The following is a 72,089-nucleotide window of genomic DNA, read 5'->3' as shown; positions in this document are numbered from 1 at the left end:
TTATTACTTTTGTGAATACTAGGTGTCCAAACATGACTTTCCAGCCTATACTCACACTCAAACACTAAAATCAAGTGAAAACTAGTGAATTTATGCCAAAAAATTAAAAATTTTGCCTATGGTCACCTAGGTTACCACAACTGACTCCTCCAGTACAAGTTTCTGTACAAATCCTGGATTTTGTTCGTGTAATCGTTTACCAAGCATTTGTAAACGATTACAAGTGTATTTTTTGGTGCAGAAGTTTCAAGACTTCATCTAAGTTGTTCATCTCATAAACATTGTTCATTTCCTCAATCATGGGGTGCCCAAACATGACTTTCCAGCCTATACTCACACTCAAACACTAAAATAAGTGAAAACCAGTTGATTTATGCCAAAAAATTAAAAATTTTGACTATGGTCACCTAGGTTACCACAACTGACTCCTGCAGTACAAGTTTCTGTACAAATCCTGAATTTTGTTCGTGTAATCGTTTACCAAGCATCTGTAAATGATTACAAGTGTATTTTTTGGTGCAGAAGTTTCAAGACTTCATCTAAGTTGTTCATCTCATAAACATTGTTCATTTCCTCAATCATGGGGTGCCCAAACATGATTTTCCAGCCTATACTCACACTCAAACACTAAAATCAAGTGAAAACCAATTGATTTATGCCAAAAAATTAAAAATTTTGACTATGGTCACCTAGGTTAGCACAGTTGACTCCTGCAGTACAAGTTTCTGTACAAATCCTGGATTTTGTTCGTGTAATCGTTTACCAATAGGTTGTAATCGATTACAACCGTGTTTTTTGGTGCAAAAGTTCCAGGACTTCACCTAACTTCATCATGTCAGAAGCATTTTCATTCCTCCATCAAATATATCAGTACTTGTAAGAACCTATATTTTTTAGAAGTGGTGGGGACACAGTGGTCACCCACGTCTTGCATTATTAGGATGCAATTATTGGAGGTGCATAATTCTGGAAGCTTAGCAAAGGTGAGGGTCTCATTTTGGGCATCAGGGGAGAGCAGCCAGAGGAAGGGAACCCTTCCTTCCATTTTCAACCGTTCAAAGAGCACTCAAGGGAAGCAATACTACCTTTATGTATGCAGAGAGGAGGATTGGGGTTGGGCCTCTTGTGAGAGTGAAGTTGTTGCAGCAAGATCTGGGAGAGGAAGTGGAGAACTGCTGAAGTTGCAAGGAGATCTTGATATGCACGTCTGGGAGGAGATAGATCCCAAATTTTACAAAGGAAGTCTTCAAGAGGTAAGGGGAGTTCGATTTATTTCCTTGATTGTTGAGATATCATGTAATTGCTGTAAATCTGGGTAAAATCTGGACCGAAGGGGATGAAAAGGGGGTTTCTGGGTTTTCTCTGGAATCTGGTGCGATTCTGCAGAATTCTGCAGAACGCGCGTACGTCCAATTTTGGTGAGTCAAAATTGGACGTTCGTCCAATTTGCTCGACCAATTAGTGGTCGGCCAAACTAATATGAGCGTTCGGTTTTGTATTCTCATGTAACGAGCGTTAGCGTTCGTCCTTGAGTTAGTTAAATATTAGACGTTCGTCAAAAATATTATCCAGTGAATTAGAGATATTAGACGTTCGTACTTAGTTTAGTATTCGCATTGTACAGATTGTGAGCGTTCGTTATCAATTGATATTCTAGGTTTCAACTTGAGCGTTCGTCCCTAAATTGGCATCCACAAGAAGTAATCTTGGGCGTTCGGTATTGAGTATTAGTGATTGCAGTCGTTCGTCCTTAATATGGATTCTTAGGTTTGAATCTTGAACGTTCGGTTTTGTTGTATTAGTGATTGGAACGTGCAGTCTTAATTGGATATTATTAAGTTTAAGTCTTGAACGTTTCTGGTGTATTAGAAATTGTAGCGTTCGAATAATAGTAGTACCCCAGGATTTGATTTAATACCGCACGGTCGGAATGGGCTTAATACCGTTCATCAGGTTTTGATATCATATTGTTCGGTTAAGTTGTAATCATTCGGCCAATACTCCAGACGTTCGGCCAGCACTATAAGGGAGCGGCAACATGATCTAGGCGTTAGGCCAAGACTCTAACGTTCGATCTTTTAATATTCAGAGAAATGAGTTTCGACCTTAACGTTCGTCCCTAGAGCGTTCTGTCCCAAAGTGATCGTTCGTAGGGAACGATCGATCTCAATGATGTTAATCCTCAGGAAGTACTCGTTAGAGGTATTGTTACGACGAGGCTTGATCTTGAGCGTTCGTCCTTTGGGGCTCGGTTTAATAACGTTTGGTGTCCATAGGCAGCGTTCGGCCTTTGATGATGATTGATCCCAGAACGTTCGTCCAGACAGTATCCGAGTTGAAGATAGCGTTCGGCGATAATGTATGAATCCGTAATCTTCTTTGGGAGTATTTTAAAACATTTATTGAGAATTGTTCGTTATTTTCTTGATCTAATATTGGTTTATTTATACATGTTATTGAGAATATGTATGAATTCGTGATTGAGCACGTTTATTCTGTTGGAGGTGGTACATACACTATGTTATTTACTTGTAACTTCGTCTGTCTTTTGAGCATTTTTGCTAGTCTCGCGTGAGACTAAGATTCGAGTGTCACCTTCTTCTGCGCGAGGAGGTGAATGTCTCGCCCAATGACTTCGGCTCGTGTTGAGTATAGTGCATCGTTACGCGTAGTATCGATGTTTTTACTCGTTAGTCCTTGAGGAGTCGGGGAGATAGGTCTGAAGTCGCGTTGGAAGACGACTCGGGTCGCCTGTTATTGAGAACAGGTTATGACGACGAATTACAAGTAAACGACATTAGTTTATGAAAGACTAGTCTGCAATGTCATGGGTGTCGATTTATCATGGAAATTGTTATAGTTTATATGTAATGGGTTTTTGATGTGATACTTCTGGTTATTCATCTTGCATGTTGTGGCTGTGGTTTCCACCCGTGATGATCGTACTGGTACGGGAGAGATGGTAGTGCAGATAAAGCTGGATTTGGAATAATTCTTCGAGAGAGACGGGAAGTAAAACTTGTTGGGTCTATAGGTAGTAGCGAGCGTTCTTATTAGTGACGTTCGGTCTTGGTGTTATTTATTTTCAGGTAGCGAGCGTTATTAGGTAATTGTTGATCTTGATGATAGTTGTTCTCAGGTAGCTAGTGTCCGGTCTTAATTTGGTACCCTGAGGTTTAGTTTGATTACGTTCGGTCAGTACTTAGGTGTTCAGCAAAGTACTCTAGGCGTTTAACCCAGACTCAAATGTTCGTTATTATAGTGTTATGTCTCGTAGCGATCGTTCTTAGAGAATGATCTTTATTGGTGATGTTGCTCTGAGGTTGCAATCATTTATGGGGAGTGACCGGCCTTGATATTCGTTGAGGTAGCGATCGATTAATAAGTAGTGATCAGTCGTGATGATGCATGATTTAGGCAGTCATCATTCATAGGTAGTGCTCGGTTTGGATGACGCTTGTCTCAGATAAGGATTGTTAACAGTTAGTGGTCGTACGTAGGGAACGTCCGGTCTCGATGATGTTACCCTCAGATAGTGTTAAATCCAGTAAAGTGATCAATTAAGCGTTCGTCCGAATGGTACTTAATCTGTGGTGCGCGAGATTTGATCTTTGAGCGATCGTTTGAATAGTGTTCGAAATAATAGTAATTGTTCTAGTAGAGTGCGTTGTCTCAGCGTGAAGTCTAAGTGCTTGATCTTACTTAGCGTTCGGTCTCTTGGTGTTCGACCTACTGGTATCCGGTCTAATAGCGTTTGGTGTCTAGTGTCGAGCCTAAGTGATCAATCTTAACGTTCGTGCAAACAATATTCGATAAATAGGAAGTTCGTTGAGTTAGCGTTCGTTTCTGTGACGTTTAAGCAAATAACGTTCGGCCTAATAGTGTTCGATCTGACGTTCGGTTTTTAGCGTTCGGCTTAGTGTTTGATCTCGGTGTTCATTATGAGAGTGTTCGGTCATTATGGTTTTTCTGAGTTTAGCGTTCGACTCAATAGTATATGATCACCTAGCGTTCGTTCAAATGGGATCCAGACAAATAGTATTCATTAGATAGCGTTCGGCGGATAGCGCTCGGCAGATAGCGTTCGGCAGATAGCGTCCGTCCAAATAGTATCCGGTCTTAGAATGTTTGGGGAATAGCATTGTCCAGCAGCGTTCGTCCAGTATCGTCCGTCCAGATAGCGTTCGGCCAAATGGTGCTCGGCAAAGAGGGTTCGGTTCCAAAGTTTTTCCCTCTTGTTTAAGTGTGCAATGTGTTTTGAAGATATATATTTTGAGGTGGTTTATGGGAAAAATATATGAATGAATTTTATGATGATGACATGAAATTATACATGTGATCATTGATAATGCTAAATTTTACCATTATTTAAGCATCATTTTAGTAGCAAAATCAACTCCTTTCTAACTTATAACTTGTTTATTCCTCTTCTTTTGTCTTGTTTTCTAAATAATTGTGTTTTTGGCTACTTTGATGTACTTTCATCAATAATCCCTTATTTTGTAGCTAAAAATGAGCTTGGAAGAGTCTCCAACAATGTATAGAGCAAACCAAAGCAAGCACATGCAAGAGGACGCTCGTCGCTAGAGAGAACGCTCGTCCTCGTCCAGAAAAAGAGAAAATAGGATGCTCGTCCAGGAGCTCATGGAGGACGTTCGTCCAGAGAGTTAAGAGGACGCTCGCCAGCGAGAATAGGACGCTCGTCCAGAGAAGACGTCCAGCAAGACACGCAGTGGACGCTCGTCCAGCCAGGCAGAAGTGGACGCTCGTCCAGCCAGGCAGAAGTGGACGCTCGTCCAGCCAGGCAGAGGACGCTCGTTGGGCAAGGCAGAAGAGGACGCTCGTCAGAGAGGACGCTCGTCCAGAGAGAGTTAAGAGGACGCTCGTCCAGAGGGATAAGAGCACTCGTCCAAGATTTAGGACGCTCGTCCAGGCCAGAGAAGAGGACGCTCGTCCACTTTCAATTCATCCAGATGGTCCGTGCCGGGCGCGACGGGGCGCCGGGCGCGACGGGGCGCCGGGCGCGACTGATAGAGGGCGCCGAGCGCGATTTTTCTGATGTGGCAGATTGGGCTTATTTAACCCTAAAACGCTAAGGGGTTACGGTCTTTGGTTCATTGGAGGTGCGATTTTACGGCTGGAGCTCATGGAGGGCATGAGGAGCTTGTGGGAACATCTCCTCCTCTTCCTTTGGGTCTCCTTCTTCTTCCATCTTCCATGTTTGTAAGGTTTAGGGTTCTCCATGGAAATGGAGAACGAAACCCATCTTGTTGGGATTAGTTGTAGCCTTTGAATCTTGTGTAATTGTTGAATGATTTGATTATATATATGCGTTTTCTATCAATTGCTAGTATTCTTGTTTCCAATCTTAAAGCTTGCATGTAATGGGGACGTTCATGACTTGATTTTGGGGTTTTATGAATTATGGGGACGTAAGATGAAACCCAGAACTGAAATAGGAGTCCTTGTGGGTCATTGATTCTAGGGATGGAAGATGATTCACATGTTGTCTTAGATCCTAGCTCTTTAATGCGGGTTTTGCTTGTTAGATTGCCAAGGGATTGGGGTTTGATAAGGAAAACCTAGGCTCTTTCACCTAAGGGATTAGGGCTAGAGTGTTTTAGTGGATTGACTTTAGTAAATTGATAGAGAGGAGACGAAATTGGTTATACACAAGAGTGCATTGGTGAAAACTAACCTTAGCAATGTCATTTCATACCATTTCTAGTCTTTTCCATTTTCAAGTGCCTTCAATACCAAAGTCCAACCTTGTAATTATGTATGAATTTATGTTTCTGCACTTGTTCTGTAAATTGATGTTATGTTCTTGAGTCTAGATGAGTTGTTAATCGCACAATTCTCTAGTATTACGAGTCTCTTGGGAAAACGATACCCGGTCTTACCGGTTTATTACTTGAACGATTCGGTACGCTTGCCGAAATCGAGCTCAACAAGTTTTTTGGACTAACAAGTTTTTGGCGTCGTTGCTGGGGATTTGGGGATTGAACCCGAGTCCTAGAAACGGCTAACAATTTTTGGGTCAACAAGTTTTTGGCGCCGCTGCCGGGGATTTGGGGATTGAACCCGAGTCCTAGCAACGGCTAACAAGTTTTGGGTCATCAAGTTTTTGGAGCCGCTGCCGGGGACTCGTGTCAATAGTAGACTTTTGTGAAGTTTCTAAGTTATGTAGACTTGATTTTGTATATAGAACTAACTCTTTTGTTGTAAATAGATTTTCAATTTTACTTGGGCTAATTTGTGGCTTTAGCCTAGTTGTGTCTAAGTGTATGCAGGGGATGTTCATACAAGGAGGACTGCAGCCTCAAAAGCATCATGAAGACCCTGAGATTGAAGGAAATTATAGGACACAAGGAGACAACTATGTTGAGCATCACAAGCTGCCCCAAATTCTTCCTCCCTTGAAGATGCTCCAAGTGCTAAGTGAAAGATGAAGAAAGGGAGAAGGAAAAGAGAAAGACTAGTCACCACCACCCTTTGATGAGAGACAAGGAACTCAAGCCTAGCAAGCCAAAGTTGATCAAGAGGATTGAGTATTTAAAGATGTCAAGGTAGTGGAAGGGCTAAAAAGAAGAATTCAAGCTATGAGAGTTGATTTGGTGGCTAGAAAGTGGTTCAAGAAGAGTTGGTGGAAGGAGCACACCAACATCAACATCTGCACTTCATTGAGTAATCTGTCAAGCTAATGACGTTAAACAAGCGCTTTTGGGAGGCAACCCAATTTTCTTACCCTTTTTACTTGTGTTTGTGTGATTTTTGTGTTATTTGCATTTTTGGTTTATGTTATGCATGTTTGTGTAGTTTTGCATTGTTGTGATTTTTGAGTTGTAATGTTGTTTTTATGGTTTGTATAAGTGTATTAGGTTAGTTTTAGCTTGTTTGGTGTGTGAGTGCATTGAATGAAGGTCTAGAACCAAAAATCACATGGTGAGTGGCCAATTTCGCAGAAATATGCATTATGCAGAAAACTGATATGGCGCCCAAGCCCCCCCTGGCTGAGGGGCGCCCAGCGCGAGCTGCACCAGGGCCATCCTGCACTCAAATTGACTGAGTGGCGCCCAAGCCCCCCCTGCTGAGGGGCGCCCAGCGCGAGCTACACCAGGGGCGCCCAACACAAAAATTCTGGTTCTGCACTTTTTGTTTTTTCTTGATTTATGATGAGTTTCCCATTCTTTTGCACTCTTTCACATACTCCTTTTGATGTGTTTTTATACCTTTTTGTGTTGTTGTACCTTTGGGAAGCTTAATTCTAAGACTTCCCTCTTTGTTCATGTACTTTTGTCTTTGTTTGTTTTGGATTTCATTGTCTTGTTTCTTTGCTTTCTTGTGCATTTTTCTTTTAGTATGTTTTATGGATTCTTCTCTTTAGTTGTTGACTATGGAATATTAATTTCACTTTGAGCTCACTTTGTGCAAGATAACATCTTTCTTAGAACTTTAAAGGTGTCAAAACCACCAGTGGTCATCCTTTGAGGCATGCATGAGTTGAGCAACCATATGACTTGAAGATTTTGCTGCTCGTGTAGCATGGCCTGGGGGCCAGGCCCCTACTGATGGGGGAGGTGGAGCAGTTGCGGAGTATAAGCTACTGTTGGAGGAAGATGTTGCAGATGAAAGTGAAGTTAGTGTTCTACACTACTGCTGCAAAGAGTCCATTCTAAATCGATTTTTCAGTTTTAAGTTCTTGTTTTATTTGCTTTCAGTATTTGTGTTTTTTATTTCTTTTTTGACTTTCCTTGTGGATAGTTCTTGTGCAATTGGTCTGGTGATTTGAGTGAATCATTTGTTATGCTTGAATTGAATACAAATCTCTTGTGCTTGCTCTTTATCCATGAGAATTGTTTTGAAAATCTGATTGAGATTATGTGGTTGAGCTAGTTGAACAGAGATTGTGGTTGCTTGTATCTGTTTAGATAGATGCTTGGTTTTAATTGTGATCGATATTCTTGGCATGATGTTTATCAAATTCTGGAACCCTGTGTAAACCTGTGAGATGTTGTGCCTCAGAGTTTATTGTTGAATGTTATTACTTTGGAATCACAGTTGATTTTGCCTAAGTTTCTCTATTTGAACTAGTCACTTGCATGTTACAAATGATCAAGGCCATCTTGTTTTTCAACCTCTTCTACATTTTGAACCTAAAAGCCAATGTATAACCTTTGAACCTTAAAGAAAACTTTCTCATTCCCGAAACCTCAAGCCTATTGAAAAATCCCTAACCTCCTTACCTTGAGTTGAGATGAACATATATGTTAGAGTGAGGAGAATGGTCTAAGTTTGGGGGAGTTCTTGTCAAAAGGGGAGCATTGAGAAAAACAATAAGTTGAGTAAAAAGAAAGAAAAAGAAGAAAGAAGAAGAAAGATAAAAACATGAATTCAATGAAAAGAGTTGGGAGATAAGTTGAGAGTGGTTTATTCAATTTTGGAGAAAAAGAGATACTATGTTATATCATGAATTAAATTGTTTGGTCTCTTATCTCAAGGTGCTTTGTTGTCCAGAAAAACCAAATTTTCTTCTTAGCCCAGCCACAATACAAGCTTTAAAAAGTCCTTGTGATGTAACTTGCTTGTTAATATGTTTGATATTGTTGAAACAAAAGGCAAAGTTGATTTGTGTAACATTGTAATAGTTGAGAGTATGACACACATCCTTATACACCATTGTGCTTGAGTGAAACACTTTCCTTGGTGAGGATTGGTTCCATGCACTCATTGAAAACATCTTGCCATGTTTGTTGATCTATCATTTGCATCTATCATGTGATTTTGAACTGTTAAGCACCATGATTGAAGTTTAGCTTGCTAAGACTATATTGTCTCTTGCATGTGATTTAAAAGTTGAGCAAGCATGATTGATTTTGTTTATTTGATAGAAACTATGCTTGAGTTGCTAGACCATTGTGATTGAATTGTTTACTAGGTGAAGTACTTTTGCTTGAGGACAAGCAAAGTTGTAAGTTTGGGGGTATTTGATAATGCTAAATTTTACCATTATTTAAGCATCATTTTAGTAGCAAAATCAACTCCTTTCTAACTTATAACTTGTTTATTCCTCTTCTTTTGTCTTGTTTTCTAAATAATTGTGTTTTTGGCTACTTTGATGTACTTTCATCAATAATCCCTTATTTTGTAGCTAAAAATGAGCTTGGAAGAGTCTCCAACAATGTATAGAGCAAACCAAAGCAAGCACATGCAAGAGGACGCTCGTCGCTAGAGAGAACGCTCGTCCTCGTCCAGAAAAAGAGAAAATAGGACGCTCGTCCAGGAGCTCATGGAGGACGTTCGTCCAGAGAGTTAAGAGGACGCTCGCCAGCGAGAATAGGACGCTCGTCCAGAGAAGACGTCCAGCGAGACACGCAGTGGACGCTCGTCTAGCCAGGCAGAAGTGGACGCTCGTCCAGCCAGGCAGAGGACGCTCGTTGGGCAAGGCAGAAGAGGACGCTCGTTAGAGAGGACGCTCGTCCAGAGAGAGTTAAGAGGACGCTCGTCCAGAGGGATAAGAGGACGCTCGTCCAGGCCAGAGAAGAGGACGCTCGTCCACTTTCAATTTATCCAGATGGTCCGCGCCGGGCGTGACGGGGCGCCGGGCGTGACTTTTTGCGAGAGGCTCGCGCCCGGGCGCGAAACAGAGAGGGCGCCGGGCGCGACTTTTCGCGAGTTTTCGACTTTTTGCGAGAGCCTCGCGCCCGGGCGCGACTGACAGAGGGCGCCGGGCGCGATTTTTCTGATGTGGCAGATTGGGCTTATTTAACCCTAAAACGCGAAGGGGTTACGGTCTTTGGTTCTTTGGAGGCGCAATTCACTCAGAGGAGAGCTTGGAGGGCTGCTAGGGTTCGTGGGAACACTCCCTTCTTCCTCTTGGGTTCTTCATCTTCTTCCATGGCCATTTTGTAAGCTTAAAGGCTCTCCATGGAAATGGAGAGCCAAACCCATCTTGTTGGGGTTTGTTGTAGCCATTGAATTCTTGTGTAATTGTTGAATGATTTGAATTTATATATGTCTTTTCTATCAATTGCTAGTATTCTTGTTTCCAATCTTAAAGCTTGCATGTAATGGGGACGTTCATGACTTGATTTTAGGGTTTTATGGATTATGGGGACGTAAGATGAAACCCAGAACTGAAATAGAAGTCCTTGTGGGTCATTGATTCTAGGGATGGAAGATGATTCACATGTTGTCTTAGATCCTAGCTCTTTAATGCGGGTTTTGCTTGTTAGATTGTCCAAGGGATTGGAGTTTGATAAGGAAAACCTAGGCTCTTTCACCTAAGGGATTAGGGCTAGAGTGTTTTAGTGGATTGACTATAGTAAATTGATAGAGAGGAGACGAAATTGGTTATACACAAGAGTGCATTGGTGAAAACTAACCTTAGCAATGTCATTTCATACCATTTCTAGTCTTTTCCATTTTCAAGTGCGTTCAATACCAAAGTCCAACCTTGTAATTATGTATGAATTTATGTTTCTGCACTTGTTCTGTAAATTGATGTTATGTTCTTGAGTCTAGATGAGTTGTTAATCGCACAATTCTTTAGTATTACGAGTCTCTTGGGAAAACGATACCCGGTCTTACCGGTTTATTACTTGAACGATTCGGTACGCTTGCCGAAATCGAGCCCAACAAGTTTTTGGATTAACAAGTTTTTGGCGCCGTTGCCGGGGATTTGGGGATTGAACCCGAGTCCTAACAACGGCTAACAAGTGTTGGGTCATCAATCATGATATGAGTATGGTATGAGTCTCGTGGAGAGATTTAGTAATGTTACGGTATCTGTGTATATATTGATGTTGAGGGTACTGTAGTCGGATGTCTTGATCTGTGGGCCGATTTTAGGCATATTGAGGGGACTAAGAATAGTATCACAAGTGGAGAACCTTCCGTTGAGTAGCTCATCAATGTATCATCCGTATGAGTGTCTAGTAGAAATTTTGGTATGATGGTATATGAGGATGTCTAACCTAAATATTATATAATGTTTATATCATAGCAATTATGCATATTTTATAAATGATATGTTACATGTTAGCTCACCCTTACTTATTTGTGCATGTATCGGAAAAATCATATTTTTGCGATGATCGTATAACGTATTTGTTATACGGGAGCAGATGAAGGATTGTCGCGTGATCTGGCGCAAGTGCAGGAAGAGATGGAAGAACGTATTAGAAGGATTCAATGTTATCTTTACTGTTAAGTCTGAGCTTTAAACTTATGTATAGATTTAAGTTTGAGGTTCGGGGTGTTACCGTAATTGTATTATTACAATATTTTAAATTTTGAATTTTTTTAAAAGGGCAAAATTTTTTTGGGATGTTACAGTACTAATCAAAGTGGCCACTTTATTCATTAACAATTCAAACAAAACCATATTTCACAATGACAGTAACAAAGGAAATTCAATTAACATTAATAATATGTACAATTTTGTATTACTTTCTCTTAACATTGAACAAAATATATTCCAAATTACAAACATTTGTTCATCTATGTACAATTTTGTATTACTTTCTCTTAAAGAAATCTATACAAATATCACTCATATTTTATTCTAAGAAATCGAGTTTAAGGAGTCCTAAGCACTCTGCTCTTGTAACGCCTTCGTGACCCTATCCTCACGTAAGTCTTCATTGGAGGTGGATTGGTGGACATGCCTCCCGGGGAATAAAAAATCCAATGTTCATGGACGGTTCTTCACATAAAACCCTCTGTCCACCATCTCCGCAATCAGTGACCGGTGCTCCTCTGTCAAATGCTCGTTCAAAGTAGAAATATACTTTGTTAAAAAGGAGTGACTAACCCTCAACTGCATCAACAACAAACAAAATAACCAAAACATAAAAGCCCTAAAACAAAAACAACAAAAAATTTAACAAGGAAAACCCAAAATCCAAACCGAAAACGCAATGTACAAAATGAAGGAAGAATGCATTTACCTTGCTCGTCGAAGGACCATGGTTACCGGAACTTGCCATTTTGCACAATACACTCAACAAAGAGGACGACATTGACCAAAACGAAGAGATGTAACAAAAATGTAGAAGGAGAACGACAAGGAAGAGTGACAACCACAAGGAAGAGGGAGACCGAAAACCAAAAGAGAGAGCTAGAACGAAGATGATGAACGAGAAGGAAGAAAGAGAACAATGATTTCTAATGAAATAGGGTAAGGGGTATATTTGGAATTCCAAATTTTCTGAAGCTCTCATCAATTTCGATGTCACAATTTCAGGAATAAAAAAAAAAAATTGGACCAATGCAATACTAACACCTGGCGTTGTTAAAATTTTGTTGTTGGAATATCACGATCCTAAAAAAAATCTATATAATGTATCTTCCCTTGAGGAATACTCCATCTATTTACACTCAATAAAAACATTTGAATTCTCTGCAGTGAAATATAATAAATATTTGTTTATTTTTATTTACTTATTCTCTCTATAATTTTTAATCTTAACATTTCTATATACGAGAAATTTTGATTTGAAAAATAATTAGAAAACTTTTTCTTTCTACTAACATATTTGATATTACTTTTAGTTGCATATTATATTATATTATATTATATTATATTATATTATATTATATTATATTATATTATATTATATTATATTATATTATATTATATTATATTATATTATATTATATTATATTATATTATATATATTATATTATATTATATTATATTATATTATATTATATTATATATATTATATTATACTATATTATATTATATTATATTATATATATTATATTATACTATATTATATTATATTATATTATATTATATTATATTATATTATATTATATATTAGTCTGAAAAAAGTACATTAGATAAATTAGTCTACCTATGATGTAAAACTAATTGTTAATGTTTTTGCATTCGAAATATGTTGTCATTCTAAGTTGAGACTTTAAGTAAAAATAAAAGTCTTAAATATTTGTTTGATTGGAAGCACTTAAAAATGAAAAAGAAAACCTTTTGAAAAATTATAATTTTGAATAGAAAAAACTTTGAGTGACATACTTTAAGCATAAATTCATGCATATATCTCCATTAATGATCTGGGAGATGAATTTACTAGAAAGATTAAAAAACATGAATTTATCAATAGTAAATTATGATAAAATGATTAAACTCAATTTAGTTACCAATGATTTACAATGTGATAAAATGGTAGAAATATGATGAAGCTAAATTTAAGTCTCAAATAAATCCTTCATTATGTTTGATATTCATGGAAATACGAACTAATTAACTTGGAAAACATATCTATTTTAATGGACTTATCACAGAAAAGTAAAACTTGGGTCACAAGACCCACTATTCCTAAAGAGAGGGTGGGTATTCAACATTTGATTAATAATTCATGGACATCAAAACGTATATACACTTAGAGAGAGAATGGAAATAATAGGTTTATAGATTATGTGATGCGATAAAAAGAGAAAGATGGAAAGAAAAAAATAAATTTGTAATAGATGTAGAGAAAATCAAGGTACGTATGAATCATTTTCCTTGACAATTTATGCATCTACAAATGGACCCTACGTCATCCATTCAAAGATAAGACAATGCTTTAGCTTTAAGTATTTTAAGAATTTTTTTCTAGAACACTTTTATATTTTAATAAATTTAAATATTAATTTTCACGTAAAATTATGGAAATTTAATTACAAATTAATATTAGCATAGCTTTAAAATTAGCTATTATAAAATCAAACGATTTTAACATTGGAATTCGATTGTTAATTGCCTAAATTTTCTTTCAGTAAAGAAAAGTCAATCCTTACAATGATTTATTCATACCTCAATAACTCATTTCACTCTACATTTTCCAATTCCTATCCCATACCCTTTTCTATTTTTTCATCACTGCTTCTCTATCAATATTTTGAATTAATAATTTAATTTCTTTTCTTTAGCCTTACGTAATAATTTTTTTATATTTTTCCTTAACATTAGTAAAAGATAGAATAAATAATATATCTTAAACAGTCTCACACTAGGATAAGTTATAAACCGAATGTTAGTAGCTCTATAATGGATTATAAATTTATGGTTTTAATCATCTAAGTAAAGATTTTAAGTTTTTATTTGACTTTTCTTATATCCTCACTAGTACAAAATAGCCTTTTTAAGTCCGTTATTTTGAGCTTTTTAAATCTGTTTTAGAAGAGATTTAGTTTCGACAGACTTAAATTTTAAATCTGCTATTAAGCAATAGACTTACATTTTAACAGTGTTGTGAATCGACTGACTTAAATTTTTCATCCAAAATTGCAAATCCAATATATATTCCATTACCACCTCAATCAACCACCAGAAAATTCATCTTTCTTATATAAATTTCCATACACAATAAAGATAAAATTGGAATATAATACAAGTAATCATTCTCTCAATTCAATTCATCTTAACAATAAAAAAAATACACTAAGAACCCATAAATCCAATCACATTCTTTACATACTCTAATACAAACTACAAACAGAGGAAGAGAAATTGGAGTAATTAGTAATCACTCCCAAGAAACCCTGAAAATTCTTAACCCTAAAAATCACTATAACACAAATTAAAATCTAAAACGGGAGCAGCGGCAACCACAGCACAGCGACGGGAGCGGCGGCAACCACGGCGACGAGAGCGACGACAACCACGATGACGGGAGCGGCGACAACCGCAACGGGAACGGCACCAGCGGCACCAACGGCAACGAGAGCGGCGATAGCGGCAACGAGAGCGGAGGAAGCGGCAACGAGAACGGCGATAGTGACAACGACTCGGAAGAGGAGAAAAGACCTTCAAGGCGAAGGCTATGACATATGTGCCTTTGGACAGAGAGGCAAATCTCTCAAGGTGGGAGAAGGTGGAGAAAGAAGTGTGATGTTTTTGTGAAGAAAAATTAGGTTAAAGATAGATATAAAGAAAAAAAGTAGGTTAAAGATGGATTTAAGTCTGTTCGAAATTTAACTCATATAAAATTAAAGTCTTATTTTATTTGAAAAAATTTAAAATGTTAGTTTAAGTCTGTTCGAAATTTAACTCATATAAAATTAAAGTCTTATTTTATTTGAAAAAATTTAAAATGTTAGTTTAAGTCTGGTAAAAAACTTAACATATACAAAAATTAAGTCTGTTTGTATTTTAACATATTTAAAATAAAAACTTAAGTCTGTAATAAGATTAACAGATTTAAAATATGAACTTTTATTTACAAAAGTGTCACCGCACATTTATTAAGTCTATTATTTTGAAAACAGACTTAAATTGAGAGACTTAAAAGGCTCTTTTTGTACTAGTGTCTTGTAGTAGACGGTTGGGTTAAATTATTGTCTTAGAGAGTGTGAGTACTTGAGGTTAAAGGGTTTAAAAGAGTTGTCTATGTTTTTTACGAATTTTATCATTAGACAATCCTTATAGTTTTTTCCTTGATTTGGGTGTTTCCACATCATATTTCCAATGTTGATTCTCTTTTTCTTATCTTATTTTGCTTTTAGTAGGATAGTTCTCAAGGGTAAAAATGTTCATAATGTGTTTTTTTTCATCAAAATTATATCAAGAGCTGATATGATTCGATAGGATATTCTTAATATGCTTTATGGTTGTAACTTAGTCTGATCTATAACATAAAAAGAGATAAATTCTTTGTTGTTAGAGAATCATATTTGGTTGTTCAAGTTGCAATGTTATTTGCAAGTATTGTCATAGAGAAATTTAGTAGATGATGGAAGGGTAGGATATTATAACAAGATATAGGCAATGAAGATAAAAAGGAAGTTGTATTTATTTTAATCATGGTGGAGACTATTGAGTTGATGAAAATAATACATCTTGGAAAAACATTGCCTAGAATAAGCTATATGATTCTATAATGGATTCTAATTGGTTAATGGTTTTAGTTTGTCCTAAGTCAAAGACACCTTAAGCTTGTATTTGACTTTTCTTATATTCTTGTAGTAGAGTGTTGTGAAGCTTGGGTTAAATTCTTGTTTTGGAAAGAGTAGGTGTAATTGGGTCAAAGAGTATATGAGAGTTGTCTTTGTGCTGTATGAATTTTCACATATACTTTCTAGTTATCATCAAACAATGGTCGTGGCTTTTCTCATATTTTGAAGTTTTCATATTATATTGGTGTGTTTATTGTTTTTATCTTATTTTTCTATTAAAAGGATAATTCTTGGAGGTAAAGACTTAATATTCTTTGTAGCGAATTTTTTCATCAATAACCCATTTTATTAAGATAAGAGCGTCTATAGAAACTAGACTATATAGTAATCCGTGTTTTGAAGTTTATCAAACTATACTTAATGAAAGATTGCTTATAAAAAGTAGCATCCAACGATTGAATAAGCTAAAAGATAATATTGAATGAAGTGAATGCTTGTCAATATGATTGTTTATTTGGAATATTAAAAAGGTAAAACATTTATAATGAATATAGTACTTGAAGTAAATTTGTCAAACAAGTAGCGTTTGACGTAATAGAGACATCCAAGTGAATGTGAAGCTAAACGATAAATGCTTAAGAGTAAAGCCACTAAGTATATGACAAAATAAATCATTTTTTATAACAATGAGACACACTAAACTTTATTGGAAAATATATCTCGCATCACAAATGCGTTTATCACATTGTCATAAAAAATGTGTCTTAAAAAAGCAGAGATAAACGATGGATATCTCATCAAATGAAATACTACTCAAACTAGCATTAAACACTATAGAACTACTAACAGAGTGTCTAAACATTATCTGAATAGAGAGACATGTGTCTGACCAAATGATAAAGCGTCTAAACGTTAGATCTTGCTAAAACATAAACTATGTGATATTGCATAGACAACTTTATGAAGTAAGAGTTTCGGGATTATATCATTTGTATCATATCTCAAATGTCTTGCTATTAAACGATACTTTAATTAAATGATGTTAACATGTGCAAGTGTGCTTTGAACACATAATGTACTTTATGATTATCAACGCATAAAACATTTAATGTTGTACAATAAAGTGCTTTTGTGCTTACATGCTTTGCTCTCTTTGTGTGTGCAGGAAATGCCAACACCAAGCTTTATTCAGAAGCTCTACACAAGGACTAGAAAGAGGTTGAGAGATAAGAAGACATTCGTGAATGTTTTCTCAAAGCTTATATCTCAAAAAGACCCTACAAGTTATTTGTGAGAAAAAGTGTTGATAAAGCATTCTGCAATGTAGATATGAGTTTGACCAAGCCACCTAAAAAGGCTATAAAGTCTATCTAGAGGTCAAGTCTATGTCTAATGGTCACCTGTCAAGGAAGCCTATATAAAGAAGACTCGAAGAAGAGAATAATGGAAGATGGGAAAGGAAGAAAGAGAAGAGGAGAGAAGACACGTGAAAAGAATAAAGGGGAACAAAAAGAGATGAGAAAAGAATAGAAGAGAATTATCATTGCATACTTACTCTATTGCTTTATCTCTAAGATCATAGCATTTAAAAGCTTTCAATCAAAAAGAAAGAGAAGAGAAAAGTAGAAAAGAGAAAAGAAAAGAGAGAACAGAATAAGAAAGTTATCTTTTAATATCTACTCTAATGGTTTATCTCTGAGCTTGTAGCGCCTAGTGCTTTCACTCAAAAAGAAAGAAGAGAGAAAGCAAGAGAGTTATCATTGAACACGTACTCTACTCCAAGCTTACATTATCTAAAGCTTTCATTCAAAAAGAGAGAGTATTTACAAGAATTTAAAAATACTTTGTATTATTTATATATCCTCTCTAAAGTTATTTCTGTCTTGTAAGAAACACTAGTGCAGTAAAGAGAAACGACAACGGTTATTTTCGCTTATCCGCACCGGTTCTGCAACCGAGGTATATACAAGCGAGGCAAAAAGTCAGAACCGAGGCAAAAAGATGTATGCTTTTGCCTCGGTTGCTGGTGAACCAAGGCAGTAGAGGGGGTCTTATGCCTTGGTTTAGAGTTGAACCGAGGCAGTAGAAGAAAGGGGATGCAACATTATAAGCCTTTTAGAGATAGTTTTGTTAAATAGAGTAAAATTAGTCAAGATTTGCGTATACTCAGAGGCTAGAGGAAGTACTTTGATTTTTACAAGAATTTTAGAATAAGAGAAAGAAGAACAAATGTGAACCTCATAAGATTCCTTATTTCTTTCTCTGCCTATTTTTGTGCCATCTCCCTAGGATTATGCTTGCCACATCCATTACTATACCGGTAGTCTCCTAGCATATAAGATCACAGAACGCAGTTCATAAAATGAAATAACTTTGAATCAAGAAACTGTTTCAAGGCAATGTAGAAGAAATATTACAAGCTATAGTTTTGTTGTATATATCTAATGAATAAATTAAGAAAACATCCATCCAGAAAGTATCAATAATCCCTAGCCCAGAGCTTTCTATGATTCAACAATATAGGTAAACAGAGAGAATACAAAGCTATGATTGCCTCTATAGTTCCTTCTTAACGTTTCAGCCTCCATTTTCACATCGGATCACCACCCAACAACCGTGCTACCTTTATCAGACCACCACAGGCCACTACGCGAAGTCTTCTCCAACGTGTGACAGCCATCATGACATTCTCTAGAATCACGCCGCTATCCATGGCAACCTGCGGGAAATAGAAACCAAGCCAGAGAACCAGGACGCTGTCGCGACTATCGCCACCCATAACCACGCTTTTCGCGCACCATCAACCACCACATTATGTCGCGAGAGCTCTCTCTCCTTCGCACAACCTACAATAAAAAGGGCAACCAGCAGATCGCGCCACCACCGCCTTCGAAGTAGCCACCGCCAAAGTCCACGCAAATCGTGATAGCCTCCTTTTATCGTGTGCAGAGAACTCGCGGCAAAGCATAACAGTTTCCCCCAATCTTCACCCTTCCGTCATCAAACCCTAATTCGCACCACCACCATCAACATCAGAAAAACCCCAATCGCAAGTCGCCACACTCACCTTCTTGACTAGAAACCTCCATTGACGCACCATCACGAAGCTCCGTTCATCACCACCTAGCGCCGCCGCCAACCTTCATGTTCGTCTCCATGGCGCAACCCCGTTCAACCTCCATGGCCACCGCGCTCGCAACCGTCGCACACGACGAGGTGGTGGTGGCTCCCGACGGTAGGGTTTTGGTGAACAAAGAGGAAGACGAAGGGATCTCGTTTTCGGTTTTGGGTTTGGTCGCCTTGAGTCTCTGCGTGGAGGGGGAGATTTTGGAGCCACCTCGTAGATTTGGTTGCTCAGGAGAAAAGAAAAGGAAAAGGGGAAGGGGGCGGAGCAGCGGGGCAATTTAGAGGGGCGCTATGCATTGGAGGCGGAGCAGCAAGGGCGGTGCAGCCAGGGGGCGAGAGCGAGAACAATGGTGAAAAAGTCTTCTACGCGAGAAAGGAAGAACATTTGTTTCTCAAGGAAGAAGGAAATGAAACACTATTGTAGGTTAAGTTTTTTTGAGGCAGTGGGGTTACGAGGTAAGCAATACTACCTCGGTTCAGCCGAAGCAATACACACATATATGCCTCGGTTCTACTCTCCAACGAGGCATATAGTCCTTAGAAAAAAAATGAAATGGTTATACGCCTGGTTCCCGCTTAAACCGATGCATAAACATGGTTTCGCACCGGTTCTGAATGAACCGAAGCCATAGGCTCTACGCAGACTTCAAATTTCAGAGACCTGTTAGGGAGCAGGTGAGCTTTTAGGCATTAGTTGTAGTATCAACCGAGGTAATATGCCTTATATGCTTCGGTTCCCCTTGAACCGAGACATATAAGTTTTCTTAAATTATAAAAATGTTATTGTGTTTTGATAGGCTTCGATTTCACCTAAATCGAAACCTATAACATGAGTTAAAAAACAGTTTTTTTACTAGTGAAAATACTTGTAAACTAAGAAGTGATAATAGTAAACTAGGAACGGTGATAATACATGTAAATCAAAAGTAGTGATAATACTTGTAAATCAAAAGTGGTGATAATACTTGAATACCATAAATACTTAAACTCGAATAGTCAAAATTAACTAAAAAAATTAGAAATGATTTAGAATACTCGGAAATTAAAAATGATTGAAAATACTTAATATATATCAAGAGTAATTTGTAATTATTTATAATCTTATATAAAATTAGCATAACATCGTAAAAGTTTTAGATATTGAAACGTAATTTAGGATATAACAATAATGTGTTATTGTTTATTTTGTTTAAAATGTTTTTCTAAACATTTTATTATAAATGCGCATATCTAACAACGATTGCATATTGTCTGACCTTGCAATGTTTATTAAGTGTTTATTTGAAAAAAAAAATTAAAACACTATTCAATACACTATTTCTCCTGTACTTCACATTTCACTTTACATTTTCCAATTCCTATCGCTTACCCTTCTCTGTTTTCTCATCACTCCTCCTCTCTTAATATTTTGATTTAATAATTTATTTTTTTCCTTAGCCTTATGCAACGATTTTTTTTTATATTTTTTAATCATTAACTTTTTGTAAAAGGTAAAGTAAAAAATCAAATACCTTTTCTAAAACTCAATAAAAGTTTTCTTGTGAATGACGCTTTTATATTCGATAGGTGATTATGATTTTTTTTGAAAAATATTAAGGTTTAATAGGTTCGGAGGTCCCTATATTTGTGAGTTCGTTTCAATTGGGTCCTCCAATTTTGAAAGTGATCAATTTGGTCCCTAATTTAACAAAATTGAGTCAATAATACCCTTTCCGTTAAATATAATGGACGGCGTTAACTTTTTAAACATGTGGCATGTTGAGACATCCTTTTATTTGCAGGTGGCACAGTTTTATTTGAAGGATGCTTCAACATACCACATGTTTAAAAAGTTAATGACGTCCATTGCATTTAACGGAAAGAGTATTATTGACTCAATTTTGTTAAATTAGGGACTAAATTGATCACTTTCAAAATTGGAAGACCCAATTGAAACGAACCCACAAATATAGAGACCTCCGAACCTATTAAACCAAAAATTAAATGATCAGCTACCATTCAATATGCTAACTCTTAGTTGAAAGTTTTTAATTTATAAGTTTATAAATGATAAACTAACTTATTGAATTCGAAAGGTTTGGTAAACTAATTAATAAATTAATTGGTAAATTTAAAATAAGATATATATATATATATATATATATTAAATAAGTTTTAGCATTAATTAAATTTATATATTTTTATTTTCAAAACTTTAAGTTTTTATTTATCTAAATTAATATTAATTGCATTGAATTTATTTATTTTTATAACATTCATTGTGTAATTTTCATATAGTATCATATAAATGAAATATTGGTTGTTTTCAATTTTTAATGAAATTCTTTTTTAGTTTAAACTGTATAAAAAGCTAAAACGTAACCTAATATAAATAATATAATAATTCGAGGTGAAAAGATGAAAACAAAATTGACGAGAGAAGAAACAATTAAAAAAGACAAGCAGCTCAGCATAAAAACAATAATAAAAGCTCATATGTATTTTTCTAACATCGTGGTTTCCATTATAATTTAAATAAAAACTCATATGTCAAAACTACTTTCGCCAAAACCAAGACAACTTTAGATTATATTAATGTCAATACCGAATCATATGAAATTTATATTATAATTCCATATATACTTACAAATTTCATTTGTCCATGTACCTTTAACCCGTCGCGATCTCCTCACTTTCATGCATAAGAAATAGATACTACATCCGCGTAAGCCTATACTATACATTTTAAATACTTATGTTAATTTTTTAAAGTTCTAAACAATAATTTTATATTATTCCAATAGTAAAAGTGAAACAGAAATATTTAAGTATTTTTATTTTTTTTCACCTATCAGTCTACATTTTTTATAAGGAGGGTTAGAAGATAGGTGAAAAGAAAAGTCACATCGTGTTAGAAATTCCACGAATTAAAATTAAATTCATATATTTACTAGAGATAAAAGATTAAATTAGAGTATGTAAATTGGAACTTTATCTTATAATTAGTCAATTTTGTAAAAGTTAAATTTAAGTCTAACTTAATTTTAGAGTTTTTCTTAATACAATTTGAGTTTATAATAATCTTTATATTTTTTTAACGTGATATATTAAAAATGATGAAAAATTAAATTTTAAGTTCAACTTAATCTAACAAACCAGTTTATAAGATTGAATTAAATTTAAAAATTTGCTTAGTTAAGTGAGAATTTATTTATGCAAAATATATTATTTTATTCCGTGATTGGATCACTATCCTACCTTGTCATGTATTTGATTTTTTCTAACTAAATTTGCTATTTGTTGAAATTCATATGTTTGGTCACAATGAGATGTCTTAAAAATTTTATATTGTCTAAAAATATAATCAATTTACATTATATATTATATAGTAAAGGCAAATTCATTTTAAAAACTGATTGTTTAAGATGGGTTTAAAATCTATCTTTTATTTAAAAAAAAATTAAGAAAAAAATAAAAAATACTGCTGTCTAACAACTAGTAAGATCAAATTATATTATTTAAGCACATGTAAATTTTATTTTCCAAGCGCTCTTGTAAAAATCATATCAAACTTAGTTTGTTTTAAGGTTATATTAGATTTAAAATTTACTTATATATCAATGAAGACATGGTACTAGGGTTTCCATCGATTTTGTCTCTTCACTCTTCCGGTGTAACCTCTGGTTTTCCTTTCAGACAACGTTATCTTCCACAAAATGGAAAATAAGAGAATATATTTGACCCCAACTTTGATTTTTCTATAACACGAACAAACAATCTTTCGCTTTTACGTTAAGAGAAGACCACATTCTTAAGAAGCTATTTTTCCAATGATATTCTATTCCAGTGCTCATCATATAAATTTTTTAATTCACTCTCACCATTATATTATATATACAATAAAATAAGCACAGTAGAAAAGGCTGGCATTTTACTTCTTCCATCATCGATCATGTAGTTTTTCTTTATTTAATAAACTAGTTACATATTATTGTATACTCAGTTATTATATGATTATTATATACTCAGTTAGATGGTGTGAATGATTTGTTTTACTTCTACACCCAAAGTCATGCAATCACGTGTACCACTAGAAAGTTTCACTGCACAATTATTTACATGTTTGTTTTCTAGTCGTTGTCTTTCTCTTCTTTAAGTTGACGAAATGGTTTTTTAGTACATGTATATATGAACTACTTTGGAGTGATAAAACTACAAACAGATCTTGTTCCATACATTGAAAGGTTCTTCAGAATTATTATATATCTTTCTGTGCTACACTACATATCCATCAGATTTTCCTTTTGGGCGTTACTTAAATGGTTCATCTTTCATTTTTTAATTCAGCTTCGTGATTTTCGATAACTGCTGCTGTTAAGTATGTGGTCACTCACTATAACAACTTAAACATTTAGAAGAATTCAAAATTTCCATTCTTTTGAGTGTTGACTTTTACACATGTTTCATGTTTTCAAATCCAACAGGGCTGAGTATTTTGATTTAAACCACCCTAAAACCTGCAACAGCATGGTAGAGGAGTTTTAAAATTTTGAGTTCACCTGAATTACAGATATTTAAGTCTGATGCATTTAGTCCTTGGATAATTAAATAGGTTTGATCTGCAAATCTACCAAAAATTTTAGATTTTAATATAAATATATGTAAAAATAAGATGTATAAGTTAGATGAAAGTAATGTTTTTAAAAATGATAAGTGGAATTTTAGTACCTTCATAATTGAATGGTTATTAAAGAGTGATATAGTACTAGTATAAGGGCCATAGTTCTCTAACATGAAATACATTTTTACACCTACTTTGCATTTATTATTTTTTTTGTTTAGCATTTTTTCATAAATACGAAAGTTTACTCTTTTTTTATATTTATTTTTTTATTTTCTTTATAAATACAATAGTTCTTTGCGGCATGAGTTTCATGGGTTCATCTTTCGGTAGCGTTGATATTATTCTACTTATTGTGACCATTTTTTGGTTCACTTTTTAAAGGAAAAACATTACGACAATGTTTTGTTTATAAAGATGTAACTTTCATGTCCTTCATATCAGAGTTTGAGCGGCAAAGAAAACTTACAGTGATGGAGGATTTTTGGAGCATGGCTTGTGGAGAAACTGATTGTCTTGGGAATGGAGGAAAACCACCCTTCTGTTACGATTTCAAGTTTTTGAAAGATCCTTCTACGTGCACCATTCAATTCTTGATCATCTGCTTTGATGTTTTGCTACTGATCATGCTAGCATTCATTTTGATACACAAGTCTTTGTTCAAACCACTTCGTGGTCAGTTTCAGGTGGAAAGATATTCAAACTTGCAGCTAGTTTCAGCCATAACCAATTGTTTTCTAGGGCTGTTGTATGTGTGCTTAGGCATTTGGGTTTTAGAGGAGGAATTAAGAAAGAGACACACTCTCTTCCCTCTTAAGGTTTGGTTGGCAGAGCTTTTTCAAGGATTCAGATGGCTTTTTGTAGGCCTAAGTGTAAGTCTTCAATTGAAACAACTTCCAAGAGCATGGTTGTGGTTGTTTTCTCTTATTACGTTTTTTGTTTCATTTATCTTCTGTGTTCTATCCATGTCTTACGCAATTAGTAGCAGAAAATTGACCTTCAAGGAAGCTTTCGATTTTCTGTCTTTTCCAGGATCAGTTTTGCTTCTCCTGTGTACTTATAAAGTACATAAACGTGACGGAGAAATTGATGAAGGCCTTTACGACCCTTTGAATGATCACTGTAGTGAGGTTGATCCAGATAATTATGTGACTCCATTTGCCAAAGCTGGATTCCTTAGTAAGATGTCATTTTGGTGGTTGAATCCATTGATGAGAAGGGGTCAAGAGAAAACACTTCAGGATGAGGATATACCCACGTTGCGGGAATCAGATCGAACAGAAAGTTGCTACTTGTCATTTTTAGAACGTTTGAACAGGGAAAAAGGAAAAGAACCATTATCACAATCCTCAGTGTTGTGGACCATAGTTTGGTGCCACAGGAGAGAGATTTTGATGACTGGATTTTTTGCTCTGCTAAAGGTACTCACCTTGTCCACTGGTCCTGTACTTCTGAATGCTTTTATATTAGTTTCTGAGGGTAATGGAAGTTTCAAATATGAGGGTTATGTATTGGTCATATTACTTTTCATCATAAAGATCATCGAGTCCCTGTCTCAAAGACAGTGGTATTTCCGCAGTAGGCTTGTTGGAATGAAAGTTAGATCACTGCTTACTGCAGCCATTTATAAAAAATTATTGAGGTTATCTAGTGCGGCTAGATTGACACACTCTGGTGGTGAGATAATGAATTATGTGACTGTGGATGCTTACAGAATTGGAGAATTTCCATATTGGTTTCACCAGTCATGGACAACAAGCCTCCAAATATGTATTGCTATAGTTATACTTTTTCATGCTATTGGAATAGCAACAATATCCTCATTGGTGGTGATAGTCCTCACTGTGCTTTGCAACGCTCCACTAGCAAAGTTGCAGCATAAGCTTCAGAGCCAACTCATGGTGGCACAAGATGAGCGATTGAAGGCGAGTTCTGAGGCTCTTACAAATATGAAAGTGCTGAAGTTGTATGCATGGGAAACTCATTTCAGAAAGGCTATAGAAAGACTTAGGAATTTGGAACTGAAACTTTTACGTTCAGTGCAACTGAGAAAGGCGTACAACATCTTTCTTTTCTGGTCCTCACCGATTTTGGTCTCTGCTGCTTCTTTTGGGACATGTTACTTCTTGAATATTCCTCTGCATGCAAATAATCTTTTCACATTTGTGGCCACCATACGCCTTGTACAGGAGCCAATTACAGCCATCCCAGATGTTATTGGGGTGGTCATTCAAGCAAAAGTCGCATTTTACCGGATTATTCAGTTCCTTAATGCACCTGAATTGCAAAGTGTAAATTTCAGGAATAAAAGTTTTGATGGCAGTAGAGGGTCAATTACAATCAAATCTGCTGACTTTTCATGGGAAGGTAATGAATCAAAGTCAACACTGAGGAACATAAACTTGGAGATCAGACAAGGGCAAAAGTTTGCTATTTGTGGAGAAGTTGGCTCAGGCAAATCAACCCTCTTGGCTACAATTCTCGGAGAGGTTCCAAGGATAAAAGGAACTGTAATATTTGATTCCTTTTATGCTTCTATATTATAGAATACACTATTAAATCTTTGGGTACTGTTATTGGCTATATATAATGTTCATGACATTTCTACTTCATAATCAGTAGTTATATTTAGCATATGCATTCAACTCACTATACTGAGTACTATTTTTTCTTATCCTTCTTTTCAGATGTAATATCAATAGGTGTTTAATTCTCTCTATTGAATTGCAGATTGGAGTTTATGGAAAGTTTGCATATGTTTCTCAAACAGCATGGCTACAGACTGGTACTATACGGGAAAATATTTTGTTTGGATCAGATTTGGATGCTCATAGATATCAAGAAACACTTCGTAGATCATCACTACTAAAGGATTTGGAGCTGTTTCCCCACGGAGACCTCACTCAAATAGGTGAGAGAGGAGTTAACTTGAGTGGAGGCCAGAAGCAGCGAATTCAACTTGCGCGTGCTCTTTATCAGAATGCTGATGTATATCTCTTGGATGATCCATTCAGTGCTGTTGATGCACATACTGCCACAAATTTGTTTAATGTAATGTCATCTTCCTTACTTCACACTCTACCATCATGTTTTATGTGAGTCTTTATTCAAATATGGTTTTTAAATTTTGCAGGAATACATCATGGATGGTCTGAAAGAGAAAACTGTTTTACTCGTTACTCATCAAGTTGACTTTCTACCAGCGTTTGATTCTGTTTTGGTAATTCAATAAAACCAGAACATGATTATGCTGAATGTCTTCTTTTCTCTGTTTCCTGCACATTACTAGTGATAGTAAATTAGAAATGAATTGAAAGTTACTGACGTTCCTTTTTTTTTATCTTTTCCCCAGTTGATGTCAAATGGGGAAATCCTAGAATCTGCTCCTTACCATCATTTGTTGTCCACAAGCCAAGAATTCCAAGATCTTGTTAATGCTCACAAAAAAACTGCTGGTTCTAACAATCCTATGAATGTGTCTTCTTCCAAGAGGCCTTCAATATCTGCTAAAGAGATTACACAAGCTTTCAAGGAGAACCAATCAAAAGACACATATGGAAATCAGCTAATAAAGGAAGAAGAGAGAGAGATAGGAGACACGGGGTTGAAGCCTTACTTGCAGTATTTGAATCAGACGAAAGGCTATGTATACTTCTTTGTGACTTCTCTTTGTCACCTCTTGTTTGTCATTTGCCAGATATTGCAAAACTCATGGATGGCTGCTAATGTTGACAATAACAAAGTTAGCACATTGCGGCTGATTGTTGTTTACTTCATGATTGGGGCTTTTTCTACTGTTTTTCTGCTGATCAGAACTGTACTTCTAGTTTCCTTGGGCATTCAATCATCAAAATATATATTTTTACAGTTAATGAACTCCCTTTTCCGTGCACCGATGTCCTTTTATGATTCTACACCATTGGGAAGAATACTTAGTAGGGTATGTATGTTGAATAATTTCTTTCGATGCTATGAATTATAATAGTATTTTGATAGTCATGTCCTATGCAGGTCTCATCAGATCTAAGCATTATGGATATTGACATCCCTTTTATTATTGCTTATACTGTGGGAGGTACTACAAACTTCTATACCAACCTCATAGTTTTAGCAATTATCACTTGGCAAATCTTGTTTATCGCTGTACCGATGGTTTACATTGCAATACGCTTGCAGGTAATGGCAAACTCTTCTTTGAAAAATACTGTGATACTAAAATGGTGTCTTCTATTTTGACTGGCACTATCAATTTGACTATATAATGCTCATTGTTCTTTAGCTTTTAGCAGTTATCTTTTGGTAACTTTTTCTTGATCTTTTAGTGTATACAATATTAGACATTCATGTTTGGAAACTGAACAAAGTATTTCCATTTTAAAACTAGAAATACTATTTTTACACCGCAAAAGAAGTGATGCGGATGAATGGCACAACAAAGTCCTTTGTAGCTAATCATGTAGCAGAAACTAATGCTGGAGTTGTGACAATAAGAGCATTTGAAGAAGACGATCGTTTCTTTGAGAAGAGTCTTGATCTAATTGACATCAATGCTAGTCCCTTCTTCCATAGTTTTGCCTCAAATGAGTGGCTGATTCAGAGATTGGAAATAGTTAGTGCAGTGCTTCTTTCCTCCACAGCACTATGCATGGTTACACTTCCACCAGGGACTTTCAGCTCTGGTGAGACTTCTGTCATGTTACATGTGAAATATAATGGATTTTAGCACTACAATTATCTTCATAGTGTTTTACTTTTATCATCAAACAGTATCAGTATCTCCCTATATGCAAGTTTATTAATTTCAAATATCCTTTGTTCTAGGATTCATTGGCATGGCTCTATCTTATGGCCTTACACTAAATGCTCAACTAGTATTTTCAATTCAGAGTCAATGCAATCTAGCAAATTACATAATTTCTGTGGAGAGGCTAAATCAGTATATGCATATACCAAGTGAGGCCCCAGAAGTAATAGAAGGAAATCGTCCTCCTTCAAATTGGCCAGTTGCTGGTAAAGTAGAGCTAAAATACTTGCAGGTAATTGATACTTCAAATGTTAATCATAATGTTCAAACATGAAATGATATGCATATATAATTTGCTTGTTTGTACCAAGACAGGTACGATACAGGCCTGATGGACCACTTATACTTCATGGAATCACATGCACATTCAAAGCAGGACACAAGATTGGAATCGTTGGAAGGACAGGCAGTGGAAAGTCCACTCTTATCAGTGCATTATTCCGTCTGGTGGAGCCAGCAGGTGGAAAAATTGTAGTTGATGGCATAGACATATCTTCAATTGGCCTTCATGATTTGAGGTCACGTTTTGGAGTTATACCTCAGGATCCTACCCTTTTTAATGGAACTGTTAGATATAATTTAGACCCTTTATCTCAATACTCTGATCAGGAGATATGGGAGGTAAAACCAACCACATTCTGTTTATTTTTGTGCTTAACTTTTCAAATGAAGCTTAATATTTGGTCAACATGAAGGTTCTTGGGAAATGTCAGTTACGAGAAGTTGTCCAAGAGAAATTTGAGGGTCTAAACTCCCCAGGTACATTGGCAATTTTATGGTAATCAAGGTTTGAAATCTCAGTTGGGTTTTGTGACAATACATAATATTGTTGGAAAATGCAGAAATGAGGTTCATGCAGCCACAGTTGTGGTTGTAAACTGTTGTTCTGTTCAAACATTGATGGTCATTATGTCACTAGTACTTTCCTGGGTAATAACAGCTAGAAAAATGTTGTTATACAGTTGTTGAAGATGGATCAAACTGGAGCATGGGACAGAGGCAATTATTTTGTTTGGGGCGTGCACTTTTAAGGAGAAGTAGGATATTGGTGTTGGATGAAGCTACTGCATCAATTGACAATGCAACTGATTTGATTCTACAGAAAACAATCAGGACTGAGTTTGCAGATTGCACAGTGATTACTGTAGCACACAGGATACCAACTGTGATGGATTGCACTATGGTTCTTTCAATCAGTGATGGTAATTTGGATATAGAAAACCAAAATCTTTATCAAACTATCCATAACTCCATTCTCATTTTCTTATGCTAATATCAAACTAATAAAGAATGCAAATAGTTGAGTTTATACCTTCCTAACTAGAATTCTACCTATAACACTTGGCTTGGCACTCACCATGGATTGCATAGGCATGCTGTTTAGCATACGGTTTGCTTGCATTCACTAGTTAAAGGGCAATGTGATAAACAATGGGTTAGTTGATTTGGACACCTTGTAGAATATGGAGAACTTGTTTTACACACTTGAATTTTTTTTTTATCATTTACTTGCTTTTTACAGGAAGGTTGGTGGAGTATGATGAACCCACGAAGTTGATGGCGAAAGAAGGATCGCTGTTCAAGCAACTTGTGAAGGAGTACTGGTCTCATTTCCAATCCGCAGAATCACATTGATCATGCAAAAATGTTTGATTTATGTCAATATTGTTATGTGTCTATCGTTTGCTTTGAAGAAGTTTTGAGGCTATAAAGTAAATGATAACGTGTTAGTATGGATATAAATAAACTACGAGACGAAGAGGTATTTGTTGTTAAATAAACTACCTGATGTATATAACTAAGCTGCAATTTAGCTAAGAGAGAAGAGAATACAACACAGATTTAAGATAAAATTCTCCATTTTGATGGTCTGCATTATCATAATTGGAGTGAGTTGATGAAAAGTTTTTCTATGTGCCAAGGATTTATGGAGCTGGATTGAAACTAGTTTTGAAGAGCTTGGTGAAAGGGTTGTTTTGACTAGTGCAATGATGCAACAACAATTGAATAACACCAAAACAAATGTAAGTACAAGGAAAAACACAAGAAAGAAGGAGAGTTGAATTTTGTTTTTGTTAGAAAATTGCTTCAGGACTCATCTTTTAATTCTGTTTTATTTTTTATTATTTCCCTAGTTTTAAGGAATTTGTTATTTTGATTCATGCATTTTATTTAATGACTTAATTCTAGGAACACATTGTTAGTGAGTAATTTCTTTTAAATTTTATATAAATTGTGACGATTCAATAAAATAAGTTTTTATTGTTCTCCTTCCATATATTCTCCTTCAATATATTTTCTCGTTCCGTTTTGTTCATTTTTGTTCTCTATTAAAGAAACTTTGCTTTCTTATAAACATCAACAATTGGTATCTAGAGCTTTTTTTCTTACGGGACCTTAGAATGGATTCTGAAATAAGCTTTTCCCAAGCAACTCTTCCAATTTTCAATGGGAAAACTATGATCTTTGGGCTGTTAAAATGGAGGCTTACCTAGAAGCTTTAGATCTTTGGGAAGTCATAGAAGAAGATTATGAAATCTTTCCGCTGCTTGACAATCCCACTGTGGCCCAGATCAAAAATCATAAGGAGAAGAAAACCCGAAAAGTAAAAGCAAATTTATGTCTTTATGCTGGCATTTCTGCAACCATCTTTACTAGGATCATGACTCTCAAATCAGCAAAAGCAATTTGGGATTATCTGAAGAGAGAATATACTGGAGATGAAAAAATGTGAAGCATGCAAGTGCTTAACTTGATGAGAGAATTTAAACTTCAAAGGATAAAAGAGTCTGACACAATCAAGGAGTATTCAGACAAATTGTTGGGTATTGCTGACAAGATAAAATTATTGGGAAGTAATTTTACAGATTCCAGAATTGTTGAGAAAATTTTGGTGACCGTACCAGAAAGGTATGAAGAATCTATTACTTCTTTGGAAAATACAAAGGATATTTCTAAAATCACTCTTGTTGAAGTGATACATGCCTTCCAAGCCCAAGAGCAACGAAGATTGATGAGGGAAGATTATGCTACAGAAGGTGCTCTTCTAGCCAAAAGCCAACAAGCAAAAAATTACAAGAAGAATCATCCAGCCAACACTCAAAGCAGTGCAAATAATTACAACAAAGAAAAGGCTGAAAAAAAAAATTACCCTCCTTGTCAACATTGTGGCAAAATGGGTCACCCTCCATTCAGATGTTGGAGGAGACCAGATGCCAAATGCATAAAGTGCAATCAAATGGGACATGAAGCAGTCATATGCATGAGCAAAAATCAATCACAAGAGGAAGAAGCTAAAGTTGTTGAACAGGAGGAGGAGGAAGATCAATTATTTGTGGCCACCTGTTTTGCAAGTAGTGAAGAAAATGAAAGTTGGCTAATTGACAGTGGTTGCACAAACCATATAACCTTTGACAAGGAGCTTTTCAAAGATTTAAAGCCAACCAACATCACCAAAGTCAAAATAGGCAATGATGATTATATTTCAGTCAAAGGAAAGGGAACTGTTGCAATAACAAGTTGCTCAGGTACAAAGTTAATTTCTGATATCCTTTTTGTACCAGAAATTCAACAGAACTTGTTGAGTGTTGGCCAATTGATTGAAAGAGGCTTCAAAGTCTCTTTTGAAGATAACTTTTGTTTGATTAGAGATGCAGCTAGTCAAGAAATTTTCAAAATCAAAATGAAAGGAAAAAGTTTTGCTCTAAATCCATTGGAGGAAGAGAAAGCTGCCTTTCCTGTCAAGGAGAACATAACAGAAGTTTGGCACAAGAGGCTTGGGCATTATCATCACCAAGGGCTGCTGAAAATGCAGTATAAGAAAATGGTAGCTGATTTTCCAGAACTTGATGATCAAATACCAACATGCAAGACATGTCAATTTGGAAAGCAAAAAAGAAATCCATTCCCAAAGTCAACATGGAGAGCCACTCACAAATTGTAGCTCATCCACACGGATGTTTCAGGCCCTCACAGAACACCTTCCTTAAAAGGTAGTCTTTATTTTATTACCTTTATTGATGACTTCACCAGAATGTGCTGGATTTTTTTCTTAAAGTTTAAATCAGAAGTAGCTCAAGTTTTTTTGGAAGTTTAAGACAAGAGTTGAGAATGAAAGCAGCTGCAAAATTCAGATTGTAAGATCTGATAATGGGAAGGAGTATACTTCAGTAGAATTTGACAGGTTTTGTGAAGATTCAGGCATAGAGCATCAGCTTACATCTCCATACATACCTCAACAAAATGGAGTTAGTGAACGGAGAAATAGATACATCATGGAGATGTCAAGATGCATGTTGCATGAGAAGAATTTGCCAAAAACGTTTTGGGCAGAGGCAACAAATACAACTATGTTTCTTCAAAATAGGCTTCCAACAAAGGCAGAGAGAGAAATGACACCATTTGAGGCATGGTATGGTTATAAACCATCTCTAAAATTTCTTAAAGTATTTGGTTGTTTGTGTTTCACTCACGTTCCACAGATTAAGCGTGACAAGCTTGATAGGAGAACTTCACCAGGCATTTTTATAGGCTACAGTTCTGTCATTAAAGCTTATAAAATTTTCCAGCCACAAACTGGAAATATTATTGTCAACAGGGATGTTCACTTCATGGAGGATGAAGAGTTGAACCTGGATGATGCAGAAAAGAAGGGTCAAAACATGGCAGAACTAAAACTCAAGTTTTCCAGTTCAACCATTAAAGAAGAAGATGATGACTGGAAGAATCAAACAATGGATGATGCTCTTGTGAGAGGAACAAGGTTGCTCTCAGATGTTTATGAAAGGTGCAATATTTCCTTATGTGAACCTGCTGACTATGCAAAAGCAAAAAATGATCAAAGGTGGATAAATGCAATGGAGGAGCAGTTGTCAATGATAGAAAAAAACAAAACTTGGATCCTAATGGATAGGCCTCAAGACAGGAAGGTAATTGGAGTCAAGTAGGTGTTTAAAACCAAACTTAATGATGATGGCTCAATCAACAAACACAAAGCTAGGCTGGTGGTTAAAGGGTATGCCCAAATATTTGGTGTTGATTATTCTAACCCTTTTGCTCATGTTGCTAGATTGGACACAATCAGGTTACTCCTTGCAATAGCTGCACAAAAGAGCTAGAAAGTGTTCCAGTTGGATGTAAAATCAGCCTTCCTAAATTGTATCTTACAGGAAGAAATTTATGTTGAGTAGCCCCAAGGATTTGTGAAGGAAAGTGAGGGAGATAAAGTCTATCTTCTCAAGAAAGCTCTTTATGGTCTAAAACAAGCTCCAAGAGCTTGGTATAGCAAAATTCATGAATATTTGCTGAATTTTGAATTTGAGAAAAGTCTATCAGAAACAACCTTGTATGTTAAGCACAATGACACTGATATTCTTATTGTTTCATTGTATGTTGATGACCTACTAGTTAAAGGAAACAATACAGAGCATATTCAAAACTTCAAACAGGAGATGATGAAGGTGTTTGAAATGACAGATCTTGGAGTTATGTCCTACTTCCTCTGCACGGAGATCAAGCAAGGGCAAGGTGAAATTTTCATATGTCAGAAAAAGTATGCAAAGGATATACTAAAGAAATTTCAAATGGAAGAATGCAAGCCAATAAGCACTCCAATGAATCAAAAGGAAAAGCTGCATAAAGAAGATGGCGCTAACAAAGTTGATGAAGGATATTTCAGAAGCTTGATTGGTTGCTTGTGTACCTCATGGCAACAAGGCCTGATATTTTAAATGTTGTAAGTATTATATCTCGATTCATGCATTGTGCAAGTGAATTGCATCTCAAGACTGCCAAAAGAGTGATTCGGTATGTGAAGGGTAAAGTGATTTTGGTGTTAAGTTCACATGGAGCAAAGAATTTAAGCTGACAGGTTTCTCTGATACTGACTGGGGAGGTTCTATGGACGATATGAAAAGTACTTCAGGCTACTGTTTTACTCTTGGATCAAGTGTTTTCTCTTGGAGCTCAAAGAAGCAAGAAATTATGGCTAAATCCACTGAATAAGCTGAGTTTATTGCAGCAACAACTGTAGTCAATCAAGCTTTATGGTGTAAGAAAGATTTTAATGGATTTAAGTCTGGAGCAAAAAGAAAGTACCAAGATCTTCGTTGACAACCAAGCTGCTATCGCTATTTTCCATAATCCTGAATTTCATGGGAAAACTAAGCATTTCAACATCAAGTTGTTTTCTTTAAGAGAAGTGCAGAAAAATGAATTTGTGACTTTGATTTATTGCAAGTCTGAAAATCAACTTGCAGATTTATTTACAAAACCACTTTCAGGTAGCAGGTTCGAGCTTCTAAGGAAAAAAATTGGTGTTTGCAGCTCCTAAAGCAAGGAGGAGTGTTAGAAAATTGCTTCAGGACTTCACCTTTTAATTCTATTTTATTTTTTATTATTTCCCTAGTTTTAAGGAATCAGTTTAGGTTTGTTATTTTGATTCATGCATTTTATTTAATGGCTTAATTCTAGGAGTAGTTATTTTTAAATTTTATAAATTGTAACGATTCAATAAAATAAGTTTTTATTGTTCTCCTTCCATATATTCTCCTTCAATATATTTTCCCGTTCCTTTTTGTTCATTTTTGTTCTCTGTTAAAGAAAGTTTGCTTTCTTATAAACACCAATAGTTTTTAAAACCTTAACATTTTTCACAAATATTGTTTGATTCATAAAGCTCAATAGGTGGCTTTATATATTAAGTAATCAATTGAAAGTAATTTCATCTTCAAAACATGTAACCTTTAACTCTTAACTCAGTTATTCATTAAAAATTTTCAGTTTTACGTGTTCAAACAATAACTTTTCTTGGGTTAGATAGAGACAAAGAGAGTATATATATATAGTATCTTTTATGTTAGCTCGTGGTCAGCAAATGCTCTCAATTTATTGAAAATTCAAGTGTGAGTCTAAGTTCCACATTCAATAGAAATAAGAAAATAAAGAACTATATAAAGATGAAAACCCCATTAACCAATTGTATTAAAGTTTGGGTTAAAAAATGGTGTCAATCCTTTATATGGTTGGACTCATATTTCATTGGTGTTTGTGTTTTAGTATAATGAATATTTTTTGCGTAATATTGTTTCAATATGTAGTTACTTATGAATAATCATTACTTTTTCAATATATTATTCTTTTAACAAATCACTCCTAAGTCAACTTAAATATGCTTCCAGCTTCCAACCATTCTTAATTGACCAGGTTTAAATGTTATTTCCATTAGTTACTTCTACTTTTACCAAATATTCTCTTACAGGTATTTTTTAACTTAAAATGAATATTTTTATAAAGGATGGAGAAGTGAAGTTGGTACATTAAGAATCATATTGAAAATCTGATAACTAAAGTTATAGGAGACACTAGTGCAGTCAGGGGAAACGACAACGGTTATTTTCGTTGATAGGCACCGGTTTCTGAACTGAGGCATATTCAGGCGAGGTAAAAAGTTATAGGCTTTATGCCTCGGTTCAGAACCGAGGCCTAAAATGGTAAGATTATGCTTCGGTTCGAAATTAACCGAAGCTGTAACATTTTTTATTTTTTTAAATATTTTTTTTTGGACTTTATGGCTCAGTTGATGAACCGAGGTCGTTTCTCCCCATCTCCTGAACCTCACTTTCCTCTCCCCCTCTCCTGAACCTCACTTTCCTCCCCTACCTCTCCCTTGCCGACAACCAGTTCTCCGGCCCAATCCCTCTGCACTCTCCGCCCTCCGTCATCTCAACCTCTCCAACAACGCCTTCAACGTCACCTTCCCCTCCAACCTCGCCAATCTCCAAGTCCTTAACCTCTACAACAACAATATGACCGGTCCCCTCCCCCTCGCCGTTGCCGCCATGCCCCTCCTCTGTCATCTCCACCTCGGCGAAAACTTTTTCTCCGTCCAGATCCCTCCCGAGTATGGCCACAATCTGATTCTTGTTGGTGTTGAAAGTAGTTTCGGGAGTGAAGAGTCTGAGGTATTCCCCAGATGAATTGTTGGGAATGCTCGGCTCAACATCGAATGGTGAGATGAAAAAGGAGACGCCATCAGCGTGGATTTGTGACCCAGCAGAATCAACAACGAAGGTGAACAGAGTTCCGAAGTCTGCAAGTTTCCCTGTGGTTCCGAAGTCTGCAAGGTGAACAGAGACAGATGAGTGGAATGTAAACAACACGACCATGGGGTGGGATGGGATGAGTGAAGCACATGCTTGGTGGAGGTCCAACTAATAAAAAAGGAAGTAACCTTTGTTATTTTTTAGGTTAGGAAAAACGAAGGAAAAGTTGGAGGTGGTGGACCATGGGATGTGATGGGATGAGAAAGTGTCAGTGATGGGATGTGATGGACCATGCCATTAATGTATTCCACCGGCCCTTCTTCTTTGCTTTACTCCTCTCATATTCTCTCATCCATTTTTTTTGTTTTCTTTCTCCATCTTAGGTCTCGGTTATGAACTGGGATCGAGGCATAAACCTCTTTTAACATCGGTTCCGTATAGAACCGAAGTACTAGATCACGTGTCAGGCCAAAATTCGGTTTTGTAGAGACGCAGGTAATTTTTTCAGAGAGTATTAGGCACCGGTTATTATTTGAACCGAGGTAAAATGCTTTATATGCTTCGGATATTCTTAAATCGGTGCATATAAATTTGTGCAAACTTCAAAATTGCCACCGCTTTCGGATAGGCTTCGGTTTTTCTTTGATCGAAGCCTATTAGGCGAGTTCAAAAGCATATTTTTTACTAGTGAGATGGAGCCCTCTTTAGCAAAATGTTAGTAGCTGGAAAGAAAGTGGGGGAATGAAAAGGAATGGTGCAAGAATGCAACTCTTCCCTTGCAAATAATGTCTAAGATTTAATCCTAAGTTAAATATTTGTCGAATATCATTATTAGAGACCTACATAATAAGACATGACCATTACAATTGCTGATATATCACATAAAAATAAGACTGAAAATCTTAAATAAGACCGTAGGTCATAAGAATAAAAACATATTTTTTTATCTTGATAATATGTATTCTTACCAACAACTAGATAAAATATTAATGAGACTGTAGTCTCATAAAAAAAAGTCTTAAAAGGGATATTAAGACATTGAAACCAGCCAAAATTAAATTAAATTGAAATAGTATGGAATAACTTAATATAGAGATACTTTTATTCATTCATAAGTATATTTAAATAATTGATTCATAGTAATTGACAAAGTAAGTAATATTAAAAAGCTGAAAATTGTCTAAACTTAAGTAATTATTAAAATTATCATTTCATAAGTTGTTCAACGGAGAAATACACATTCAGATGAACTATTCCTAAAATGATAAAACTATTAACATAAAAATTTTCTTTTTTCACTTAAATAGAAATTAAAATTTATTTATATTATTTACTTTAAAATCTAAATAATTTTAAGCAATTATCAAAACTTAAGTTTCATTATATCTTACTAATGACATTCACCCATGATAAACAAATATTTGGTTAAAAAGAGTTTATGCATTATATTATATAGATCAATTGAGAAGTAAAGTAATCACTAGTACAGTTAGAGGAAACGACAACGGTTATTTTCATCCATAGGCAGTGGTTCCTGAACCGAGGCATATACAGGCGAGGCAAAAAAGTCTACCCCTTTTTGCCTCGATTGTGAATCGAGGCAAAAAGGGGTAACATTTTTCCTCGGTTCAAAGGTAACCGAAGTAGTATGATTTTTGTTTGTTTTATTTTTTTTTCGAAGGACTTTATGCCTCAGTTCCTTTTGAACCGAGGAAGTGTGTCATCCTCTACTACCTGGGTTGGAACCAGAACCGAGGCCGTAGAGTGGTTTTTACTTTTTTTTTTGCTTTTTTCGCCATACTTTATGTCTCGGTTGTGGCGTGAACCGATGTTGTAGAGGGCTTTTTTCCTCGGTTATGGTCACAACCAAGGCGTATTCCCTTACTTTTTTTAAGAACACATTTGTTTCTACAACATTCCCAACTACACAAACAACCTTCGTATAATTTTATAGCCAGAACAGTCTAGAATAATCCAGAAGTATATGTTTTTAATAAAAATTATATTAAAGCATAAATGCATTCAATGTAATCATAAATCAACTTCTTTGAAGCATAAATCGATTCAATGTAAACATAAATCAACTTTGAAGCATAAATCAATCCAATGTACAAAGTTAAACTAATAATAATGTACAAAAAGCATAAAACAACTTAGAAGCATAAACTTATAACTTACTATATCCTAATATCTACTACATATTATTATATAGTTGAATTACATATTTAGCCAGTGTTTTCCTCACGAGTTTAAGTGACTTCTCTGGAATTGGAGTAGTCATATTGAATCTCTGCATAAAATACAATTATTTCAATTAGTGTATATAAAATCTAAACTATAGAGAAAATAAAATTCAAACCTAAATATTACTATTTCCCATCCACTGGTGTAACGTGCACAAATAGTGGTCATCATCCAATACATGACGTAGTAACCACACTCATATGATTCCTTTTGTCTATTACACTACAATATATCATCATAATTATAAAATGTTAAGTAACATCATTGGAATGGTACAAAATGTAACAAAGTATGGACTAAAATTCCAAACCTTAAGGGGAACCCATGCAAGTTTTTTAGTTGTAGCAGTAGATCTCCTAGACAACATCATATGTGTTGTAAGGGAACTATTAAAAAAATGGCTTTAACATAAACTTACATCGTCCACAGCTGAATGAGTGTAATATTAATTTCTTCTCTCCCCAACGCATGCTCCCTAACATCTTGGGCATGCAAGTATAATGGGATCTCAGCATCTCTTCCAAATGTAGTAGAATCCCATGGTACAATCATCGACGCATCTCAAATGATGTTAACAAGCTCGTCTAACGCACTAAGAGGGTCATCCTCAAATAAATGAGTCTTCTTCGGTGTAGGACTTCCCTCTTGATCTGTCTACTGTGACATGAAAAAATGGTTATGTTCTAACGTCAATAAGAAGTAAATATTAAAAGGTTTAAACCCTTTTTTGGTCCTCATATTTGTTGGTAAATCTCAAGTGGGTCCTTGCATTTTAAACTGTCAAAATTGGGTCCATATACTTGTAAAATTGAGTCAATTTTGTCCCTTCCGTTAAGTTTTGATAAACAACGTTAAGAGATGTTGAGCTGTAATTTTTTTAAAATGAGTGGCATTATGTATTAAATTGAATGGATTATGTGTTAATTCCACATCATAAATTTTCATTCACAAAAAAAAAAAAATCTCCCACCCATTAACTTCGTCTTCTCCATAGAAACCCTAGCCGTCATTAGCCATGCCCGCCACCATCCTCACCAAAACCACCACCGTGCTACATAACCATCAACACCGTTAAGCCACAACCTTCCACTATCAACCTCGTCGGATCCACCATCTTCTTCTGACCCAACCAGAAAAAAAGATTACCTTTTTTCTTGCACCTCCTTCCATTGTGTATTCGATAATTCCATATTAAGTTCAAGAATATAAATACTTTCACCAGGATGAAGAATTCTTAAAATCCAGAGTAATCCACATCCAAACAATAAGATGTGATCTATTTGTTGGCTAAATTCTGCACAGCGGAAACCTCTCTTCTACCTTCGTTAAACGAAATCACAATGGGTGTGTTCAACCTTGCTTCATCTTCACCCAACGACTTGAACAATAGCAGAAGCAAAATAAACTCCATTAGCGACTTTCAACGAGTCACGCACAAACCGAACTCAATGAACTGAAAATTGGAGTTGGACTCACTGACCTGCAACGAACGAGAACCTGCACATTGACGCCTTTGTCCTTATTGAACTTGTTGCGACCAGTAGAACTAGAATCTGCAGGTCGCAGATCTCGCGTTAGCTTGTTGCCTGAGCGCGCCGTCTGCGGTGGCGATAACGACACCAACGCCTGTGTGACTCTTCCCAGAACCGGTTGGTCCATACATCATGATGGTGCACTTGTCCCCAAGCTTAACTCCATTGATCCTTGACTCCACAAACTTTTTATAGAACACATTCAGGTCCTCTTCCTCAAACATAGAAACCCCATCAAGGGTGAAATCCTGGTACCCAAAATCAGCTCGAACCCGGATAAAACTCGAGTTGGAACTATTTTGAAGAACAGATAAAGGCTTATCCTTTCGATCTGGGTAGTCACGAATTCTGGCAAATACTTCAATTGGGTGTTCAGGAGGGGGTTCCTTGTTTGCAGCATAATTTAGGTTGGGAGAAGGGTGCAGTTGTAATGCTGATTTGGGGCCATGGAAATTGAGACGGTGCTTGGACTGTGGAGTCTTCATCTGGGTGGGGTAGTTTTTGTTTGGAAGAAGGGGTTGGAGCCATAATGGAAAATTTGACTTGTGAGAAATAAAGATTGAACTGAGAAAAAAGAATTTAGAAGAAGAAGAAATTGGCGCCGGAGATAGAGAAGAAGTCGGAGACCCAAGACCATAAAGAATTTACTTTCCACGTGGAATTGTTGATTTTAGAACACATAACCCATTAATTTAATACATAATACCACGCCATTTTTAAAAAAATACAGCTCAGCATCTCTTAAAGCCGTTTGTCAAAACTTAACGGAGAGGACAAAGTTGGCTCAATTTTACAAGTATATGGACCCAATTTTGACAGTTTAAAAAGCGAGAACCCACTTGAGATTAACCAACGAATATGAGGATCAAAATAGGGTTTAAACCATATTAAAATTGAGAAGTATATAGTAGGAGTATTTATCGAGGGGTCAGATACATCACCAACCAAATGTCTAGGTCAGGCGACGAAGGACTTAAATGCCTCTTCCACAGTGAAAAACTCCTTTCTAGGCATAGGAACAGGCATTTGGTAAAACAACTTCATCCACTCTGACCTTGACCTCATTTTCTGCTAGTTGTACACCATGCATTACAGTGGTCGTCTCATAGATTGTGCCACGAGCTACTAGCATGGTCCCGGTAGGAGAGAATATATAGCTGACATGGACGAGTGTCGTCCATGTCGTCCCCTAGGACACCAGCAATTGCGCAACTTCCTTTGCCGCTTCTACTTGTCAAATTAAATGTTAGATTATACAAAAAGTAAATTAATAAAAAAAATGATTATTAAGTTTACTTGTAGGGGGCACAACATGTTCCTCTACAGGAGATGACGGAAGACGATTGCCATAATCGAGACGTATATAGCGCGTTAAAAAACTTTTATTTTACTAGTGAATCTACCCAAGTTAGTGATATGAATGAGTCAAGTAAGAAAAATTGAATGTTTATACAAGCTTCTTTTATATGGATTTTTAAACAAAATTTAAAGTAAATGAAAGAAAGAAAATGAAACAAACATTTAAAAAGTTAAAATTAATTCATAAAAAATAAAACGTTTCTAAGCTTTTAGTTTTAATTTAGAATTTACTATATTTTTTATCTCTATTTTTCTCTTTTAAACTTTTAAGAAATTTTTAGGTTTAATAGCCAATTTTGTCCCTAGTTTCGTTGACAAATCTCAATTTAGTCCCTCTTTATAAAATTGTTTGAAATGAGTCCTCACTTTTAAAATTTAGAGTCAAATTAGTCCCTTCCATTAAATATAACCAAACGGAGTTAATGGAGTGATGATCTGGCTGATTACGTGTCAAAATATATTGATATGTTCGTTAATTAGAGGAAATATAGGGTTTTATTAAGAACACCCCAAGATGTCTGCAGGGACCTAAACACTTCCAACCTATATTTCAGTCCCTTCTGCTAAACACGATTACGACACTAAGAAGGACAAGAACAAAAAGGGCCACATTCAAAAATCAAAGGCTTCCCTTTCACAAGATGTCCCTGCAGAGTGTAAGGAAAGTCACCCCCATTTTTCATAGCACAAAAGCATCCATCACCACAACCATTCACACAGTCACAACCAGTAACATTCCCACTCTGATGAAACACAAACTATGGAAAACTTGTCCTGGCAAGATACTCATAGTTAAGGGGATCTCGATCATCATCTATGTTGTTAAAAAGGCGAACAGGAACATTCTCCTTTTAGTTGGACATATCAACAGAAAGAAAACGAACAGTATTCGATTCCATTTCACCCCTCCTAATATTCCTAGCTTCCTTCAAAATAACACTTCTCATCTCAGCCTGCCCCTCAATCTTGGAAAGCCTAAACTTGTAAACCCCAAAACCAGATTTCCCCTTTCGAAACCAGCACTCAATAATCTTATACACTCCATCATACACATACACCTTACCAGAAGCAGAAGCACTCCCCTCATACCTCATCCCACGAATAACCCTCACCCCACTAGAGCTCATACTTGCAGGAAGATAATCAATGCCAGCCTGCATCTGATCGTGCAACCCAAGCACACACAACTCCATTATGAAAAGGAACAAATCCCCCACCAAAATCCCAGGGATCGCCCCAAAGATTCGCTTCTCCCGGTTTAGCCACAGTCCATGCCACCGTGAAGCATCTTCACAGGAGCACCACCTCACGCAAGCCGCGACGCAGAAGCGCCCCAATGCCTCCATTCAGCCAAGGACAACACAAAATCCAAACCAACATCACCCTCACCAAGTTCAGAACTTTCTCTACCCTTTGAAGGATTTTCAACAATGCTATCAAAATTCGACTCGGGTGACTTCAATTCAGTGAACTCACCACCCCTTTCAGCTTCCACGTACATCATAAGCGCCTTTTTCTGCATCAATTTAAGCATGTTCAAAAACCCATTGTTCCTCGAGGGGGTCAGGCTCTACGGTAACCCAACAGCGTGACGAAATCCGGCGTGACCCGAATGATTTCACTAACGGGTCGACCCGAGAGGCCCTGAATGAGCAACGCGGCGAGGCCTTTGGTGAGGACAGAGTCGCAGTCAGCTTCGTAGATGACGTTGCGGTTGGGGTGGAGGTAGGCTCAGACCCAGACCTGGGAGACGCAACCTTGGACCTTGTTGCGTTGGTTTTGAAGTGGGGCTCAAGGGGTTTGAGGTTTTTGCCATAGAAGAGGAGTTGTTCGTATTTGGCCTTGGGTTCACAAACGGATTGAAAAAGGTGAACGATTTCTTAGAGCTTCGGAGGAAGGTCTTCGATGGGTTGAAGGGAATTGGATGACGATGACGATGATGATAGCGGCGACGACAACGGTGATGATGAGGGAAGTCTCTAGAAAAGAGAGTTTTTCTTATAGAAGAAGGGAAAGTTGGGGTTTTGGAGAAGAGGGAGAGAAGGATTGTCTTCTCTGAATCGAGATTCACACAAAGGCAAGCAAAAATTATGTAATTAAGGAACACGTTTGGACTCACATATAACACGTAACTATTAACAACTGCCACATCATCACCCCATTAACTTCGTTTGGTTATATTTAACGGAATGGACTAATTTGACTCAAAATTTTAAAAATGAGGATCCATTTTAAACACTTTTAAAATAAGGGATTAAATTGAGATTTGTTAACGAAACTCGGGACAAAATTGACTATTAAACCAAATTTGTATCAAAATACACCGTCTACGTTTTGAATGGCACTTTAATAAACATAACCACAAAGTTACAAATAAAAAAAGGCGTGATAAATTTAGATTCTATAAGAGTAGAAGATACCTTGGCCAAAACTGCTATGTTGCAACCCCTGACGACTCCCGATAACATGGATAAGAATAAGAATATCAATTTACAGTTTATTAAAATGGGTTTATTTTGTGGCCACTATAAGATCTTTAATTATTGTAAATTGTACGATACGATTGAATAATAAACATCCATAATTATTTTATTAGTGTATTTAAATGAAACTCTATTAGTATTACATAATATATTAAATAAATATGCCATTTTTATAAAATTGATTAACTAAAACTTTTAACGAAAATATAATAATTAAGATTAATTCGAATATATTATAATCACTCCTATATTATATCATTGTAAAGGAAAAACCTTATATTTTTATAATTGTATAGTTTTCACTTGGCATAATGTATTTTTACAATACGTGCTAAGAAAGATGCACAATAGAAATAGAAATGCGTGTTATGGAAATAATTATTGAAGCAGTTGTCTTTATTCTTTTTTAAAAATAAATAAATTTGTTTTTCATTATTAATTTAACAATGAAATATATATATATATATATATATATATATATATATATATATATATATATATATATATATATATATATATATATATATATATATATATTACATTGGTGAATAAAGATATTTTATTTTATGTTAAATAATTATTTCTTAATTTTAAATTACTTATATTGTAATATAAGTGTAAAATAATATTATTTTAATATTATCTTAGGTAAGTGTTAAATAAATAATCTTCTAATATTATTTAATATCTATTTCATATTAAGATATATTATTTTATTTTGGAATCTGATAATAAAAATTATAGAATATTTCATAATATCGGGAATAAACCATTCCTCTTAACAGTTTTTCTAAACTGGTAGAAACGAAGTATATACAATATTATTTAGACATTAAAAAAATTAATATTATTTTCTACGAATTTGGAATCTTTTATTAAATTTTTGTATAATATACCAATATTAGTGTATATCTACTACTCAGTAAGAATAATACCAAAAAGAATCTGACTTACTTCACTATCTTTTTATTCTCCTTTTTTTATAAATAAAAAAATATTTTTTTATAATCATTTTAGTCTACATAATATTATTAAATGGTTATTTTTAATGTTAAAGAATATTTTCACTATAAAATTGGCACATTATTGATACTAAACAAATGTCTTTTTAGTTAATTCTTTTTTTCATTATTTTTTAGTCTTTTATTGTCAAGTATTTATCAGTGAACAGAATTTGATCTTTATGTATTTTTGCCCCTATATTAATGATGATAGACACGTGGACACCTGTATTAGTTACTTGTTTATACTTCCAATAAATGCCATTCAATTCAGTTTGTACTTCCTACTGCACTGTAAAAGCTGCAGTTTTTTTTTCCAGGAAAGAGAAATGAGGTTCATTTATGGAAATTCTAATAGGGGATATCTGATACTTGAATACAGAGCACGTCTGAGATTTACCATGGCCTTTTCTCCAACCACTCCAAAGAAGTAATGTTGGATGGTGTGGCTGAATAATGAAAGCATCCCTACTGCAGTGAAGATGGCTGAACAAAGTCCAACTTTCGTTTTTGCATCTTCCTTAAAGTGTGCTACTCCTATGGTGATGATGAAAATCCCAAAAAATGGCTTTGAGATACCAGAGAAAGCTGCTGCAATTGAGCCAATAGAAACCTTCACTAGCTCCCTCTTTCTAAGACGAAACCAAATTCTGAAAAATATATTTCTTTTTCCGCTGCCCATTTTGTTGTGTTCCTTTAGCACAGAGTGCTCGGTAATATTCTTTTGGACCTCTCCCTGCACTTCTACTGGTGGTCTAGTTTCAGTAGGAAAATCTTTCTTGGCGGGCACTTTGAGTCTTTGAAGAGGAAAAAAGAAAGAAAAATTGAAGCTTTTGAGTGTGGGAAGAGATGGGAGAGAGAGAAAGTGGTGAGACAGAAGAAGAAGTTGATTTGAGATGTGACGTGAACAATTTTAAAACACATCAGCCATTAAATTTTATTGAACAATGCCACATCATCAAAGCAAAAAATACAGCTCAACCTAATTTAACGTCGTTTAGAACAACTTAACGGTTAGGGTAAAATTGGCTCATTTTTACAAAAAATATGACCCAATTGAGACCGAAAAAATAACAATAACCCATTTGAGATTTCCATATAAATACGAGAACCAACCGAGGGTTTAAACCTAACTATAAACTACTTCAACAAAACTTTGTACTGTTCCTTCACTTCATTCCTTAACTATAAACTGTTTCATTTTTCGTGACAACACTACAGTTTGGGGATAATTTTTAAATCCTTAGAATAAAAAATGTATACAATATTATAATAACAAAAAATCTAAAGTTTTTTGGATATTTTAAATTTAGGTCTTTTAAATATTACTTATTAAAAGGCATTCAGTTTTTTTATAGTTAAATTTTTATATTTTTTTAATCAAGTCTTCACGGCTTAATTTTTATACTTATTATTTTGACTTATACTTTATTTATTTTTTGTTAAAAAAGTAAGGTTAAAAATTAATATAAAGTAATATTATGATAAAAATAAAAGAATAAATGACAATGTGTTGGATATTGTCATGCTCCTTAATAATGAGACATGATAATGTAATGTCACTTAATTAGTAAAAAATATTAAATGACAGAAATTCAGTTAAAAATATAAAAATTTTGAATATAAAAAAGAAATTAATATGAACTCTATTCAAAATTATGACGCTGATGAGAGATCTAAAACTTAATTATATTGTGGATGAAGCAATTTATGAGATATTTAAAACTTAAATATCATTTTTTCTAAATTAGTTAAAATTAGTTTTATATATAAGTTGAAACCATTTTTTATGAAGATGAATCAGAAATAAACTATTTAAATATTCATTTTAATTTAGAAAAAAAAGTATATTTAACTTTGTATTGTTTTGCAAGTTTGTGGTGTTATTTTTTCTTTTTCTTTCCTTAGTGGTTTTCTTATTCAACAACTTTGTATGGTTTTCTTTCAATGTTAGCTCATAGACAACTCTAATCTAACATTCAAATACTTTTGCACTGTTTCTTTTCATTCCTACAAGTCCTTACCAACATCTCAATCATAGCAAATTTAAAAACACATGTAGCATCTTATCACACTTTATTGACTCACTGCTAACATCAAAGGAAAATCGATAACAATGTTGACAAAAGAAAATAGATTTTGCAGTGTCAATATGATTCTGCTGAATGAAAATGAGACCAATACTCCTTAACAAGCTGCTTGAATAGCGATCCTTCTTTGTTCATCAAGTTCATTGGTTCATCATACTCCACCAATTTTCCTGTCAATAATACAAGTATCCCATTCATTGAAGAAAACAAGTAAAAGTTTTAGTTAGGAACATATGAACTCTTCTATTTCCACTCTGATTTCAACCTAAGAATATGAACAGAGCTATGAGTTGGTCTGTAAAAGGTTTGTAAGAGGAAATAAAGAGGTTTTGAACATGAAATTTACCATCACTAATTGAAAGAACCATACTGCAATCCATCACGGTTGGTATTCTGTGTGCTACTGTGATCACTGTACAATCTGCAAACTCAGTCCTAATGGTTTTCTGCAGAACCAAATCAGTTGCATTGTCAATTGATGCAGTAGCTTCATCCAACACCAATATCCTACTTCTCCTTAACAACGCACGCCCCAGACAAAATAATTGTCTTTGTCCCATGCTCCAGTTTGATCCATCTTCCACAACTGTGTTACAAAGTCTTACAAGTTATTCATTAACTAGGACAACATAACCTGTGACATAGAAAGTGTACCTGAGGAGTTTAGTCCCTCTTCTTTCTCTTGTAAAACTTCTCGCAGCTGACACTTCCCAAGAACCTTCATATGGAGCAACAAATATGATACACTTGCAATGCAAAGCAAAGATAAATATAATGTAGTTGGTTTTACCTCCCATATTTCTTTATCAGAGTATTGAGATAAAGGGTCTAAATTATATCTAACAGTTCCATTAAAAAGGGTAGGATCCTGAGGTATAACTCCAAAACGTGACCTTAAATCATGAAGGCCAATTGAAGATATGTCTATTCCATCCACAACAATTTTTCCACCTGCTGGCTCCACCAGACGAAATAATGCACTGATGAGAGTGGACTTTCCACTTCCTGTTCTTCCAACTATTCCAATCTTGTGTCCTGCTTTGAATGTGCATGTGATTCCATGAAGTATAAGTGGTCCATATGGCCTGTATCGTATCTGTCTTTGTATAAACAAGAAAATTATATATGTTGTTCGTTTCAATTACCATTTTCCTGAACATTATGATTCACATTTAAGTAAGTACCAATTACCTGCAAGTCATTTAGTTCTACATTACCAGCAACTGGCCAATTTGAAGGAGGACGTTTTCCTGCTATTACTTCTGGGGCCTCACTTGGAATATGCATATATTGATTTAGCCTCTCTACGGATACTATGTAATTTTCTAGACTGCATTGATTTTGAATTAAAAATACAAAGGAAGCGTTTAAGGTAAGGCCATAAGAGAGAACCATGCCAACCAATCCTGGAAAATTAAAATTGAAATGAAGTTACGGTTTAAGATAAAGGCAAATAATATGTGGATGATTGTAATTCTCAAAGCCAAAGCCATCCCATTTGACATGTAACTATGAATGAAAGCTCACCAGAGCTGAATGTTCCTGGTGGAAGCAGAACCATGCATAGTGCTGTAGTGGTAAGAAGTAATGCACTGATTACTTCTAATCTTTGGATCAGCCACTCATTTGAGGCAAAACTATGAAACAAGGGACTAGCATTGATATCAATTAGATCAAGATTCTTCTTGAAAAATCGATCTTCTTCCTCAAAAGCTCTTATTGTCACAGCTCCAGCAGTTGTTTCAGCTATATGATTAGCTACAAATGATTTTGTTGTGCCATTCACGCGCATCAATTCTTTTGCAGTGGAAAAATAATATTTCTGGTTTTGTAAAGAAATACCTTAGATACTTTGGATAATGAGCATTATTTAGTTAAATTTTTCAAATCAAAATAAAAGACACAATTTCAGTATGACAATATTTTCAAAGATGAATTTGTTCATTACCTGCAAGCGAATTGCAGCATAAACCATCGGTAAGGAGACAACCAAGACTTGCCAAGAGGCAATTGCTAGAACTGTGAGATTAGAACATAAGTATATAACACCTACCATAGTGAAACTTAGGATAAAAGGTATATCAAGATCCATAATGCTCAGATCTGATGAGACCTAGACAAGGAAACGATAATCAAAATACTATTATGTTATTACTAACATTAAAATCATGCGAGAACAGAAATTGTATAATCCTTACCCTGCTGAGTATCCTTCCCAATGGTGTGCAATCATAAAAGGACATTGGTGCACGAAAAAGGGAGTTTATTAACTGTACAAATAAATATGTTGATGATTGAATACCAAAGGCAACAACAAGCAGAGTTCTGATCAACAAGAAAATTATAGAAGCAACCCCAATCAAGAAGTATACTACAATCAACTGCAGTGTGCTGACTTGGGAATTGTCAACATTTGCAGCCATCCATGAGTTTTGTAGTATCTGGAAAATCATAAACATGAGGTGACAAAAAGAAGCCAGAAAGAAGTATGCATAACCTTTCTTCTGATTCAAATATTGCAAGTACGGTTTCAAGCCTGTATTTCCTATCTCTCTCTCTTCTTCCTTTATCAACTGATTTTCATTTGTTGCTTTTAACTGCTTCTCCATGAAAGCTTGTGTAATCTCTCTGGCAGAAGTTGAATCTCTCTGGGCAGATGAAACATCCAAAGGGTTCTCAGAACCTGCAGTTTCATTGTGAGCATTAACAAGATTTTGGAATTCTCGGCTTGAAGTCAATAAATGATGATAAGGAGCAACTTCTAGGATTTTCCCATTTGACATCAACTGTGATAGGAAAGAAGAAAATTCAGTCTAAAAGTGGAAGCAAGAGAAAAACTAACTTCAAATTCATTATTAATTTACAATCACTAGTTATATGCAGGAAACATACTGAAGAAAGATGAAGAATGTCTTAAGGTTAACGAATTACCATAACAGAATCAAACGCTGGTAGAAAGTCAACTTGATGAGTTACGAGTAAAACAGTTTTCTCTTTAAGACCATCCATGATGTATTCCTGCCAAATTTCAAAGCCATTTTTGAAGTAAGGAATGACTCATACCACATAAATGTACAATCTGAAGTAAGGAAGATGACATTACATTAAACAAATTTGTGGCAGTATGTGCATCAACAGCACTGAATGGATCATCCAAAAGATATACATCAGCATTCTGATAAAGAGCACGTGCAAGTTGAATTCGCTGCTTCTGACCTCCACTCAAGTTAACTCCTCTCTCACCTATTTGTGTGAGGTCTCCGTGGGGAAACAGCTCCAAATCCTTTAGTAGTGATGATCTATGAAGTGTTTCTTGATATCTATGAGCATCCAAATCAGATCCAAACAAAATATTTTCCCGTACTGTTCCTGTTTGTATCCATGCTGTTTGAGAAACATATGCAAACTTTCCATAAACTTCTATCTGTAAGTCAAAATGAGAGATTAAAACTCCTCTTAGCAACACAGCGACAATGGAGGACAGTAAAAGTTCACTGCAAGAAGTGGAATTCATGTGCTAAACATTTCACTATAAAGTTGAAATGCCAAGAAAGTGTTATAACCAATTAGGTTACCCCAATAATTAGTATTGTAATCTATGAGCATAAATGGAAGAAAAGCTTACAGTTCCCTTTGTCACAGGAACTTCACCGAGAATTGTTGTTAAGAGGGTTGATTTTCCTGAGCCAACTTCTCCACAAATTGCCAACTTCTGCCCATGTCTAATCTCCAAGTTTATGTTCCTCAGCGTTGACTTTGATACATTACCTTCCCATGAAAAGTCAGCAGATTTGATTGAAATTCGGCCTTTGTTACAATCATCAAAACACCTATTCCTGAATTTTACACTCTGTAATTCAGGTGCTTCAAGGAAATTAACAATCCTGGAAAATGCAACTTTTGCTTGAATGACCACCCCAACAACATCTGGGATGGCAGTAATTGGTTCTTGCACTAGGCGTAAAGTTGCCACAAAAGTGAAAACATTGTTAGCATCTAAAGGAACGTTCAAAAAGTAACATGCCCCAAAAGAAACAGCAGACACCAAAACAGGTGCGATCCAAAATAAAATTATGTTGTATGCCTTTCTCAGCTGTACAGCACTTAAAAATTTCAGTTCAACGTTTCTTAATATTTCAATAGCATTTTTAAAATGGGTTTCCCAGGCATATAGCTTCAGCACTTTCATATTCACAAGAGCCTCAGAACTGACCTTCAATCTCTCATCTTGTGCCACCACGAGTTTACTCTGAAACTTATGCTGCATCTTTGCCAGTGGAGTATTACAGAGCACAGTGAGAACTATCACCACCAATGAGGCAATTGTTGCTAGGCCAATAGCACGAAAAAGTATTACAAGTGCAATACATAGTTGGAGGCTTGTTGTCCATGTCTGGTGAAACCAAAATGGGAATTCTCCAATTCTGTACGTATCCACAGTCACATAATTCATTATCTCACCATTAGAGTGTGTCAATCTAGCTGCACTAGACAACTTCAATATTTTTCTATAAATGGAAGCTGTAAGTAGTGATCTCATTTTCATCCCAACAAGCCTAGTGCGAAAATACCATTGCCTTTGTGATAGGGACTCTGCGATTTTTGTAATGAAAAGTGACATGACCAATACATAACCCTCATATTTGAAACTGCCATTACCCTCAGCAATCGATATAAAAGCATTCAAAAGTACAGGACCGGTACATACACTGAGTACCTTGAGCAATGCAAACAATCCTGACATCAAAATATCTTTCCAGTGGCAAAAAACTATTGCCCACAAAATTGATGATTGTGGCAATGATTCTTTTCCCTTTTGCCTGTTCAATTGTTCTATAAAGGATAAATAACAAAATTCTGCTCGATCCGATTCTGGCAACTTTGGGATATCCTCATCCTGAAGTGTTTTCTCTTGACCAATTTTCATTAATGGATTCAACCACCAAAACGACATCCTACTAAGGAATCCAGCTTTAGCATATGGGGTTACGTAGTTATAAGGATCAACTCCATCAAAGTGGCTGTTTAAAGAGTCATAAAAGTCTTCATCAATACTAGTAGCAGTGTCTTCACATTTTGATGCTTTGTAAGTGCACAAGAGTAGTAAAACTGCTCCTGGAAAAGATAGAACATCTAAAGCTTCCTTGAAGGTCAGTTCTCTGCTACAAATTGCATAAGACACGGACAAAACACAGAAAATACTCGAAAGAAATAGTGTAATAAGTGAAAACAACCACAACCATGATCTTGGAAGTAGTTTCAGCTTAAGACTTACACTTAATCCTACTAACAACCATCTGAATCCTTCAAAGAGTTCTAGCAACCACCCATTAAGTGGAAGAAGAGTGTGACTCTTCCTTAAGTTTTCCTCTAAAACCCAAATGCCTAAGCACAAATACACCAACCCCAGAGATGCATTGGTTATGGAAGAAATTAGCTGCAAGTTTGAATATCTTTCCACCTGCAACATACCGTGAAATGGTCCGAACAAATTCTTCCGGATCAGAATGAATGCCAGCATGACCAGCACTGACACGTCAAGGAGAAAGATCAAGAACTGGTTGAAGCATGAAGAAGGATCTTTCAAAATCTTCAAATGGAAGCAAAAGGGTAGTTTTCCTCCAGTCCCAGGACAATCTGCTTCTGCACAAAACATGCTCCAAAATTCCTTCATCATTGTTTGTTCTCTTTGCTGCTCAAACTCTGTCGTGAAGGAATAAAATATGTGCTTAATTAAGAAAGCATTGTCCAAAAAATGAAATAGAAAAATTGAATCCAGAAAGAGGGTTCTCAATAATAGAAATGAACAGACAAAGCCATAGCCTTTTAGGTAAGTTCAGCTACATGGATAACAGGAATTGGCCAAACTTGGTTAACATGAAACCAACTCCAAAATGTTGAATAATTAATTTACTTTTTTTATGTTCACCTCTACATCTGAAATGAAAAATCTTAAAAAATATAAGCCGAACCAAGTAGCTAATTCTAACCTTACATAGCAGTTAGTTTTTGAAAACCAAGTTTCATATGCACCCGCCAAAACGAGAAGCAGCAAGCGAGAAGCAGCAGCTAAGTTTGAATGGCAGCTAAAATGACACTGTACTTGTCACGGCAGATAAAAGAAAGACAAATCGTCCAGACTTTAAATCATTCTCGTCAACTTACAGTATATTTCTACTCTTCAAATATTTTTTAAATTATTTTTCTTAAAAAACATAAAAGAATATATATTTTTTTCTAATAACACCGAGAAATATTATAATTATATAAATTTGGTTAATATATTTTCCGTTAACAAATAACAAGTCTTTTGAAAATGAGTGGCATAATAAGTTAAACAATAACAATTTAGTTATGAGATATTCTAATTCATGATTTTAATTTTTATATAATGTTAATATGTAAATTTTAAATTTAATTTAACTTTAAAAAATTAACACGTAAAATAAAATTTGTATCTATTTTAAAATAACCTTGACTTCCAAAACCATCTTTAATTCCAAAAACAAACATGAAAAATGATAAATAACAAGAGACGTAAATGAATGAGTAGGAATAATGGAGTGCTGACTCACTAGTTTTTTGTGTCTACCTAAGACACAGTTATCCCTTACAGTAACAATAATACAAGGTTAGTTGGTTGTTTTGCTGAAAACAAATCAACATGGCTATCAATTAACTTATATATTGTTGTCCATGGAAAACAACATTGTTGGATGAGTAGAAAACGAAGAGTTATTTATAACGTGGTCCCACATTAATTTATAATGTAAAATTGTACTAGAAGAAAGAAGAGTATTGGGTAGTGTAGTGTAATGTGTAGTGTGTGAATATTATAATACACTTGCAAATAATTGTCGTTTAAATAAACTACTTTTGTTGCTATTTATTTGTCTTTTGATGTTATTATGAAGAAATAACAAGATATAATAATTTATCTCCATTTCAATAAAAATAGTTGTATAGTTTCTTATTTTTCTTTTCTTTTCTTTTAACTTAACACACTAAATTAATGTGTAAATATTTTAAAATTAGAAAATACATAAAGGTATATGATTAACTTGTCATCCAACCTAAATGACATTTTTTACATTACAAATCGGTTTGCACATATTTATGTATTTGTCCATGCACATTTTTTTGTCAACTTTTTGGCTAACATATATTGTGACAAAAATATTTCTTAATTTTGTACTAATTGCATGTAAGTATCCAATTGAGATGATCAAGGTGAAGATATAATTAGTGGTGAATTTGAGATGAAAAATATGGTCCGACAAGGACCATTCTGATGAAGATAATGAGATTAAGAATTTGTAAGATTATATTTATCTTAAAAATAAATAAATTGAGAATGTTTTAGAGACATTTAGAATGATAAATGAAAAATAGCTAGTTCACATTTTAAGTTATCTACACAAACAAAAGAAGAGAAATCCATGTTTCAAAATGCCTTACACTAATGCAATAATGTTACACATGAAGTGAGTATTGTGAGTCATTATAGGACTAACCAAAGAAAGGTTCATTGCCAAGCTATGAAGTGCATGCATAGATACTAAGGTTCAACAAACATAGATTTAGAGTATGAAAGAGGAACAAATTGTAGATATGTTAGTGAATTTTGTGATTCACGTTATGTTGGTGATCTTGATCATAAAAGGTCCTTGACAAGTTATATGCTCACCTTTAAGGTAGTGCTGTTACTTAGCTTAACCAATGCTAAGCAAAATTTTTAATAAAAAAAAGTTGAAAAAACACAAAAAATATTTTTATTAAATAAATAAATATTAATATTAATGTTGTTTTATTAAATATTAAATAAAATAAATATTAAAAATATAAAAAATTAGCGTCTATTTAAAAAACATTAATTTTGTTTATTTTTAATATTGGTATTTATTTAAATTAGAATCTTCTTATTATAAAAAAAAACTAAATAAAATTATTTATTCTTTTATATTAAAGTTCACTCAAGGGTTTATGTAAAACAGCGAATCTAATGAAGGAGATAAAGAGAGACATAAAAGCAAGAGTGTGATTGAAAGATGATAAATAACAACAAAACACAATGATAAACGTGAACAGTGTTAGCATTTAGGAGTTGGTTAAGCAAAGAAGCTTTTGCGTTGTGAATCTCCTTAAGCTGAGTTTTCGCATCGAAGTGTTTATGAACATAATCGTAAGATTTGGTATATATATACTTAAAGTAGACTTTAATTAATTAATAAACAAAACTATATCTTCCATTATAAAACCTTCAGTTGAGTCTTATTCTAGAAAATAATATAATAATAATAATAATGTGTGACTCGTGGTTCTTCAAGGACGCGTTGCCTTTTATTATAATAACAAAACCTACTATTGCGTTTTTATTTTAACAAAAGATAGCCTACTATTGTGTTAATTTTTGTCCATCATTCTTACCAAATCCTTTCTTTTTTAATCTCTAATAATTGTACCATCTTTCTTGTTGTTAGTGATGGAAAGGTAACAGAAATAATAAGTGAAAAAAATATCAAATAATAGGTAAAACAATATGATGTACTACACAGAAAAGAATAAAAACTACTCGACACTATTACTTTAAAAGGAAAAACCTCTATGGCAAGGACAAATCCAAAATTTTCCACTAATAATAATATTGGATAATGTACTTTATCAAATATACCAATATACTGATAGAAGTTAACGATCATTTATGGACAGTTAGCAGATATATTATGAGGTATTAATGCGTCAGATTCCTTTACGCTAATATACGACATTAATAATTAATTATTGGGTTTGATTATTTAAAAATATATTGCATTAATGGTTAATCAATGCGGTGTTGCTCCCTCCACCACCACCCTATACTTTCTCCACCTCCCCATATTATTTTAAATATAATTATATCCTTAAGTTAAAAAGATTTTTACTTTTATCCTATTTTAAATAATTTGAAATCCTAATTTTACTTTTCCAGCACCCACCCACAGAACTATCTTCCCCTTTCCCTATTTTCGTTTCACCTCCCCACCTCCCGCACTTGCATTCCTTTTTCTTTTCAGTTTTTTTTTTTTTTTGAAAGCTTCCATTGCCGTCGTGGTGTGAAGGAGCGTCGCCGCCGTGGTATGGAGGAACATCGAGGAGCATCCAGAGCATCAACCAGCGTGAGAAAGTATACATCGGAGGTGACATCCTTCAACGAATGTCCCCTAATAAAACAAACTCTAAAATAAAAAACATAACCATCTTCAACGGATGTCAACATCGGTTTAAGGTAAAACGGACGGATGTCGACATCCGTTTTTCCTTAAACGAATGTTGACATCCGTTTTTCCTTAAACGGATGTTGACATCCGTTGAAGGATGTTGACATCCATTGAAGGATGTCACCTCCGTTTACGTTTTTTATTTTAGGGTTTTATTTCAAGGTTTATTCGAATACGAGGAAGCACGACACACACTGCACCACGAGAGCGACACTGCACCACGAGAGGGAACCTGTTTGATAATTCTTTCCACCACCACCAACCTTTGCAACTTGTAGTATCTCACAACGACGAAAGAAAGAGAGGAAGACATATAATGTTAAAATGAAAGAAAAGTATTTTACTCATGTACGAGACTAGAATAGGTTATTAGTGAAATAGGTTGTGAATGGGTAAAATTAAAAAATAATAACCCTAAAAATAAAATTTTACTAAGGGACAAAATAGTAAAGGAGAGGTGGAGGGAGAAAGGTGTGGTGGTGGAGGGAGCAACACCCTAATCAATGTGATTGGCTACACAAGGCCCGATAAATATACTATTGATGTTGAGGTAAAATAACATTGATCTATCCTAATAAAATAGAGACCTCTTTATGAAACATATCTAACTTGAGTGTCTTCTGCAGGGAAACAACCCATCAAAGTGGATTGCATTCTAGGAAAGGATTGCACGATTGAAAGAGAGCATAGCAAGAAAGGACGACAGACCCTCGAACCAATTCAATTGAAACATTTGGCACACACCGTGGGGCCGAGCGGCATCCCCATGAAACCACAAGGAACCAAACGTGCGCTCGATCTCGACATCACTACTTCAGATCAATACCAGGAAGGTTCAGTCACTTCACGTTCGGTTAGTTGGACCACCTACAATCAACCTTGTCAAGTTCTAATGGCTTCTCATTATAAAAATAAAATATTGAATATTTTATCATATTTTTGTGAGTAAAAATATCCTGCACAAGAGGGTTTAGTCCCTTGGCTTGGTTATTGGACCACCAACGTTCAACCTTATTAGATTCTAATGGCTTCTCATTATAAAAATAAAATATTGAATATTTTATTTCATGAATAGTTTTGTGAGTAAAAATATCTTGCACAGGAAGGTTTAGTCCCTTATCGCTTGGTCAGTTGGACCACTAACATTCAACCTTATCAGGTTCTAATGGCTTCTCATTATAAAAATAAAATATTGAATATTTTATTTAACGCATATTTTTGTGAGTAAAAATATCTTGCACATGAAGGTTCAATCCCTTACCGCTTGGTCAGTTGGACCATCAATGTTCAACCTTGTCAAGTTCTAATGGTTTCTCATTATAAAAATAAAATATTGAAAATTTTATTTAACACATATTTTTGTGAGTAAAAATATCCTACAAAGGAAGGTTCAGTCCCTTACCGTTTGGTCAGTTGGACCATCAACATTCAACCTTATCAGGTTCTAAAGGCTTCTCATTGTAAAAATAAAAAATATTGAATATTTTACTTAACGTATATTTTTGTGAGTAAAAATATCTTGCACAGAAAAAAGTTTCAAAGAGAACTCCTAGCATCTACTGCTCAACCTAGGAAAAAGTTTCAAAGAGAACACCTAACATATACTACTCAACCTAAGAAACATTGTTAGGTTCTAATAGTTCTTCATTATAAAAATAAATTATAAAATATTGAAGTATTTGCTTTATTTTTTTAACGCATATTTTTGTGAGTGAAAATATCTTGCACAGGAAAAAAGTTCCAAAGAGAACTATAAGCGTCTACTACTCAACCTAGGAAAAAATTTCAAAGAGAACTCCTAGCGTTTCCCTCTCAACCTAAGGAAAAGATTCCAAAGAGAACTCTTAGAGTCCACTGCTTGGTGCAGAGATGAATGAAAACTTAAAGCGCATCGAAAATAGACTCCCTAAATACAACGTGAGCGACATCTTTCAATAAATAGTTTGCTTGGCCTTGGGGGACTTATGTACTATATGAAATTTATCGATCGGAGTTAAGAGTCATTTATGGGCAGTTAGCAAGTATATTAACAAGTGTTAACGAGTCATATTGCCTTACGCTTTACAAATATATGGTATTAAGAATTGATTATTGGGTTTGATTGCCTAAAAATATACTGCGTTAATGGTTAATCAATGTGTTTGACTACCATAAGCCCTAAATATATGATTGATGTTCAGGTAAAATAACCTTAATCTATCCTAATAAAATAAAGACCTCTTTGTGAAACATATCTGACTTAAGCGTCAGACTGTTTTTTGCAGGTCAACAACTTATTGGAGTGTATTGCGTTCTCGGAGAGAATTAGATGATCAACTTATTGGAGTGTATTGCGTTCTCGGAGAGAATTAGATGATCAAAAGATAGCAGAACAAGGAAGGACAACTGATTCAACCGAAACATATAGGTACATCATGAATTGTCTTGTCATTTTTGAGAAAAAATTATAAGATAATTGATGTAAAATCTTAAGTTAATTTTTCTGCACAAATTTAGACAAGAAATTTGGATTATTATTATCTTCTTTGACGGCTTTTTTAATTATTTTCACTAGAGAAACATAATTACACTTTTAAAACCTTATTCAAAAAATGTATTCTTTAAATTGTGTAATTTAAACTGTGTAATAAACTGGTAGCTCATAAACAAAGACATTTTTTTTATTTAATTAAATCAACGTGAGTAGGAGTTTTGTGTAGGTTAAGAGAGACTTTGACCTTACATTTTTTTTACATATTTATAAATTAATATATAAATAAAAATAATTTAGTTTAATTTTGATATATTTTATTTATTTGATATTCTTAAAAATTTATATTATTAATTAACCTTGGCTCATGTAAAATATAAGATTCACCACTAAATGTGAGTCTAAAAAACTAGTGATCGTAAGAATTTATAAAACAAAAATCATAAAAGTTGTTTTATCGGCATTTTTTTATGATATTTAATATAAGATCACTAGAAAGGAATTTCACATTTTTTTTTTGGAGTTATATTTCGATTATCTAATCAAAATATATTAAGTAAGATAAAAAAGGGAGGCTTTAGATTTCAATTCTTAATTGAAATATATTCCTTATCGATAGAATTCGATTCTAGAAGCAATCAGAGCTTATTTGTGACATAAAAATAAAATAAAATAATTCAAATGTAGAAATGAGAGTGTATTTTGAACAATGGAATGCAGAATTAGGATGTTACAGGGTGGGTAACATAATGGGAAATGTCTTAACAATGGAAGAAGAAGAAGGCCTGAGTAATACCAAGGCGTTAGGAATGGAGCAAGGAGCGACCATGAAGAACTTTAGATAAAAAACAAAATGCAAGAAAGAGAAAAATGAATATCCAAACAACAACAAGAGACGGTTTGTGGCGACCAAAATTGGGAGTGGAGAGAAAAGGAGATAAGATATTTCGGAAGGAAGGAGACGAGAACAATTATGTTTTCTGACAACTAACAATGACATAAAGAAGATACAAAGGTTAAAAAATACAATGTTATAACAGGAAAGTAACTTTTTAAAAATTTAACTCTCAACAGAAAAATAAATCTATAATTATGTAAATATTTTTAAAAAATGACATGTCATTATAGACTTTTAAACTATTAAATACACCGGTATATAATTTAGTTATTTAAAACTAAAATTTATAGTTATACAAATAATTTAAAAAAATGTCATAATATTTTGAAAAACTTAACTTACTTTTCAAAACCAAAATAAAATTAAATATTTTTTTACACTAAGAATAAAACGTGACATCCGTTGTATTTGAAAATGGTAATCAGAATGTAATACTACATGCATTTTTATAATCATTTATGTCAACTTTATGTTGCTTTTAATGTAATAATGTATACATATTTCTTAAAAATGCATATAAGCATATAATATTATGAAAAAAAAATTATTCGCTAAAAACATTATTCTAAAGCGAAAAACATTAGAGGAGAAGCTACGCCTATATAATATCACAACTTTAATCAATTATAGTTTTGCTTTACTTTAAAAAATCTTAACTTTGTTTTCATTAATTGATATGTTTAAGGATAATACTATGCAAGAAAGTATTATCAAAATCACTTTCAAATAATCTAAAAACCAAAGATGCGACAGTGTTGCTTCACCATATGATACCATACAAGTTCAAAATCCACATAAAAAAAAACTTAGCACAGAATCCAACAACATTTCACATCCTAGTGCATTTATTATATATATATATAACAAATGACTAACACGAGAAAAGGACAAATATACTGTTATGTTGCGACATTTATTACTACTTATTGTAATCTTTGTCTTTACTAGAATTACAAAATAATATATATTCTTAGTTACAAGTTTTCGCAACATTATTTAATATATATCTTCACTAGTGTCATTCTGATTCGTACGATTTCATCAGTCTCCGTTCATAACGTGTTATAGTCTCTATTTCAGTTGTCATGTCATCACTTCATTCGTGATTCTCGTGGTTCAGCCAAATATGCAATGGCAGTGTTGACCGTTCGCCGCCACCACAGAAGTTCCCAGTTGAGGGCCAAAGAGACGTCGTTGATAACCCGGTATTAGTCGGCCGGCGAGGTGGCTTATCAATCCGATATTTCCGGCTTTGAACACAATAGTAATATTTTCTCTGTTTTTTCTTTTTTAGTGAAGTGTTATTGAATTCAAATGCATATTGTAGTCTTATAGTTATACAACGAAAAACAAAAAATCTGCATCCACTAATTTTGGTGCACAAAACAGGTGGTTATTTAAAAACATTATATAAATTTTAACTCCATATTCCAAAAGAATAGGTCAATAACTCGCCAATTTTTTGGTAGAAAATGTATTATACTTATTTGATTAAATTCAAAACACAACGATTCTTTCCTTAAACTAGCATTTAGTTTAATTCTAAAGTTTCATATATATTCAACATATGTAAATTTTAAGAATTACTCTAATTTGAAGGGTTTAATAATTATATCAACTTCAGTTTGTGAGCTATATAATAACTTAATAATTTCATCTTTCTTTACAAAATCAAATTTAATGTCAATATATTTACTCCTTCACTCAAATAATGAATTCTTAGATAATTATATAGTTGAATTGTTGTTGGATTAGTGTTTTGTTATGTTATTTACAATCTTAGCTATTTCAATATCTTTGAATCTAAAAGCACAAAAGACAACAACTCTATACTTAGCTTTGACGATATACAATGTTACTATCTATGGAGTGGTTCAGAAGACACAATCCTCCTTGTATGGATGCTTCCCTGCATACACTAGAGAACAACCAAACTCGAGTCTCAAGTTAGCCCAAAAATATAGAGATAGTAATTACAATAAAACAGAAAATTATACACAAAAAAATAAAGTCTAAATTGGTTAGAAATCACACAAAAGTCTAGTTTTAAACACGGGTCCCCGACAACGACGCCAAAAACTTGTTGTGACTTTGGCAAGTACACCAAATCGATTCAAGTAATAAACCGGTAAGACCGGATATCATTTCCCAAGAGACTCGTGTCACCAAACAATCATGTAATTTCCAACTAGCTTATAAAGAATGATTCCATAATTTTGGTTTTTATGCAATTAAAGTAAAGATGAAACATAAATAGTAAAAGTGATATTTGATGACTCAAACACTTGGAAACGGATAAGATTAGAAGTTATATGGAATGGTATTGTTGGGGGTATGATTTCACCTACTTCACTCTTATGCATGTAAATTTACACCTTCTTCATTTACTTACTAATGTCAATCTTCTAATTTACTCAAACTCAATCCCTTGGTAGAGAGAGCCTAGACTTCCTTATTAGGCTCCAATTCCTTGGAAAACCTAACAAGTTAATCCGTTTTAAGACTTGAGACCTAAGACAACCAAAAGTTCAAGTTCTATCCCTAGATACAATCCCTTTAGGTAATTTGTTCCAGTTCTAGGTTCACACAATATTTCCCAACATAAAGCAAACCCTAAAATCATGTCATGGATAACAATGTCACAATAAGCTTTAAGAGAAGGAACAAAATACTAGGAATCATGAAAGAAGCATCAAATACATTCAAATCAGTAGCTATACATAAGAGTTTGGTGGTTGCATCAATCCTGCAACAACTATGAAACTAGCTCTCCATGAATGGAAAGCTTGAGCTTACAATAATGATGGAAATGGAAGAACCAAGAAGACCCAAGGAAGAAGATGGACTGTTCCCACAACTCCTAGCTCGCCTCCAAGAGCTTCAAATGAGAGAAAACGCGTCTGAGTTTCAAAAGATGTCAAGCTCTCCGTGCCTCTGAGTTAAATAGGACAGATCTACCATGTCAACAAAGTTGGCGCTCCAGCCCCCCAGAAGGAGGGGGGCTCAGGCGCACGACAGTCATGATGCACTGGCGCTCAAGCCTCCATAGACCAGGGGGTCCGAGCTAGCTTCAGGAGAATTCTGATTCTTCATTTTTGTTGCTTTTCTTGCTTTCCTTGGTTTCCGGAGCCTTCATTTGATACATAAACTTCTTCCAAATACTTTAAGCACATAAAAGCAGAGATTAGTGATCAAAATATCCATAGGGATTTGATAAACTTTTACCAAAAGTCATGATGTTATTTGGATTTGTAATTAAAAAGTTTGATTGTAAAATATGATGATCAAAAACTCCAAAGTAAAATAGATAACTCAATATAATAAAGCATGTTGGGATCAGATTTCACAACTTTGTTCTTAAGTGTGGTTATTTTGCCATTGAATTAATAAGTTTTATTCATTGTTCCTAGAAGTACTCTAATGTAATCCTAGACCCTTGTTTGCAGCCTAAGACCTAAAGATATTCAAATTCAGTATGATTTATTCACTCTTGATGAATGAACTCTTTGCATTAATTTGAAGAATACTTTATCACTAGTTAAATCATATAAGTGCATGTTTGTCACCTAACAACATTAGATGACTCAATTAAATCTATAAGACGAATTAGCTTTCGTCTAACTCAAGTTATTCATGCAATGGATGATTCATAGTTCATCACATGTTAAATGCAAATTGAATCACTAGCATACGAACAAAAACTTATACAAAACAATAAAATAGTACTAGTACAGAAGTTCAGAGTGCTACGTCCAATCCCAACAATAGGAAGTTCAACAACTCATGATGATTCAAAAAATTAATATTAGGGGCTAGTGTCCATTCCCTAGTTTCCTCTAATCTAAGAATTATTACAAGTGAAGTGACATAGAGGGACTCTAGAGAGAAGTTAGAAATCTATATATGGAGTTATGGATCTTCAAACAGGGGGTTCTACCCTTTAATTTATAGAATTTTGGATCTTGGTTGCAACTCTAAACAAGGTGGCCATTCTTGAGAGCTTTCCTTCCATGGTGAGTTTCCTTATATCTTAGACTTTTTTCTTATTGTTCAACCACACAACTTTCTCCAATGGTGGGTTTCCTCCATGGTTGAGCTCGAAAATTTGATGTTTCAAATTGCTTCATGGTGAAGTTTTCCTCACATAACTTAGGCACCATATTCTCCGCTTGAGTTGTGGAAGAAAAATATGTAGTGATGTATGTATTCAAGCAAGGAAATATCCTAACACTCTAATAACCATTCACATTTATATAAAGTATAATTGGATTATATGGTGAGAGTAGCAAGAGGTCCTAGTCTAGGAGCTTTTCCTTAGTCTAAGATGCGAAAGGGACCCACCTTGTGTATGATAAGTTGAAATTCATTAACAATGACTTTGCATAGTATTAAAGACCACCATAAGTCCATGTCTATAGTGAATATGATATCAATGAATGTATATGGATAATTTAGTTTATAAGAGCCATTAATTATATGTTTTATTTCACATTGACTATCTGAATTATATGACTTTGGTATGAAATTTGTTTGCTTACTATATGAATGTTTCTTTTGTAAATTAGTTTATCCTTTCTTGTGTTTGTTTTTCTTCTTTTGCAATGATTATATTTATGAGTGTGAGCAGATGAAGAAATAGGTCTTGAGTTATCTTAAGAAGAAGGTGATGCAATTGTATAGATATAAGATCTTAGGAGCTATGTTTCACTTCTATCCTTTGAAAAACTTTGTAGCACTTATTATCAATTTTTAGTTCCTTAAATTATAGATTAAAAACATCTTATATACTAGTATGGTTATTTTGAATAACTCTAAAAATGTAGTTTTATTTTTTGCTTTAATTATTTATGGATTCTCAATTAGATAATGTCTTATTTAATAGTTTTATACTATTAAATATGATAATCATTTCAATGAATTATGTGGGAGATGGAAAAGAAATTAAAGCTTAGAATTTGGAGATGACTTTTTCTTAGGATTGAAAATTTGTTATAAATTATTTTAGCAGTGGAACATTCAAGAAATTTCACTTACATAACTTTTAATTTAAACAATTTTAAATATATTTTAGATCATGTTTCGTATTAGAAATATGTTATTTTAATTTCACCTATTATTTTGATATTCATATAAAAAAAACAAGAATACAAATAAATACATAGGGATATTACATTATATATTTTCAAAACAGTGGATATAATCAAATGTGAATGGAAGAAGATGATAAATGAAAACTACGAAAACAAAATGTGATTATATAGAGGTTTATATAGTGGTTAATGATGTCATTTGACTTAACTAATATATCCAACAATTTTAATGAACCATATTATTTGTTCCTTTATTTAAGAATTTGTTGTAGTCTATTGTGATAGTATTCCGATGAACATACACTAGTAAAAAATTGATCTATTACCACGCACATTATGCATCAGTTAACCAGAACCTGAAGCATAATATTGTGCGATAACATTTTTGAAATTATATCGAAGGTATATGTTACCAATGAGAAGCATTGGTATATTTGAAGATAAATGATTTTGATGATGCTGCAAGAAGATAGACTCTTATAATTGTTTTAAAAGCAATTTGTAGATTATAAATGTATTAGGAAAGGATTTGAACATGTAATACTTAGAAAAATTCATACTTCTAGAACTATTACGCATTTAATCGATTATTAGAAGCTATAATCGATTATTCTGAGCTTTTCTGAAAAACCTTATTGCTCTGGAATAATCGATTATTACTCCAAATAATCGATTATCACTGGTTCTGATGAGAACTGTCAAAGTCTCTGGAATAATCGATTATTCCTCAGGAGAATCGATTATCACTCTTGAAAAACCTTGTAACGGACTCAAATAATCGATTTTTACTAACAGTAATCGATTATCTGTGGCAGTTAAAATTCATCTATGCGAACTCAGACTAGTTGGCTATATAAGGTTGTTCCAAAACTCTTAGAAGAAAACTCTGAGCTTTTGACAATACAGTGTGATCTGACGAACTTCCAAAAGCTAGTTCATTGCACTGCCTAGTCTCGTGAAAAGGAGAAACTCGCGCTTTGTGGGTCAAAGGTCAGAGCGGTTCTCTTCGAGTTGGTAACGCTGATGTTCTTTCAGTTCGTTGGTCGAAGGAAGACTGGTTCAACACTGTTTCGGTTCGTAAGTCGAAGGAAAGTGTAGATTGCTTGCTTCCGGTTCGTTGGTCGAAGGAAGCACCCTTTCGGTTCGTTCGTCGAAGGAAGGTTTTATCTTTCTGTTTTTATTCACTCTTATTGCAAATTTGTTAAACTGATTTTAGTGAAAACGTTAATCACTTTTTAAAGTGATTAACAACTGGACGTAGATTCTTTTGAATCGAACCAGGATAAAAATCCATTGTGTCAATTTTTTTGTTCCCTACACTCTTTACTGTTTTATGCACATAAATTGTTTGATAAATTTTCTCTAAGAAAATTGATTTTCTAAACCGAACCATCGAAACTTAATTTGTGACTGTAACACGCTTTCCGAATATTTTATTCCGCTGTGCGACTCTATATTGGTGCCAATTGTTCCGACAATTGGTATCAGAGCTTGCTTTGAAATATTTTCAAACTTTTGCGAAAATGGTCGTTCATCAAAATCAAGTATATGCTGAGGGTGCATCCATCAACAAACCTCCTCTTTTTACTGGTGATAACTATGCCTTCTGGAAAGTCAGAATGGAAATTTTTATGGGGTCTGTTGACAGAGGCATCTGGGAAGCTTTTCTAAATGGTCCCTATATTCCTAAAAGAACTTTTGATGGTGTAGAAGAAGAAAAACCATACTTTAATTGGACTCGTGAGGAAAATAGAAGAGCCCAATTTGATATTAAGGCTCGTAATATTATTTCATTTGCTGTAGTACTTGATGAATTTTATGGAATTTCAGTGTGTAAGACAACACAGGAGATGTGGGAGGTCCTTAGAGTCACACATGAGGGTATAGACGACGTGAAACGTGCAAGGAAGAACACACTCATCCAGGAGTATGAGATGTTCAGAATGCAACCTGGAGAAACAATATCTGATGTTCAGAAGCGTTTCACTCACATTGTGAACCACCTGACATGTTTGGGTAAGACTTTTGACACTAATGAATTGAATGTGAAAATATTGAAATCATTAGACAGGTCTTGGCAACCAAAGGTGACTGCCATCTCGGAGTCTCAAAACCTCACTCAGATGTCAATGGTGATTCTCTTTGGAAAGCTTCGTGAGCATGAGCTTGAGCTAAGAAGATTAACTACAGAAGAGGATCAAGGCAAAAGAAAGACGCTTGCCTTCAAGTCTGAAATCTCAAAAGGAAAAAGTTCTAAAAGAATTGAGGACGATGATTTCGATGACGATGAGGAAAACATGAGTCTTACAATTAAGAAGTTTGTCAAATTCATGAAAGCAAAGGAAAAAGACAAATACCGTGGATAAAGGAAAGATAATCAAGGATCTCCATCAAGCGTTAAATGTTATGGATGTGGAGAAAGAGGACATGTGAAGACTGACTGTCCTAAGAATAGGAAAACTGAAGAAAAGAAAGAAAGAAAGTTTCCAAAGAAGAAGAAAGCTTACATAGCTTGGGAAGAGAATGCTTCTAGTTCTTCAAGCTCAAGCGATTCAGATGAAGAAGCAAATGTGTGCTTAGTGGCAGACTTAGAAGATGCAAGAAGCCAAGTAAGTGATTCTAGCTTAGAGTCAACTGATGAATTTGATTAACATCGCTAGGTTATTACTGCAATTGTAACCGCGGCCTAAAGTCTTAGACTTTTTACCTCGCCCGTATATGTCACGGTTCTAAAACCGCGACGTATATTAAAAAACAACCGCGGTCGTTTCCCTTTGCTGCACTAGTGATATTGATGATTTATCTTCCTCAATGTTTTATGAGAAAAATAAATTGTATGATAATCTTGAAATATTTTTAATTTGTCTTAAATCTAGTGTGATTTTGAAATTTGTAGGAAGTTATGAAGGAATAAGTGTGGATGGAGATAAGGTAAAGACAATTAAGGAGCGACCTATACCTAATAATGCAAATGAGGTAATAATAATAGTAGTAGAAATGTTCTTATTTTATGATAAGAGGTTAGATGTGTAAATGTCATTATGCATATATATTCAATTTCTATATATGAAGTAGTTATTAAGATGATACACGATGGATGCTAAAGTACAAACTATTGCTACAACCAAGCCTCATTTTCAAGATAGAATGCAAAAGCTAAAGATATTCATATTAACTTAAGAATAAAATTACAAATAGATTATACAATTATGACTATCGAATCATTAAGCATCATCATAAAGTGATTTTACAAGTATTTTACATTAGAAACTTCAACCTTCTAATCTTCCACTTCTTGCACTTCAAGCAATCTATAACGCTTTCATTTCAGAATGGAGTCTTGAAGAAAATCGATTTCAAGTGCAAATTCTGTGCTAAAATTCATAAGACAAAGTTAGTAACGATGAAAAAAAAATGGAAGACCAAATTTAAGTGGTCAACTAAATTAAAACAAAAATATAGAAACTCACTAGAGTACAAAAACGTGTATAACATTTGAGCCTTTTAAAATGGTCTAAGCATAATTCATCTGAAAACAAGAAAAATTCTAAAAATAGAGCACACTGTCTACAATTTCTTTACGCTAGCAAAAACATTTGTTTCTTGGAAAAGAGACTACCGTTAGCAAAGCCATGAATAGGAAAATAGGATATAATCAATGTTTAATTAGATTGATAAAATCCAATATGTTTGTGAGAGAAAGAGACATATACTAATTGAAGTACTTTTGAATCTACTATTACCAAGGATAAAGAACTAAATAAACAAATTCTAACAATTACAGTGATACCAAGTCAACGTGTACATTTGTTTTAAGAAAGGCATTTTGCATTTCAATATTAAAACTAGTTACTGATTTACTTAATTGAAGGAGATAAATAAATACGATGAAATTCAAAGAAAGAAGTTGTTAGAATTGTGTACCTCTTAGTCTTTTAGTCACTTTTGGCATTTTGCTATGTTCACTTCAACCATTAGAAATAGATAGTCTGTCAGTTTGTTCAAGAATCTCTATTGTGTCTTCTGTAACTCCTTGTGTAGTCTCTTTTGAATTTTGGGACAAATGGGACCATGAAACAACCTTATCTTCTCTCTATTGGATGCCCATCTCTTCACAATGTAGCTACGAATCTCTTCCAACATTGTTATGATTGGTTTCACCCTAGCATCTAAGATGATGCTATTAAAAGCTTCAGATATGTTATTGACAAGTGTGTCACAAACATGTGTTCCTGAAAATCTTGACCTAGACCAAAATTTGCAACAACAGAAACTTAAGTATTTGTAAAAGAAATATGCATTCAGTCAAATATGAAATGTAATGTGAGCTTGAAATGTACTTGCCTTGGTGGAATAGTTATCAAGTATTTAAAGGCCTCTTCGTTGACTTCCTTGATTTGTCTCATCACTGATTCCCATGCTTGGGGGTGTGTTGTTGTTGCTGCCTTCCATAGTAATTGTCTGAGATTTATGCCAGGATATTTCTTCCTAAAATTTGCATAAATGTGCCTTACACAGAAACGTTGATCCACACCAGGTAAAAGTTGTTGTATAGCTAGCAGAAGTCCCTGTCACAGTAATGAATGAAAGTCAGTTTTATATTGGGATGGTGAACATCCATAATCAATGAAAAGGTACTTATTTACTTACTTTTTGTTGATCTGACAAAAAGGTACACCTTGAACATAATCCCCCTCCTCCAAGATCATCAATTAACCATTCTAAAAACCATGTCCATTTTTCCTTATTCTCTACTTCAACAATAGCATATGCCAAAGGTACCATCTGGTCATTACCATCTCTTCCAACAGCAGTTAAAAGCTCACCTCCATATTTTCCTTTTAAAAAACATCCATCCAAATGTATAATAGGTCTACATGAGACAAAACTGTCCTTACATGCTTTGAAACACACATAAATTCTTTTGAATATAACCTTATCCTCATATCGTTCCACACTCAATTTCACTGTTGACCTAGGGTTTGACCTCAACAATTCTTGTGCATAATCATACAGTCTTTCATATTGTTGTTTAAAACAACCATTAATGTTGGCTGTTGCCATTGCTTTTGCCTTAGTTGTTGTAGACCTTGACACACCAATGTTCCATTTTTTAGAAAACTTACTGTGTAGATTTTTCAGATTTATATCTGGATTTGCTTTCATGCTCTTCTCTAATTTGTCACTTAACCATTTCAAGGTAACTAAACCAATGTTGAATTCTCTACTACATGTATGCATGTCTATGATTTTCCTTAGTTGTCATGTACTTTGGGTACTCCTATATGCACAGTATGCATACCATGGATATTTCCTTGTGAACCACAACATTTAACACAAATTCTTCTCTTGTCATTCTTAGAAATCTTCAACTTCCTACCATTATGCACTCCATAAGTTCTAATTGCATTAGTGAAATCTTTTTTTTTCAGGAAAGTAGGTCCCAAGTTGCCATTTATATTCTTTCTTACTTACGGGCTCTGAGAAGATCCCAAAATCTCCATTTTGGGAACTTTCATCATCTGAGTCATCACTTCCATATATACTGCCACAACTATCAGATTCCCACTCACTATCAGATAAGCCCCTAGTCTGTGCATGGAAGTTTGAGGTAGTGCATCCACTTCCTGTACCCATTTGAACAAACACATTACCTTCGCAATTTTGTTGTTCAAGTTGTTCATCAACATCCACACCAACATCCACAAATTCATCTTTACTCAAAGAAGCCTCTTCATCAGACCCTATCCAACTACTAACATCAAACTCCTCCTGCACGTCGTCAGCACCTACTGTCTCATGGCCAACTTCACCAACATCTCCAACTTCAGCACCTTCACCACCTTGTCCAACTTCACCATCATCACCACCTTCACCCTCTTCTCCAACTTCAGAAACATCACCACCTTCACCCTCTTCTCCAAGTTTAGAAACATCACCAACATCTCCAACTTCTCCAACTTCATCATCTTCAGCACCTTCACCACCTTGTCCAACTTCACCATCATCACCACCTTGTCCAACTTCACCACATTGTCCAACTTCACCATCATCACCACCTTCACCCTATTCTCCAAATTCAACAACATCTCCACCTTCACCCTCTTCTCCAACATCTCTAAATAAACCATGTTCTGTCTCATCACCATCATGTCCAACATCACCAACTAAACCATTTTGAGCACCTTCACCTTCACCATCCTCACCACGTTCTTCTTCAGCCCCTTCAACAAGTTTACATTCACCATCCTCACCTTCTTCACCAACATCATATTCCAACATATTAATATAATCAGGTTCGGATACCATGTGAACAACAAACAAATGAGCTTTACCATTCAATAACACAATGCTCACAATATGCATTGATTCTATGTCATCACTTAACAATTCCAACCTATCTTCTAATACACGACCACCTAGGGAATACCACAACTCCTTAACATTTCTATATCCGATCTCCTTTAGTATGGCCAAGATTTCAAAATAACTTCATCTATCCGTGTCAATGACCAAGGTACTGGTTTCACCTCCATGGTATCTAAATGACCCATCATTCAAAAACTTACCCCCATGGTGAAACACTACCTCAATATCAGGTTCAGTCATTTTGTTTATTTCACCAACTATTATATGCCTATATAAAACAAAGTGTCAGACTACATGCACTTGGTTAATGACCTTCACATGCATCTATTATCACTATTTAATGACCTCCACATGAATATACATTGTAAACATGCCACGTTACTAACAACTATGACACCTGTAGCCATACAAAAGTAATCACACGCATTCAATGTATCACCTTCAACATTCCATCTTGGCTTAAATCTTAAATCAATATGCATCAACCACAACTTAAACAACAATCACACAGTCAACAAAACCATATCCAAAATAGTACTACGCACTAACAGGACAAAAGCAAAAAGCAGTCCCCACTAATTGGGGACTAGAACCACACAAATAGTACCACTACAAATCAAACGTTATTAGGGGGACCACAACACAATAAGAGGGACCACAACACAACATAGTAAGGGGACAAGAAGACAACATACTTCCATGGGGAAAACAACTACATAAAAAACTCATAAAAAGCGTACCTTGGACCTTTTCGCTTCGAACAACTATCACTGCAACATCAATCCTTTTCGCTAAACAATCTCCTTCACTAACCCTTT

General features: G+C 34.7%; 2 protein-coding genes and 1 pseudogene across 2 annotated transcripts; 1 reads left to right on the top strand and 2 right to left on the bottom strand.

Moving 5' to 3' along the window:
• The first annotated feature begins 23,961 nt into the window (after positions 1–23,961).
• Positions 23,962–30,638, top strand: LOC108344206 (ABC transporter C family member 10). The gene is made up of 11 exons (XM_017582672.2): positions 23,962–26,142; positions 26,363–26,683; positions 26,766–26,852; positions 26,985–27,572; positions 27,644–27,808; positions 28,017–28,311; positions 28,454–28,668; positions 28,752–29,057; positions 29,132–29,195; positions 29,399–29,638; positions 29,959–30,638. Exons 1-11 carry the CDS (start codon positions 24,061–24,063, stop codon positions 30,069–30,071), a joined length of 4,476 nt encoding a protein of 1,491 aa, XP_017438161.2. The 5' UTR covers positions 23,962–24,060; the 3' UTR covers positions 30,072–30,638.
• Positions 30,639–42,464: 11,826 nt separating this feature from the next.
• On the bottom strand, positions 42,465–45,779 carry LOC128193769 (uncharacterized; annotated as a pseudogene).
• A 1,291-nt stretch (positions 45,780–47,070) lies between these two features.
• LOC108346148 (ABC transporter C family member 10) lies at positions 47,071–53,329 on the bottom strand. Its single transcript, XM_017585164.2, has 12 exons — positions 53,178–53,329; positions 50,813–52,890; positions 50,291–50,611; positions 50,119–50,205; positions 49,386–49,973; positions 49,136–49,300; positions 48,715–49,009; positions 48,379–48,593; positions 47,978–48,283; positions 47,842–47,905; positions 47,534–47,773; positions 47,071–47,357 (listed from the first exon to the last, which is right to left on the bottom strand). The coding sequence occupies exons 2-12, from the start codon at positions 52,862–52,864 to the stop codon at positions 47,245–47,247; spliced, it is 4,446 nt and encodes a 1,481-aa protein (XP_017440653.1). The 5' UTR covers positions 52,865–52,890; positions 53,178–53,329; the 3' UTR covers positions 47,071–47,244.
• Between the last annotated feature and the right edge of the window lie 18,760 nt (positions 53,330–72,089).

This window comes from Vigna angularis, chromosome 8 (assembly GCF_016808095.1).
Source record: "Vigna angularis cultivar LongXiaoDou No.4 chromosome 8, ASM1680809v1, whole genome shotgun sequence".
Classification (NCBI taxonomy): Eukaryota; Viridiplantae; Streptophyta; class Magnoliopsida; order Fabales; family Fabaceae; genus Vigna; species Vigna angularis.
This window is presented reverse-complemented; position numbering and strand designations above follow the sequence as displayed.

Excerpts from the sequence above, each read along its gene's own strand:
- LOC108346148 (XM_017585164.2), bottom strand. The coding sequence starts at position 52,864 with ATGATGAAGGAATTTTGGAGCATGTTTTGTGCAGAAGCAGATTGTCCT. Across the intron at positions 50,206-50,290 it reads CTGCCACAAATTTGTTTAAT|GAATACATCATGGATGGTCT; the intron begins GTAATGTCATCT and ends GAAATTTGGCAG. Across the intron at positions 47,906-47,977 it reads CTGATAAAGAAATATGGGAG|GTTCTTGGGAAGTGTCAGCT; the intron begins GTAAAACCAACT and ends CTCCATATGAAG.
- LOC108344206 (XM_017582672.2), top strand. The coding sequence starts at position 24,061 with ATGTCCTTCATATCAGAGTTTGAGCGGCAAAGAAAACTTACAGTGATG. Across the intron at positions 28,312-28,453 it reads ACCAGGGACTTTCAGCTCTG|GATTCATTGGCATGGCTCTA; the intron begins GTGAGACTTCTG and ends CCTTTGTTCTAG. Across the intron at positions 29,058-29,131 it reads CTGATCAGGAGATATGGGAG|GTTCTTGGGAAATGTCAGTT; the intron begins GTAAAACCAACC and ends GTCAACATGAAG.